Source organism: Anas acuta, chromosome 2, assembly GCF_963932015.1.
Source record: "Anas acuta chromosome 2, bAnaAcu1.1, whole genome shotgun sequence".
NCBI classification, from domain to species: domain Eukaryota; kingdom Metazoa; phylum Chordata; class Aves; order Anseriformes; family Anatidae; genus Anas; species Anas acuta.
In genome coordinates, this window is record NC_088980.1 from 69,410,059 (window position 1) to 69,472,037 (window position 61,979).

Here is a 61,979-nt window from a genome sequence, read left to right on the forward strand (position 1 = left end):
ATCATTGTGAAATAGTCAGGATCTTACACTATGCTTGCATTGCTCTGGATGTTAAAAACAAAAGCACCACACTTTGTGTTTTGTCACATGCTTTGCTACCCTGTCCTTTTCTCCTTTCTGTACCTCTGGCAAGGAGAGAAGAAAAGCACAGCACTCTCCTCCTCCTTAGCAGGGCTTTACACTGACCCCATCACCTGCGTAGTGAAGTGCTGTTACCTGGCAATTCTTTTGCTCTTTAGCCTCAAACAAAGGTCCGTATGAAACACAGGCTCTTTGTGTGAATAGAGGGAAATAAGGTGAAGAAATCATGTAATGCCAGAAGAACAGCATGCCTGGAGCAAATGCTTGGAAGGGTGATGTGGGAAGGGAATGGTCCAGCCTCTTCAACAAACATTCGCAGGGCACTGGGACATGATCCGGAAAGTCCTCATTGTCCTCATGTCACTGAGCTGTAAGGTTTCCATCCCGTCATGTGGCCTGCAGATACTAGTGACTTCTGACTCCTTTCACCTGCTTCCCCTCTGCATGCCTTGGAAGAGGGTACAAAACTGTATTTCCACCCTGTCTCCTCTCTTGCTGTTGTTTTTCCCTCCAAAATGTACCTAGCACACCAATTTTCTCTGGTAGCACGGTGTCGAAGTTTTATTTGTTACCCCAGGGGCCTTGTAAGAATTAGGGTCAGCCTGACACAAGAGGAATACTGTACAGAGGTATTTACAGCTGTGTGCTACTCTTGTGTTGAGACCAGCAGTAATTAGGATCCAGGCCAGTGCCTTCAGTGAATAATGGTCTTGGTTACTTGGAAATATCAGATGGCTTCATCTTTATGCAGTTGCTATGAGGAGAAAAAGTTAAGTAAACAAAGAAAAAGAATAAGAGGAGGGAGTGGTGTTGGCATACTCAAGAAGGGCAGTCAAAATGAGAGCAAGAAAATGGAAAACAATGCCCTGGGTCTTCTCTTGCAGCCCAGAAATTTTCTTCATGCATCCCGATGGTCAAAATCCTTCTCTGTGAACCCTCATAGTTCCTGTCCCTCAGGGACCTTCCTTGGAGGCCAGTTTCATTATTCAGGTGCCCCAGTGTTTCTAAAATTTGTGTCTGATGCCTGACCTGAGGTCTTCATTGCCATGCAGCCCTGGAACACCACATCCCCATGTCCCATGGCCTCCTCAGCAGCTGGCGGTACTCGACACCACATACCTGGGGGACAGCACATGGTGCATCTTTTAAGTTGTCCCTCTTTTACTAGGTGTATCCTAACATATGGGGTGTGTATTACCCGGTATAGTCCACCTGGCTTCCTCGGGGAGTTTGAACCCTGAGATGGGAAGCTGAAAGCGAGATGATTTCTGGAGGTTTTCCAGAGCTGGTGCACTGCCCTTTGCCCGTTGCATTATGCCTTCCCCTCCTTTAGATAAGGGAGAAAGGCTTTCAAATTCCTTGAAATATTTTGATTTTGTCTTTCCTCAGATAAATAGGATAACCTGAGGGAAGCGATTACGCAGTGTCAGTGTTACTGGGTGTCCACCTGTGGACACTGCTCTTGGCCACCTTTGCCAGACCGGCCTTGGAGCCCGTGGCACAAGCAGTGGTCCAGGCAGGTCCCGTGAGTCAGAGGCCTCCACCTGGATTTTTGGGCCCACGCCTCTTGAGGAGCATCTGCAACAGATGAAACCCAAAGTGAGCAGGGCGGCAGGGCTTCTCCTCCTCGCTGCTGTTTTTCCCTGGGCTTAGCAGGGGTCACTTCCTCTCGCCGTGTTCCTCGCTGTGGCCTGCGCTTCCCTCTGGAGATGCAGCCTCTAATGAGATCAAGATGGAGGGCAGCCTTGTAGCGGCCCTTCATCCTGCTCGAGCATCAGAGGAGGGCTGCCAGCACACTTGACAGTGGGACCAGGTCTGGTTAGTCTTGCCTTCAAGCAACCATGGAGCTGTTCCTTCCAGGGCAGTGTATGCTCGCTGTGATGACACCAAAAAAGCCTTGGCTCCTTGCAGACTGCTGGCACACACAGCTCACTAGAGCACTGGCAAGTTTTTAAGGTTTTGTCAGATGGGAACAGTGGTGGAGAAAAGAAAAGTGAAACCAGATGTTTTTCCTTACGGTTGCTTCATATTCATATGGGGGGGAGAGGAGAGGCCATAAAAATGTCATAACCCTTGATCCCTGAGGCTCAGCATTATACCCTGAAAAAGCCAGTGCCATAAATCCGCACCTCCACCTCAGCAGCCCCAGGGTCCTGAAGGGGCAAGACTGTCGCGATGGCTGTGGGGAGAGCCTTTGCATTTGTCAGCATGAACAGAGCAATAAGCCTTTTGGAAGTTAGCACCAATAGGCTACTTTCATGAGATCAGTTATTTTTTCAGATTTCTCTGGGGATCCGTCAGTGGAGAATCCTGAGGCTGACTGGCAGGCTTAGAAATTTGGGATGCGTCTGCACAGCAATCCATCTACCCTGCAGGCTCTGCTGAAGGAACCGAGTTAACTTTATCCTCCCCAGCCTGGGTGCTGCACCGTCTCCGGCACTGACGGCACTCGGCCTGCAGGCAGTGGCTCTGGTCACAGCGACTGGCTGGCACCAAAGGAGAGCTGCCAGGGAAAGTCTGACTCCAGTTGACTCCTTTTTTTTTTTTTTTTTCTTTTTTCTTTTTTAGTATCAGAGAGGCTGCTTGCTGTAGGCAGAAAATGAGGAGTGCCAGGCAGCCTGCTGCAGGGAAATGTATGTGTGTGTGTGAGAGAGAGAGCAAGAGAGAGAGGAGGAGAGGAAATGAAAGTGGTGCACACACATGCCTCCAGCCAAACAAGGATTTGAACAGAGAGCAACCAGGCCTTTTCTGCCCCGTGATGTGATAACTGGAAGTTTTTCTTGGTATTGCTTTTCTTTTTTCTTTTTTCTTTTTTTCTTTTCCCATGCCTGTTTTGTGCCTACATGCCAGGTGAGGCAGTAAGGAAAGGCAATCCCCAATCTGAAGCAGATTGTGGGTGCTGTGGTGGAAGGTGACTTCAGCCCCCAACTCAGACTCTGAATCCCAATTTCCCTTCAAGGTGACTAAATTTAGTCCTGTTTTGGTGGGAAACTGGTGTTATATCCCATATGATGCCGTGCTGTGCAATGTGCACTTTTAGTTACACATACACGTAGCTATACATACTGATGGGTAAAAAAGAACAGTATGGAGGGTGGGAATGTGTGTAGGTGGTGATGGAGAGGGCAGTAGGCTTGAACTCAGAAGATTTCATTTTGGATCTCAGTTTGGCCGAAGGCTCCTGTGGTTTCTGCGGTCAAATCATGTTAACTAGCTTTTAGTGCCTTCTGCCCTTTTGCAAAGCAAGCATGCTGCCTTCCTTAGTCTCCACGGGGTTCTGCAATTGCAAGCTCCCCAGGTAGCATGAGAGAGTAATACAAAAAATTGGTTAGAATAATTTTTAAAAGTATTTTCATATGTGGGTTAGTCATCCTGTAAAGTAATTTTGTGGAATGAGTGCAGTTTTCTTTAACTTCGCAAAACGTTTTACTCATGAAATGACTGAAAGTTTGGACATTTGGTGACAAGAATCACAGACATTTTATCTCACTGCTTGATTTCTCTTCTCAGTTGCCACACAAAGTGACTGAAAGTTGGAGACATTCACAAACTGCCTGGCATTGTCGTCACACTACTTGTGTGAATGCTGGCACTCTGGGCATCCTGGTGCACTGCAGCTATCAAAAATAGACTTCTGTGGGTGACTGTACTTCCAGCAATTTTATATCGATTGGGATATTGTTGGATAGATGCAGTTCTTCCAGTCCTTCGTCACTGACTGTGTTTTCTAGATCTCTGATCTATCTCATTTGTCTTTCCTGGACTCTTTCCAGTTGGTTGGTTTTGAAACATTGCATCCAAAACTGGATGGCAGTCCAGCTTAGGCCTGGCTAGCCCAGGGTGGAGGTATTACTTCACTTGTCCTGAGGGATTTTCTCTTGTTTATACATCCAGCGTGTTGTTTGCCTTTTTCACAATGGTGTTGCAGTGCTGGATGATGTTCAGTGTATGACTGATCCTGCCCTGCAGAACATGTACCTAGCCAGTGGTGTCTCCATACAATCATAGCATCATTTAGCTTGGAAAAGACCTTCAAGATCACCAGGTCCAACCATCAACCTGACCTACCAAGTCCCATCACTAGACCATGCCCCTTAGTGCTACATCCACTACTTCCCTGGGCAGCCTATTCTAATGCTTGACCATCCTCTCCACGAAGAAATTCTTCCCAATATCCAATCTAAACTTCCCATCCTATATCTTGGGAACTTAGGTATTTCTCCCAGTGTATGGCACCGTGTTCTTGGGACATGTGAAACGCGTTCTCTTTTTCTGTGACCATTTCTTCAGTTTTCCTGGCGGTGAGGCTGGTAATGGAAAGAAACTTTTATGATGGATTCAGACAGATGATCAATATTAATTTGGGGAGGTTGGCTCGGGTAATGGAGTTGCAACGGGCCAAAGCTCCGCAAGACAGAAGCAGATGTTACGTGTGAGATTGAAATGTAAGGGCTGATGTTACAATACACTGTTGTGAAAATACTAGTTAGCTCTGTCAAGGGATGGGTGTTGCTGACTGACTTTAGAAGTAATTACAAAAGATTGTCTGGTTGTAGAAATGAACGTAAGAATAGTTTTACATCTCTCTTTGAGTTAGTGAGTTAGTAATAGCCAGAGGGTGAGGATTTCATGTGCATACCTACTACCTCCTGGCATTTTGCAAAATGACTGAAAACTTTAGCCAGTTTGCGAAATGACTGGTTTCACAATATGAGAACTTAACGTATGTGCTTTAAAAGGCTGCTGTAACTGAAATGGAGCTGTAACTCAACAGCGGGTTTGACTGTTCAGCGAGAGATGAAATTCTTCTGCAGAGACAAGAGGCTGCTCTCGCCTGCCTGTCAGGCAGTCTCCGGTCAGCCAGGGCAGAGCACACTGGCGCCATTAGAAAGGAAAGACTGGCCTTTAGACTTCTGATAGCCTGGAAACTCCCCTCGTGCTGGAGTTTTTTGCTGCTGTTAACAGCTTCTTCCCCCACCCGCTCATCCCTGCTCCTTTTGCTTCAGTTGAGCGCAGCAGAATTTCTCTGGGATTAAAACCCCCTCCTTTTGCCATGCAAGTGTTGGGAGAGGAGGGCGATTGCTGGGCAACTGATGAGCTGGGGTGAAACAGTGTTGAGAAAGAGAGCACAATGTTCCTTTCTTTTTATGGAAAGTGATATATTACTATAGGCCACAGTAATCCAAGGTCTGCTCTTAGCTACTTCACCATTAGCGAACAGGCCCCACTTGTGCTGTACCGACCATTTGTGCAGCTGTGGTAGACACGAGATGTCAATTAATCTTGATTTGTGCTGTAGGATTACTTCATATGAGAGGAAACGTATCGTTGGGTTTGGTTTCAGGGTAAGTAGATGGACATCACGCTATCTTTGCAGGGAACACGTGGGCCTCTGCTGTGCAGCGCAAGCTCTCGATCCTCGCTGGAACTACCCCGGCTAATTCCCTCTCTTCTTGGGAGCCCCAGCTTGGTATAAAAGATGGAGCAATCAGCACAGAGTACAAAGTGTTTCGCAAACTTTGCCCAGTCTGTGCCTGTGTCACACCCATTTTAGGAAAAAAAAAAAAAAAGGCTTTTGCTCAGCCATATAAATGGTTGTATTTATTATTTGCATGGCAGCTCAAACTTTGTGAGATACAGGGTAAACACAGAAACAGGTGAAGTCCTGGTTCTGCACCAGAGAGCACAAAGTCTCCATAGACAAAACAAATAAAAAGACAAAAAAGATGTAGGAGAGCACACCCTCTGAGAACAGACAAGTGTTGTGTTTTTGTGTTCCTTTTAGTATTCCTTCTACCACCATTCTGAATCAGAGAAAAATGAGTTTACCTTCAAAACCGCAAGGCTTAGAGCGATAAATAAACAGCAAACCACAAATGTGGCATTCTTCTTACTTGCTTCTTTTGCAAGATGATATTGGTGCAGAAGAGTGAAGCTCTTGTCTCTAAGGTGTGATGAAAAATACAAACTACTGGGACTTGGGACAAAAACACGAGACCTGCCAAACTATTTCTCAGCTCAGTGCTCGTGTGTACTTGTTTTTTTCTTCATCCAAGGTACCAACCAGCCCCTGCTACACAAATCCACCCTCCCTAAGGACCAGACTGCTTTGCGATCAGAGCAGGGCAGCACATGCTGGCTGACCTAGCCAGTACGGGTCAAAGCAGGGGAGAGGGAACGGCACGGGCTTCGGCAAAAACTGCTCAGGGACCTGGAGAGCTGGGGCTGAAGTCCTCGCCTCTGTGTGTACGCAGCGCCTGCTCCCTGCCTGACCTCGCTAGGCTGCAGCTAGCTCAAGTATGCCAGCCATGCTGATTGCAATGTGGAGATCACTGTACGTGAGCCAGAGGAGAAAATAGCAGGGCAGATGGTGCTATATTAAGGCGAGTGTCTCAGAATTGTCTGCTGGGACGCGCTGGGGGCAAGGGCCTATCTTGGCCTCACTTGCTCTCTGCTTTCCCCGGCACCTCCTCCTTTTCTGCCGTTTTCTTTCTTCTTGATGGATCCTCCCTTGCTGAAGGCCCTGGGGCTGCTACCTCCGCCTGGAATTTGGAGGAAGATGACACCTGGTTGTACAACGCCTGCGCCCCACCTGTGTTCAAGCAAGCCAAAGGCCCCCCTCATTCCCACGCCCCTGGTCCAGCTCTCTGCTCCACCACGGGTCTCGGGGCAGGACCGAGGCAGCAGTTTTCTGCAGGGATGGGCTGGCACGGGCAAGGGAGGGCCTCCTAATCTTCCTCGTCAGCAATCAGCTTTCTTCTCTCCAGTCATCGTGGGGGAAGGACTTGCAGCAGCATGTTGTTCTTCTTCCTCTCCCAGCCTCAGCTCCCCTCCTTCCCTACCCTCCCCACTCAGCACCAGCCTTGCTCCTCTTCCCTGCCAGCTGACCATGCTTCCCTCCCAGCTCTCCCTGCTGGTTCCCAGCTCAGCTCCAGCGAGCAGGGCAGCAGGCAGGGGTGGGAGGGGAGGACAGTGACAAGACACAGCTGCTGGCCTCTCCTCAGCAGCTCTGAGAGTGGCCCCTAGTGACCAGAAGCGGGGCGGGCTGGGCATGGACCACTGCATGGCATCCTCTCAGCAGGTCAGCGTGCACTCCCCCAGGGTCGCCTTCTGCAAACAAACGAGACCCATCCAGCACTGAAAACAAATGGAAGAGAAATGCTTGGGTTGATACAACTGAAGGGTCTGAAGATTTGTGGCTTTGCGTTACCTTTAAGCTTTTTTTTTTTTTTTTTTTTTTTTTGGTGTCACTAAGATCATTTCCTAGGGCAGGGAGGTCTCAAGGAAGCTCGTTGAAGTTCCTTTCCCATCTCTTTCCCATCTCTGCTGCAGTACAGGGTCCATACATTGCAGGGCTTCTCCAGCCCTTTGAAACATCCTAGTGGATATTAAAAAAGAACACAGCTGAAAACATGTGGAACAGTCATCCTCCTTTATCAGTGCAGGCATCTGGTGTTTGGGGGGCTCGGAAAGGAACGGAGCTGTCTGGACAGATGTGATACGAGCTCCAGCATGATGTATCTGGGCTGTGGCTGAGACCCAAAGCTGGTCACCACAGAGAACTGGAGCACAAAGAAGCCTGCTATAAGTAACGGTATTTACACGTTCAGGATCTAACACGTACGGAGAGAAAACTGGCTCCCTTCACCAGCCGGCGAGTGAAGGGATCAAAGATGGCAGTGCTGGGAGTGATCATGATGGGTGTCAGAAGGGCTGCTGGAAGATAAAGAAGCACAGCAGCAATGCTGGAACAGTGACACAGGCACACAGGGGTGCTGCAAAAGGCATGTGGGACAGTGGCCATCATTTGCTCTTTATAGCACACATCTTACTTCACTCTACCATTGTAAGAATAATTTTACCATCTGTGAACAGTTTTCATGACACTCCTTTTCCACACAGCCCTTCCACAATTATTTTTTCCATATTAAATTTGACAGTTTTTAAGTGTAAGATTGTCACAGAAAAAGATTATTTTTTTTTTTTCTGGCTCTTGAACATTTAAAAATCTTGTCTACAGCATTGCTCCCAAATAATTTTTGTAGTTGTTTAACTATGATGCTTCTGGGTTTATCTCGTGCTTCATTACCATTGTGAGCAAGTGATATTTCGCCCCAGCACGTCATGGTAGGAAAGAGCCAAGTGAAATCCCTGGCTGCCTGATGCAAAGTATCTGTGCTTGAGAGAGGGAAATACTAATTCTGTTGTAAAAAGCAATGTGACATGCCATCTGCACAATGCTGGGCAGTTATGGTCATTCACGTTCAAAAAAGATTGATTCACACTGGAACAGGTGCAAAGAAAGGCTGCGGGAGGATTAGGGCATTGGAGAGCTGGTGTTATAAAAGTAGATGGAAAGAGCTTGGCTTATTCAGCCCAGCACCATGAAGGCTGAGAGAGGGATATGATCGCTCTCTATAAATACATCCTGGAGGTTAATGCTAAGGAGGAAGAGGAGCTATTTAAGTTAAAGGACAATGCTGACACAAAAGCAAACAGGCTAATGGACTTGTCCTCCATAAATCATGGGATCACAGAATGGTTTGGGCTGGAAGGGACCCACAGAGATCACCTACAGGCAGGGTCATCTTCCACCAGACCAGGTTGCTCTAAGCCCCATCCAACCCAATTTTGAACGCTTTCAGTGCTGGGGCATCCTCAACATCTCTGGGTGATCTGCTCCAGCCCCTCACCAGGGCCTCCGGGGCTGTGGGACAGGCAGGGCCCTGCCAGCCGGCCATGTTGTCTCCTCCTGCGCCCTCCTGTGGAGGATGGCTGGGTGCCTGCCAGGCGTGAGCTGCCTCTGCACAGGGCTTTCACCAGCCCGTCAGAAGCCATTGCAGCCTCAGTCCTGCCTGGAGAAGGAGGAAACCCCATGTGCGAGTGGCCAGCTTTGTTCCGTGGCTGGGGGAGGAGAGGCTTCCCTTTGGACACGGGATTTGGGGCTGTGGAAGGAGATGCCGCCTGGCCTGCTGCTGGCCTCATGGTGGGGCTGGGATGGGGAGCACCAGCAGCATCGTGTGGCAGCAGTGTGTGGCCTTGGCTGGCCAGCCGGCATGTCCCCAGGAAACTGTGCACATTTTGTCCCTGGCACAAAGCACGGCTGGCCTCTGGATTCAGCCCCGAGAAGATCCCTCTGGGTGTGTGTCACTTGAAATCACTCGCATCGTGTTGTGCATTGAGGATCTGACTTCTCCTCAGATCTCGCTGCCTAAAAATGTTGGCAGCGTGAGCCTAAGTTGCTCTCGGTGATGGGAGCAGAGTCGCTGGTGGCTTGCCAGTCCTGTTTTATTTCCACCCTGGGTCACACGCTCACAGCGTGAGGAGACTTCACCTCCAGACCAGCAGGATGGAGAGGCGCTGCCCGTCCTGCATCAGCATGAGCCTTTGTCTCCTGCTGAAGGGCTCAGCAGAGGCAGGAGTGGCTGAGCCACCTTTTCCCCCAGGGAAAATGCTGCTTTTTGCTTTCAGGACGCTGAGCTGGCGCAGGGCTTTGGGCACGTGGCTGCTCCGCGGTCAGGCAGTTGACCTGAGGACCGGGTCATGCAGAGCCATGAAGGCCACGTTGAGGTGGCAGGGTTGGCTTTCATGGCTCCGCACTGCAGTCACAAGTGTCCTGGCTTGTATGTTTCAGGGCCTTTTTTCCCCTCCTTCTCTATTTTCATTACGTGAGGCTGAGGGCAAGCCATGGAATGCATATTTCACAAAGGACTTCCATTCAGCTGTTAAGTCAGGAAGTTTGCCAGAAATGTAATTCTTTCATATATCTCCAGGATAAAAGCTGGGCAGGATGGAGGATGGCTCATTCAGGATGAGACATTACAACACTTTTCTTCCTGGCATAAGACGGTATGTGGCTGTACTGCCTGTGGCTAGGTGCTTGGCTAACAGTGCTTCTTTAAGGGGAGATTTAATATAGTTTTTTTAATACCTCTTCTTTTGCTTTGCCCAATGAGTTTAGCTTGTTGGGACATCCTGTACCAGAAAGGGACGCTTTTCTGTTTGTATTAGATACCTGCTGCCCTCTTATGGCTGACTGTCTCTATGAGCACTGTGACAGCATGGTTTTTGTGCATTCAGTGCAAGGAACCAGCTTAGCTCAGAGTTTTTTTTCCAGCAATTTCATAGCATGGGACAAATCTCTGTAGAGAAAGTCTGGACAGATCTCTTCATCACTCCTGGTGGTATAACATGTCTCTTCCTTTTCCCCTCACTCACCTCAAAACCCTTCCTTAGCACCACTTGCTTCTGCCACATCCTGCTTAAATCCTATTAGGAAAGTACTTGCCTTTCCTAATTTCTTTAACTGTTCAGAGGATGAACAAAGAAAGAAAACAACAGTGCGTCCATTGAACTACATCAGCTTTCTGCAGACCACAAGAGACCTCCCGAAAATTGTCAGGGAGACACTGGATTTACCAAACACTTGGAGAGAATGCAGACGGCTGTATTTGTGAAAGGCTTTACTGTGGTACCAGAGACATGTACTGTCAACTTCTGCTAGTTTATTACCAGAGGTGTAATAATGTCTGTTCTTTTCTGAGAAAGCTATCGGTGCCCTGCCTGCCTTGTTGACTTAGAGGGATTACGTTTCTTACTGAGTGGAGACCATGCGGTTCACTGCTGAACTGCTTGCTGCTGCTTATCTATGGGCAAGGTACAGCCTGCTGCTCCCTCAAGAGCATTTCCTCAAACAGCATGGGCTCTCTGGAAAGCTTGGTGCTCATCACATGTTGTGAAGTTCCTATGGTTTTCTCCACGAAAAGAAAATCTTAAAGACTGTCTGGAGGTACAGTGTTGTATTGCAGCAGCAGAAAGGAAGAAGTAAGATATCTGGAAGGAATTTTGCAGATGAGTTAATGATCAGCGGAGCATGAAGAATGGTACCGACACAGCCTGCATCTCTTTGCCAAGGAATCTAGCATCCTACTGAGGACTGGAGGCCATAAGCGACAGGGGAAAATGAAAGATGAATTGCAGTTAGGCAGACAAACAAGCAGTACTGGAGGAAAGTTCCAGCAGCTGGAGCTGAACTTCATTCACAGTTTTCTCACTCTTTTGACTTAACTGCTTTTGCTAATTTTGATAACGATCTCAATGAAAATGCGGGATCACGACCGTTGTTGTTTCATCGTAGTTAGCCAAACTTGGTGAGAGTTTAATGAAAACAGCAAGGCTGCACCCTTTGATGTTCCCTCTTCTATCTAGCTCTGGAAAGAACAGTTTTAGAGCACTATTTTTAAAATGTATTTTAAATCTGGGTTTGTACATTGTGGAAGGTGGGGGTGAAAGTCTGGCTTCATTCAGATCAGTGGGAGTTTTGCCATGATTTGCATGGGCCAGAATTTCATCCTTGTTTATGTAGTTTTGCAGCCAGGCTGAAGAGCTATTAAGATGCCTGGGCCAGAAAAAGAAATCTTGAATCTCAACATTTTTTTCGCTATTGCAAACAGTTGGGGTAAAAACGCTGGGAAAGTCCCAAGGAAATTGAACTGGTATAGAAGTCATGTGCTTAGCTGGCTGTGTTTTAGATGCTTTTTCGTGTTCTCCATCTCCTCTCCCACTGCCCGAACTGAGAGTGATGTGCTGCGGATCAACCCGATCTGCAGAAAGCTGCAATCCTGATGCGGAGCCATCTGCATTGCCTTCAACGGCAGGGGAATGCTGGGTAGCTTTTTAAGATCAGATAATAGCTGGGTGCAAGACAACTTGAAGTCTGAACATACTTAGTAAGCAATGTTCCTGACTAATGTAGGCAGCAGTTGGTTTAATAGCAATCCACATCTGGTAGCCAAGGCACTATGGGATGTGCTTGGATCAGGTTTGGGCATGCACTGGGTGAAAAACTGCTCTGTTAGGCGAGTTGCTTTTTGTAAGCTGCCATTACAGGTCAGTGCAACACTGAGCCATGTGTGAGGTTTTCTAGGTCACACTTTTGTAACCGTGAATTAGCACCCATGGGGTTTTCAGGTGGTCTTTCTATATCTAGTAGCACTCATAAGCTTCTACATTCCCCAGTCTGTTTCTGCACAGCCAAGAGCATGTGCAGCTGTTCATTTCATTTGACAAATCCTGCACCTCATATTCCAGGATAAGTCAACATACTTAAAATTTCTGTTTGGGGTAGAACAGTGAAGCCAGTAAGTGGCAGTGTAGCTTTTACCCCAGTATTTGCACTGATTTTAAAAATGGCTACAGCTGTGCAGCTTCATTCCCTAAAACATCCCTGAGGATGCAATGTGCCAGACAAACTAATCTGAACATCCGCAGAAGTCTGTGACACTTGAAAGAGGTTGTGTGATTTTAAATTGTTTCAGTGTAATCGTGTATCAACCAAGCATGTTCTGTAGGGAAAGTTACACTGGTACCACGAAGGCTGTACTGCATTATTAGAGCAGGCATCTCTTAAGGTAGAGGTTTGAGCTAAAAATAAGCCACTCAGTCCAAGTGGCCACATAAGGTTGTGCTATGCTACATAGCTTATCTGGTAGCAGTGACTTCAGAGGAACTACGCTGAAGAATGCAAGAAGAAAATTTGGTCCCAGGCTCTGACCAAAGCTCACGTAGGCCCCAGAAGGGTATAAAGCAAGCATTTATACTTGTTTGGTGCAGCACTTTATCTTCTTTGCACAGAATATGCCTCAGAAGCATGAGAATCCGGTCAAGTGTAGACTAATCCTGGACCTGAACATGATGGCTGAAGAGTTGCTGGACTGGATCCTACAGGCCTTGTTAGAAAAAAAAAAAAAAAAAAGAGGAAAAAAAAAAATAAAAAAAAGGGACAAACCCAATAGTCCTGCTGACACAGGTTGGATTTTTGCTTGAGGGAGACCTACAAGGTTTGACACTTGGTGAATGAAAAGTGAAATAGTTGGGGTGAGTTTCCCATTTCCTTAAAATAAAGATGCCAACACTCCCATCGAAAACAACGCTCTGAACAGAACCACTTTGTCTTCGTCTCTTAGTCAGGACCCACCAGAGAGAATTCTGTCGAATCTTGCCAAGGTGCTGGTGGCTGCAATAAATTGGATATAAACAGGGCAAAGGGACAGCCCACAGGACTTCCCTTGCCCCTACCAGTGTAAAGGGACGGGTGAGATTTCCCTGCTGTTCGTTCAGCTGCTGGTTAACAGAAGAAGCTGTTTTCTATTTGGGCTTGCACTGGTTGAGCAGCTCCGTCTGCAGCTGTATCGTGTTACACACTGTTATGCAACCCCATCCTCTCTTGCAAACAATGACAGGAGCAACCTAAATCATGAAACATAAAGACTATAATTAAAGAGGGGAAAGTGCTTATTTTGCATTCGGATACCCACAGCCAATTCAGATTAGCTGAACTAGCAAATCTCTTGGCACAGGCTTAATGAGGATAACATTTGCACTGGACTAAATGATGGTTGTTTTACCCCACTGTCGGCCAAGACAGTAGTGCAACCTGACTAATGCTGTCATGGCTTGGACACTTCTCTCTCCTCTTGACAGACAGTGAGATTTACACCAGGAACAGGAGCCTTAAAGTCAAAGGCTCTGCCTCAGGTTTCACGACTGCTAACACCCAGGGGAGCCCTGGTCCAGGATGATGCTTCAGGTCCATTTCTTATGAAGGGATGTTTTCAGGCCCACAAATCTGACAGCAACAGCTAAGACCTGGAGCAGTAACTCTATGCTGGGTGTACCCCTGCACGCTGCTTGGGGAGTTTGTGCATCCATACAGCTTGTTGCTACATTTGGCTGTGAAAAGGGGAAGCCCCCAGCCAGGAATTCTCAATTTGAAGAGTGCGTGACTGTGCAAACCCCTTAAAGCTTCAGAAAGGAAAATGTTCCTGAGTCCCCTACCTCCTCCCTCCCACCTCTTATAGAAGAAAAAAGTCATAGATTTTAAGATCTGATATTTTAGATTTTTTTCTTGCTGGAGGTCTTTCTTGGGGAACGTAGATTAGTAGCTTACTCAGGCATTAATGGAACAGCAGCTGTTTAATGTTAAACAAAGAGAGATTTTCGTCCAACTGATTGCTAGATATTTGAGTTAAATAGGAATTAATTAAGAATAAAGGCCCTGCTTCCATTTTTGCGTGCAGTTTTTACCCTTGTGAGCATCTCCGTGGGACTCATTTGAGTTTTCTGATTTGTGCGACAGTTTTTTGGACTCCATCAGTTCTGAGTAAAATGGAAAAAAAAAAAAAAAAAAAAAAGTGAATGTTACAATGTAGCTGCCTTGGTGGCACATGAAACTATATACCTGTGGGATCTTCAGCTGACCCCAAGGATATCCAGTGGGGGGGAAAACAGCCTAAGTGTAAAACGTAAAATATGGAGAAGATGATTCAGCACAATTTTGATGCTGGAAGCTCCACCCGTCTGTTTTAATCATACATCTTCCCCTTTTCCTGCTGTAATCGTTTTCTACATGTAGTTAGAATTATTTTGCAGATCACTGAATGCCAGAAATGATGCAAGTTACACTGTCCCAGTATCAGTGATACCCACATCTTGCTAATTTATATTGGATATGAAGATAATTACCCGTGACTTTAGGCAAGTAGGACAGCAGTTTAGTTTATGGAGAGTTCTGCAAAATACCGATGATAAAACACTGCAGCATCTGTACCGCTGGTTGCAAAGCGAATACTTTCTTGTCCCACTGCTGTCAAAAGCCTTGCATTATCCCTTGCCACAGCCATCCCATCACAGCCAAAAGCTTATCTATCTGAAGGGTCAGGCAGCTCCTCAAATAGGAAGACGTTGCACGATATTGAATAACAGCTCTGTTTCTACACACGCATGCATTTTTCACAGTTAATCCCTCATTCCTTTTCCTCACTCTCTGAGAGGAAAAGTTCAGGCATCTTAGCCTTGAAAACAGCTCTTTGCTGCCCAGACAATTAGCTAGATTTGAGATGCAACAGGTTACTCCGCAGAGGCATCGTTAGGGCTGGGGGCTGTGTATAAGAGGGCGCAGTATCACATTTTGCTGACTGCAGGATCAGTCAGACACGAGGTCCTGCCTGTGCCAACACAGTGAGCTAGTTCTCCAGCCCAGACGAACCTACATCCTGGCTTTCCCTCCGGGCCCCACAGCCACCTCCCCCTGGGTTTTGGGCCCCCCATTTCTGTGCACATCCTGGGACAACAACCGCAGCACCCCAGGACCAGCCTAGTCCTGCTCCTGCTCAGCTTTGCCATCGGCTTTGGGTGGGAACCGTGATGATTTTACACGCTAACATGCCCTTAATTGCATCTGCTTTTAGATGCCTCCTCCCCCTAGCTGAGCTCAGGGCACTGGGTTCATCCTGTGCCTGAACGTCTAGCAGCAGGTGACTGGTTTTACGTGCTGGTAGCGATGAGGCATAATTTCAAGGCTACAGGGCACAATGGAGCCTGGGCAGGCTGCTTGCCTGGGTAGGCAGGGGGGATTTGCAAAGTGGAGCTAATGGGGTTAACCCAGCACTCCCTTGCCTTTAGGGCTGTCCCAGCTTGCTCACCTGCTTTTAGTCAAGTGATGAAGAAGCAGCTGGTGCAAATCACCATTTTCATTACCGTTACATTTGGCCCTCCTGGAGGCAAGAAACAAATTCAGAGCTGGGGGTCAGGGGTAGCTTTTGCCCTTCCTTTAGAAAGGGGGAAAGTAGAAGACAGGATGGCTGGAAATGCTGCTCCTAGTGCAGGTTCCTCCTCTCTCTCTCACGGAGGGATAAAGAGCATACTGTTTGTCTTCAGGAGCTTCTTCTCTCCTCTTGTTGCTTTTTTCAACCTGAGGGTGCTATTTCTAGATAAATTCTTAAAAGAAGTATGTAATTTGCTTTTAAACTATGGGTTTAAGTTCAAAGACAACTGCTTTTCTTTTTTCTTTTTTTTTTTTTTTCTTCTTAAAAACCAAGAAAGGCTGTGCAGAAACATTCAGAGCTCAGCTGATGGTCAAAATGAGGTGGTGGTTCTCTGCGATACTGCAAGGAGGGCAGGGAGCAGCAGTTGCCCATGGAGCACCAGAGAAAGGGAGGGTGTTTTGCTTGTTGTTTTTCTTCTTTAATAGTTGCTGGTGTCTCCGCTGCAACAATCCTGGGGAAGATTTTTCTATGGATCGCGGTGCCTTGTTGCATGGAGGAGCAGTTGTGTATTTGATACGTCTTCAGAAGTCGCATATTTACAAAGTCAGATGCTGACATCAAACACTTGGTAACTTAAGGAGATGGAATTGTATGTTATGCTGGTGTATCCTTCTCTTTTCCTCCATGTCTTCCCTTCCTCTAGATTATAAGTCTGTCTTCCACTTTAACTCTCTGCAGCCAAAAAAACATTTAAAGTAGGTTGTTCTCTTTTTCAGCTTTCTTTGACTCCAGTCAAAGAGTTAATCTATTCTACATATGCTAAATACAAAGCTTCTCTTCTGGCTCAAGTGTTGCTTTGCAAAAGTCTGTCCTTCACTCCCTTTTCCCTCCTCCTTTTTTTTTTCTTTTTTGAATCAAATTTATGGTTGCCTCTCCACAGAGCATGACAGTTTCTTTTTACTATTATTTTAAGTAAAAAATATAACTGCCGTGGTGTCCCACTTCCTGGATGACATTGGCAACCTTGTGTGTGGCTACTGACATTTCAAGAGAACCATCTTGTACGGGCAGGCTGAGTTTGGCTAAATTTAGCAAGCCACGGATCAAGTGGCAAGTATGTTCCACCCTGGGACCTATTTTAGGTAGGGACTCAGCATAGGCACCAAGAGGTTAAAAAGTTGTGTGGGGGAGGAGGAGGGAAAAAAAAAAAGACAAGAAGCAAAATATTTTGCAAGAATTGTTGCTATGTTCTGAGCTTCAGCTTGCGAGTGCTGAGGCTCTGAATCACGTTCACTGGGGAAACAGCTGCAGCTGTTTAAGATGCTACTGCTCCTCAGCTGTCTGTTACCTTCTTTTTGCAGGCTGGGGCCTTAGCACAAACCTTCCTCAGCAGCTTAGGCTCAGTGGACTGCGTTAGGACCTGAAGTAAATAAGAAACAGGCATGGGCCCCTCTCCCCAGTGTTACGTGGGAGGGCTGGGGTGGGCATGGACATCGCAGGCAGGCACAGCAAGTTTCTGTAATGGGTCTGGAAAACTGCATTTATGTGCACCGAGTGCCCGAGAGTCCTGACTGTGCTCCGGTGTCCCAGATACTGAAATATGCGTCTACAGCTCAGCTGTGACTGAGTTAGTTAAAATTGTTTTGGAAAATTGACTTGGCTAAATCACAGAGAAACCATGGTGTGGACACGCTGGTCTGTAATTAATTGATGAGCGCTAACCAGATAAAAACCGGTTGTCAGCTCGCGTAAGTGCATTCATATGGGCTCGTGCGTGTTTAGCCAAGCAGTTCAAGCCCTGTTTTTATTCAAGTGCTTCTAGACCCAGTTTACTCCCTCCTGCAAAACCATATGCTTTCAAAAAGAAGATGTGAAGCTCTCCCAGCGCAGAGGTGCACGGCCATGTGCCCATCCTCTCCCTGCTGCCAGGGCTGCCCAGAGGTGGGAGATGCAGAGCAGACTTCTTCCCTGGGAGCCTTGCCAGCGACTGACTCAAGGCAAAGTATCTTGGGGACTGGCTGTAATGGATAAGAGCCGCACCCGGGCTGGTTAAATAGCACACCTGGTGCCGTCTGCTCCGGCAGCAGTTGGGAAAGATGCTTGGTGTTTCCTGGCATAGCCCCCTGACAGCGTGCCCGTGGCTCACCTGGGCTCAGCCGCAAGCAGTCCTGCGAGCTTGCACAGCTTCGAGGTCTCGTGTTGCCCCAGCCTGCGCGGGTGGGGAGCTGGCACGGTCCCTCTCCTTCCCTGCCGGAGAAGGGAGATGGGTGAAACTCAGCTGGGGGCAGCTGAGTCACTCGCTCCGGGGGCAGCTTGCTGCTTCTCACTTCAGGATCCAGACAGATGTGAGCCATGGGAAGGGACAGCTGGCTTCTGGAGGGGATGCTGGGCTGGGAATGCAGAAGTGTAAGAAATTCCCTGCTGTGCTACTGGCCTCAGTTTCCCTTGGAAACAAAGTGGGGCTAATAATTACTCTATCGCAAAGTTCCAGGTCTGGAATACTGAATGCTACTTAAGGGAGTATTCATGGCACTATCATTTGTTTTGTGGTTTTATTTCCAGCAATAGCACTTACTAAAATGGAAACAATCTGGGGATCTAGCAGTCTTCCCATCACGCAGTTTGTTTTCTTTCACGGAGCTCCCGTCAATTGATAAACTAGTTCAGGGTCTTCTATGCCAGCTGTTAGTGCAGGGTGAAAATGAGCACTGATTTTAAAATGTTTTGGTATCATAGTCACAGGAAAAAGAAGAGGGTGTTCCCCACTTCTTTGTTACGATGCACTAAACAGGCCCTTGTTACTAAACGTTAGCACGTGGGTTTTGACCAGCATCAAAAAAGGCATCCTGGCAATGGGGAAACTGGTGCAGTGAGTGATTCTGGTGCCCAGCGTTTAGGAGAGGTGCTTTTCTAAGCATTCAGTACTCTTACTTGTCCCAAAAAGCATGACAGCACTCAGCCCTAAAAAAAAGTTTTAATTCTCTACAAAACCAGAAGGCTGTGTTTAGCCATCTTCAGAATCCTAAAGTAGGGGGGAGGAGGGGAAATAGCCCTGAAAGGAACCGGGCTTCTTCCTCCTGCTCCTGTCTCCCACCCTCCTCATGGGGGGCAAAGAGCCTAGGCTTTCCTCCCAAACCTCTCAGAAAAAGAGCAGAAAACTAATTTGATAGTGATGATTTTAAGCTAAGCAAAAGATGGCAGAGTTCAACTCCTGAATACGTCACCTTGGCTTTATCTAGGGAGACCCAGGTAGGAGTACAGTCTTCAGATCAGACTCAGTCTCCCCCATTTTCATTTCTATGAACGTGAGCTGAAGAAGAAAGGGCTGATTCAGTCCCTGCTTGTAAAACTCAGCAGTGTTAAAGAGAGAGCAATACTTCAAGGCTGCTTGGAAAGAGAAGGAATTTAATTCCCACCTTAATCAGCGAAATGGGCTCTTTCCTATTGATTTTGGTGAGTGCTGCAGCAGATGCTAATAAACTGGACTGAAATTGCAAATAGACTAAACCTTGCTGAGACAGGTGGTAGAGAGGGGCTCTGCTGCCCATTTATGATGTGAATAAGGAAAAGGTTTCCAATGGAAATCAAGAGGTGCAAATGCTTGAGCCCCAGGTCCAAGAACATGCTCCTGACAGGCAGCATGGGCTTCTGCTGGCTATTGGCTTTTCAAATATGCAAGGACTGAGAAGAGTCAGTGAAATTATGGTGCACTTTTAATGATGGAGGAAGGCTGTCCTAATGTTTAATTGCTGCTGAACACACTGACTCTCCTTTTGCCTCTCTTCCTTGTCCCTGACTCTGAAACAAACCAGAGGGAACCAAAAGTTAACCCTATGCCTCTCACACCCCAAACAGTATTTTTTTTTTTTTTTTCTCTAGCAGGATCAGCTTGCTCAACCCTCTTGCTTTGGGGTGGCAGGGATGATTGTGCTGGCCTGAGGGAGAAGCACAGCTGTGGATGGGGCTTGTGAGAAGGAAAGAGGCAGCACTCTGAGGGTGATTCTCAGGAAAAAGTCTGCTGAACCTTGTGCTGGCAGCTGAAGCTGTTAATGAACAGGCTGTGGGGTATAGGCAGCTGTGTTAATGTGTGGTGTTGACAAGTTTGCTGGCACACCGCCCTGTCAACAGAGGTGGCTGGGGTACAGGTACCTGCCATGGGCAGCTCTCCCCTCTGTAGGGGAGGTCACCGAAGCTGGCAGCACCCTTGAGTCCTGCAGCAGGAGTAGCCAGAGCTGCCGCCAAGATCTGAAGAGGCTTTCAAAAGGAGCGTGAGCTTCAAAAAGGGACACGAGGATGTGAGCAAATACATCGCTTTGCGTTGTTTGATCTTTGTGCTCGCGGGGGGGAGAAAAAAGGAATTTATGCATTCTTTGTGAGGGATGGAGGGAACACCTTATTCAGCTACCAAAACGGCTTGTAACGGAAACTTGCCGCTCCCTACATTTTTGGCTGGCTGCTGAGGTCAGATGGGATAACAGCAGTGCTGTGCTGGAGTTAGCATTTGTCCTAGTTACTGAGGAGAGAGCTCGGCCTTCTTGACACAGGTTGAAATCGTCTCCCTCTACGGACACATGATATTTAAGTCATTAGTGTGTGAGGAGATATTATCGCTGAAGTGTTAAAGTGCCAGGAAGGTGGCTTTGGTACAAGTCAGGAGGATTGTTTAACTGGAAGCTCTCTGTTTTCATGCCACTTGCGTGGTGTTGGTGTGTGACCCTAGATACACCAACAAGCAAAGGCCCAGCAGGACAGTTCATACAGCTCATAGCTTGGTCATTGCTTTGTCTTTCTTCTTTTCCTTTGGAAGGAGATTCAGAGCCAGCCACTCCTACCCTGCAGGTGAAGAGGCAGTGCCTGGGGCACATTTTTTGTTTCATGATGGCCTTTCCTGTAACAGGGTCCAGGTGTGAGCCCTTGTTAGGGGAGAGGAGGAGCTGCCAGGTCCTCAGGAAAACTGCTAATTGGGCTGGTTGCCAGACAATCAGTGCTTGTGGGTAGCTCCTCTACTAAATTCAAGGAACTCACAGAAAATGGCTTGCTCGTGAGCCATTTTCATAGCCCAGGACCCCTCTCCTGGTAGCCTTGGTGGGAAGCAGGGTAGGTGCAGGCTTGCATGCATGCTTGCAGCACAGGTAGCATTTCTGAGAGGTGTTGAGCAAATTGCACATACACAAGTTAGTTCTTCCACCTGGGCATGCTGTGCTATGTTCAGGGAGGATCAGATGTGTAGTACTTGCATATGGTGAGAAGAACTTGTGGCCTATCTGGCTGGAAAATTGGACACCACTGTCCTGGAGCACATAGCTTGCAAAGCCTCATTTGCTGGTAGTTTCTGCAACTGTGGCAGAGAAGGGCCGAGTTTCAGGGAGGAAAAAAATGGCCATGAGAACTTTTAAATCACTAAAAAAAGACACAAGCACTGCAGTCTTTGCTATGACTCATCTGGGCTGTTATTTGAAAGAGACAGTCTGATGAGCAGTTGTAGACCTCCTTGCTCAAGGGGAACAGTACTCATTTGTGAACTCACTGAAGTCCTGAAAGCAGAATTGGTGTAGGTGAGTGGTTCCCATGCTGAGCCTCTGACCACTGATTTCCCTCCAACCACTGCCAGATGCAGCTTCAGGAGAAGCTAGCAGGTCATGGCTGGCTGCTTTCTTCCCACCTGTTGCTTCCACTGCCACTGAGCAAGTCTAAGAAGTTAAAATCCAGCAGATGTTTCCTCGTGGTTATCTTTCTCCTGCAAACAACTAATGAAATAGTTGCAAAAGTATCAGCGATTCCTGGATGATAGGGTTTTTGTGCTGCAGTGAGTGTTGCAAAGGGGCTGGGGAGGGTCTACAAGGAAAGCTGTTGCCTGCATTACTGATGTGAGTGGAGATAACTTCAGGATGTTTCAGCCAAGTTTTTTCCGCTTTGTACTTTATTCCAAATTCACTGAGAGTCAAAGCACTGCTGTGAACTGCAGTAGCTTGTTCAGTCACCTCCACAAGCCATGTTCCTGTGGGGCCGTGCTGGGACATGAAAGTGCCAACAGGAGTTTTGTTAAGTCTTGCAGCGCTGCTGCCTCCTCCCTGGAGATTACGGACCCGTCGAGTCCCAGCAGGAGCGAGTATGTCCCCCCAGCTCAGCAAGTCTCGGTGCAAACTGCTGAGGGAAGGTAGGTGTGTGCCATTTCCCTGCCTGGGAGCCTGCGTGGCAGGCACAGGGCAGGTGAGCTGCTGTGAAGGATTGTGGCTGTCCCCATCCACCACTGCTGTTTGCTCAGGGAGCAGGAGTCGGGGCGCTGGGCTGCGATAACGCCTCCCTCCTGATAAAGTGCTCTTGTTGTTTGCCCGCTCGGTCAGAGCCAGGTAGGTGTTCTGCCTCGCAGTGCGCTGAGGGTGTAGGCTGTTCAAAATAAATTAATTAAAAGGGACTTTGAATGGGCTGGGGCCAGGTGCCAAAGGGTTAAAACAGAGCAGTTCCGGTAGTTGCTGGAGGGAGAGGGTTGTATAACATCACCTTGCACAGAGCAAACCTCTCTGCCTTAGCCAGTCCTTTACCGCTCTGATGTGGGAGAGAAGCACTCGTGCAATCATACAGCCGTCGTCTGCTCTAAGGAGTCTTTATTCTTAATTCAGCCGAGCTTTTTGCGATGGTCTATCGCCATCCTCAAGGCAGGAAAAAAAAAAAAACAAAAAAACAACACACCACAACACGACTGGCGAGGAGGTGGAAGGGAAAACAGGCGGCTTGTGGCAAGCCTCAGTTGTTTAACAGTGCCACCTCCTGGATGGCCATGGGAGGCAGGGATGTCCCCTGCCCGGGACAGGCCGTGCCCTGACGTGTCCCCAGCCCAGGAGCTGCCAGCAGGAGCGGGCAAATCTGCCCTGATCTCACCTCCCTCCCAGGGATGGTCAGATCAGTTTTTCTGATATTTAAACATTATTTATGATTAATTATCAAAAAGTGATACCTAAACATACCAGGTAGGAAGCTATTTTAAAGTTAAAAACCTGGTCCTATAACACTGGCCCAGGAAGTTTTGACATCAAAGTATTTCAGGTTTTTTGTTACTTTCTCATGAAGGGGGTGATCCTCGGAAGAGTTTTTCAGCACAGCATTGTTTTCTAACAAGCTCTTCCCAACAAGCTGTAGGGACACGTTGGGCTCACAGCTGAGGAAAAGGTGCAAGGGTTTACTGGTGTGAAGGGGTTACCCACTGCCTTGTCCTTTAGGGTCCTAACTTCCCTATTAATACCAATGAATCCAGGGGCTGTGCTCAGTGCTGCTACGAATGCATCCTGAGCCAGGATGGTGTTAGGGCAGTGTGGCCCCTCCTCGATGGAGCGTCAGCTCTGCTGTGTCTCCCACTGAGGAGCTGGGGCTTGGGGCAGTGAGGAAAAGGCCATCCCTGGGAAGCCAGCAGGACGTGGCCCCAGCTCTGGAGGAAACCTCTGTCTGGGAGCTTTGCTCTGCCGTGGGTGCTGTGTCTGTGAGCAGCCAAGGCAGATGCTCAGGCCCAGTGTGGATTTTCTGGGGTACACCAGCTGCTTCAGCATGCTCTCAAGAGCACCTAGAGATGGTTAGGACCTTATGGGTCCTAACCTATCTTCCCTCTTGAAAGAGACAGTTTATCTTTGCAGAGACTCTCACTTATGCAATGTAGCAGAGCATCTGTCTGATTTTTTTCCCTCTGTTGTACCACTTTGGCAGTGTTCCCTCCCTTCCTCCTCACTTTTGTCCATCCTACGGTGTTTTCTGTGGGTGCAGTCGCTATGTAGGAAGCAGGAATGAGCAACCTGGAGCGGCAGAAACTTCTTGAAATTACTTTGTCAGAAAAGCCTGGTAGTGTGATAGAGCCTCCTGAATGGCACTTCAGCCGGCAGCGGGGCGATACGGAAACCTCAGCAGTGCTTTAATCACAAGGAATGCAGCCTCTGGGACTTTGACCCTTCAGCTGCGAGGAAGGATTTGTGGTAGGAAGCAGGCCAGGGAACTAACTGAGCCTGAAATAAGCAAATAAAACCACAGCACAACTCCTGTGTGTTGACAGGACCAGGAGCTACTTCAGCCAGTTCTGCTGCTGAAGGACTCACAGCAGCAGAATGCAACTGAAGTGCTGGGCTTCCTTCAAATTAGATTGAGTCTTCCTACCAGCCCTTTCTGCTGTGTGACCACCAGTCTGTGTCTAGGAGGCCTCTCCACTTATTTCATCTTTTAGACAGCAAACTGCTTTTCTTGGTCTGGCTGCTTCATTTTAGGTTGAGCAGAAGATGTTTCACACCTTAATATTCTTCTGTTGTTAGCTCTGTCTCATCAGTGTTTGGGGTTTTATTTTAAGTAGGAGGTTAAAAAACAAAACAAAAGAACCAGAGAGAAACAACACAGAAAATCTGCAGAGAATGTGCTTCATAATCCTGATGGAGATCCCAGTTGTGTGAAGGTCTGCCTGAAGAGACTGATTGCAGTCAAGACAATGCAGAAAAATGTCCCTGAACTGCCTCACAGATGGACTGGAGGACTGGACGTGATGTGTTTTGCCTTTGTGTGTGTGTGTGCCACAGGGTACTCAGGTGTGATTTAAAGTTTGAGGTACTTCAGGGTCTACTTGAATTAAAGCTTCTTATCTTGGTTGTTTTGGGGATTTGCATCCATTTTGCTCTTTCTTGCTGGCCAGCAAATGCCAGTGTCGGAGCGGTTTGCTATTCAGACAAGATTATGAGAGACTTGTGTGAGCAAGCAGCAGTGGTGTGGAGGATAAAAACTCTGCAATGTTGTTTCCTTGCCATGTTCTGCAACTGCAGAAGCAAAACTCTTCTTAGCAGTGGCTTCAGGCCTGTTCGTTTGTTTGTACGCATCATCCAGAAGGTAACAATGTGTTTATAAACATGTCTTCTGTTGTGTGTTTACCTTTAGAGGTGTTGATGAAAGAAATAGAGATGGAAAATATTGTGTATTCCTGATCTGGATCTACAGTTCCCTAACATACAGGGAGAACAAACCAAGCTATGAATAATAAATACAAGCTCTGGGGCAAAACTGCTTTCCATTCATAAAATCCGGTAAAGGCTGAGTAGTAATTTCTAAGCATGTTGAAAAGCAACAGGAACTTCATCTTGGGACCAGAAAGCTTCTGATGGCTTCTTCAGCTTTTGCTATGCCACTGTTAATAGGTAAATTGGTTCAACTTTGATTTTTATCTAGAGACAACAAGGATGTCTCCAGCTGACTGATGCAGCCTGGTTTAGTTTCCAACCTGAGTAGTGTGAATTTGAAAAAATAAGGGAAAAACAAAACCCTTTTTTCCTTCTTTGATTTTTCTCTTGACTTTCAGAATGGGAAAACCAAATGGGTTAGCAGGAGCATAACTTGAATAAATCAAGTAGGGAGAACAGATGAAAGCTGTAGCATTGTGTTCTGGGCTGAATTAAAAGCTATTGCACAGACCCTGACATTTCGGAGATGATAAGGTGGTGATTCACATCTTGTGATCTGATGTGGTCCTGCAGTTACCCAAGGGGTTCTCCGGGGCAACAGGCAGAGAGCGCTCCTTGCAGGGAGGTAAAGCACCGTCATTGGATTGATTTGATCATACTTTAGGATTTGTGTATTTCAGTAAAAGACATCTCGAGCATTCAGTAGGAAATGATTATGACTTGCTCTCCTCCTGCCCTGGAACAGCCTGTTGGTTTTCTGTTTGTCAAGTGGCTAAAGGAGGTGAAGCTTTGCAAGGGACAAGAGAGCACCCTAGATCAAAGTATCTCATTTGTCAAGGTATGGCTGCATCTAACTCTGAAGAACCAAATCAGCATGGTGAAAAACAATCTGTGCATTTTATCACTCTGACCTCAGCTGTAAAGCTTGCCATAAGAAAGCTAATAAAATGGGAGCCACACAAGCAAACAGAGGGCACGAGATTATCAGCAAACATTTATTTTGGCTCTGGTGGAACCACTCTCCCGATCAAAGCGGCTGAAGTTTGAGCCTCTTAAGTTGTTCCCTGCTTGGTTTGGGAGTGCCTTGCTCCTGCAGTGATGGCATCAGTATGCTCTGTGCAGCTGAGTGGAAGAGGGAAGATATGGTAGGGAGAAGGAAAATGCATGTGAGGCTGTTGTACTGCAGTGTGAGACAACAGTAGCTTATTTTAGCTTTGCCAGCCGCTGCCTGGGTTAGGAAAACAACCTAAGGCTTATTGTTTAACTAGATAGTACAGGCATTATCATAGGGCCAATGGGATGCTTTACCATCTTGCAGGCTCATGCCTGGCAGACTGAGAAGCTCTGTAACCCTTATCATCAAAATACCCTGCTGGCAGAAATCCCCCAGAGCCTCAGGCAGGGCTCTTTGAGAGCCTCTTCTTCTGTCCGATCGCTTTGTTCAGACTTTGCCCCAACCCGAGATGCTTGAATCCCTCTTAGCAATGTCTCCTGGCTGAGGCTATCTGCTCCTCCGTGACCCTGTCAGGCTCCTTGGTTGGTGTCCTGTGACCATGGGGGGGGGCTCTCAGTCTCACTTATTGGGGAAATTTTTAATGAACTTCTGCGAGCAGCTGACATGGGTGAAAAGCACTGTAATGGTATGGAAACAGAAGGAGGAAAAAGTTTTAAGGCCTCACGAGCAGGATCTTTCTATGCAAATATTTTGTTTCACTGTATAGGTTTAAGAGCAGAACAAAGGCAGCTTTATTTCTGACTTCTGTTGCTGTTTGTTTTCTCACTATTTTTATTCCTTCTGTATCTTTTTCCTTGCATGCTGTTGGGGAAGTTGTTGACACTGATATGCTTCAGATCAGGTCTAGTTTAAGGCCAGCTCCTCATATGTTTAAATCAGAGAGTGCTGAGGGACAGATGGGGGAGCTGGGCTGAGAATATCTGCTCATGTGATGGCTTTTCTTACTGGGGCAGGACAGCCCTCGAGAGCCATGTAGTCCCTGTCCCAAAGAAGAGAGCTCAGGAGTGCTAAGGGAAGAGTTAACCTTGTAAGTGTTAGTCTGTAGAGGATTGCATTACATGTATAATGCACATTTATACAATTCTTATTTTTAAATGGCTTTATGTTAGCTAGACAGAGTTAGGTCAGGGTAATAATATTCTGGGGGGCCTTCTTGGAGGTGTGGGTATGGGGGGGGGGAGAATACAGCAATCTGGAAGGCTGGCAGAGCATAGAGGGAAACCTCTTTGTCCCAGGGGACTGCATGTGACTTTCTGTCCTCTTATCTTCCACAGCCAGCTCTCGTCATGTGAGGAAGATGCTGCATCCATCACATCATCACATGAGGTTTTCCTGTTCACGGCTGCTTGAACACTGACACATGCTCCAAGTCTGGCAGAGGGCTTTCCTGGAGGGGCATCCCGTCCTCCTGCTGTGCAGGAAGGGGGGGGGTTTCTGCAGTGTACAGCCACGTAATGAGGCTGGGTGGGTGAGAGCTAGAGTTATGGGTAGACATTTCTGCTCACCTATGGGTATGCTCTCTTAGAGTGTTGGGTGCTCTATTCATGTCTGACAACCCTGAACTTTGCCTGCTACGATTCTATGGAAAGTACAAGCATGGCTGAAGTCTCTGACAAGGCTGTGCGTGACTTGTGGAAACACTGGTAGCTGTTTCATCTAGGCTTTAGCCGATTATTGAATATATTTGTGGCATGCTGATCATTGTGTTTGCCTGAGCCCTGTGGGAGCTCCTGGGACTCAGGATCCTGTCCTCTCCCTCTCACTGAGGTATTTGTCAGTCCTGGGAGGAAGGTTAATTCAGAAGAATCCACTAAAAAGACAGGTCCATATTCCAGGCAGATCCTTTGTCATAGTTGACTACATGAGAATAAAGATAACTTTGTGCTTTACCTTCCCTGTGTCTTCAAGGAGAGTTGGCTAGAAGTACTCGGGTGCTTGTTTCTGCAAAACTCAGCTGCCTACTTGCTTGGGCTGCAAACCCCTGGAGGATATCTCACCCTTGCACAGCTGAGCTATATTCAGTATCTGGATGTTGCTGCAGTGCCCTTATTAAGCTTTTTGAGGCTATTTCAGAAAAGGTAACTGCAGTGACTGTCAAGTGTGTTTGAATTCAGGTGTGACAGTGTGACTACAGCACAAGCCTGCCGGGATAGCAAGGAGTTCATTAGCTGTTCTGGGATCAAGGAAGATGAGCCCTGCTTTTTTTGTTGCTTGACCATGCACAATGGGTGCTGATGAGAAACAGGAATTCAAGCAATAAGTTGAGGCTGGAGGGGCAAATGTTGTTCAGCTGCTGCCAGAATTGAGGCTCTGTAATGGGTTTGAGTAATTCAGGCATCAAAGGGTCAGTGACAGAAGATCTCAAGGGCAGAAGTCTGATGCTTCCAGTTGAAATTACCAGTTTCTGGGCAGCTGAGACCTCCTGCTTCTGCTGCATTGGTTCCAGGGGAGCACTGTGTGGAGGCGAAGGCTGGTTTGTTTGCTGTGTTTGGCTGGGCTTGCTCTGGAGTGTACAGAGCATGGCGCATTTGACTAAGAGGAACTTGGCTATTATGAGATTTTTTTATTATTTTTAAAGCATAAGAGTTTAAACTAGTGGAGGTTTGTTTTCCACCTGGTGAATCTTTCATCAGAAAAAAAGACCAAGAGGCTTGGTGGCTGGCATTTGAGTTTTACTCAGGCTTTTGTTCTGGAGTTGCAGTGGAAGGGAGCTGAGCAAGCAGACTCTTGTGCAAGTACTACTGCTAAATGCAGCTTTGTTCATTTCATCTTAAGGTCTGTCTCTTCTGATATGGGAATCATAGGGAGAGGTGAACCTAAACTATTGAGGTGAAGAGAAACTGAGCTTGTATCTGTGTTGTGGTACAGTTTTATTAGTTATGAAAACATAAAACGTAGCAACTGTGATGACTTGGACAAACTACTTCTAAAGGAGTATCAGTGTATTAGAGCTGAATCCTGATCTGGGAAGTGGTGGACAAAGCTGTAATGGGAACTTCCAGCATTTTTTTCTCCTCCCCAAATCAGGCTTTAATAAAAATGGGCTGAAACCACAGGATGTTGTTCTGTCTTATCCCATATTGTGGCGCTTGCTGGTTCATGTTCAGCAGAGATGAGCCTGCCTAACACAAGTTAGGCCTCAAGGACTTGCTCACCTTTGGGATGGCAGGTGAGATTTTCACTGTGCAGGAGGGAAGCAAGGGACTATCCCTTGCCTGCCAGCTGTTGGTTGCTCTGCAGTGTTGGTTATCTGTGCAGCAGGGATGCTCTTGCTGCTCAGGAATTTATTTGTGCCACAAGTGTGTGGGTGTGTAGGACAGAGACCGTGTGTGTCAGAGCTCCTGTGTGGCCAGCTGTGAGCCACAGCCCCTGCTGCCCTTGGCGAAGCATGCTAAGGTGAGGCATGCAGCACCATGCTTATTACCTTGTGAACCTGTGCTCAGCTCCAGCACCTTCCTGTGGCTCTGATTCATGTCCCTACCTCTCAAAATGAACATTCAAACCCACTCTTGATCCTTCTCCTACTTCTCCAGTCCCCCAAACAGGTTTCTAGGTCCACATTCTCCAACCCAAGCTCCTGAGCCCAGGTGTTTTCCCTATGCTTGGCTATCTACCTACCCATCAGCTATGCCAGCTGCAGAGGCTCCTGGAATGAGAAGTTTGGGGGTGTGCTGTGGCTGGTAGTATAAGTTGTGTTTACTTCTCATACTGCTCTTTGCTCAAAGCAAAGAACAGTCTGTCCTCTGCTGACATAAAATGTGTATCAGCATAACTCATGTTTCATATTAAAAAAAAAAATAAAGGAACATGCTCATTCAAATTATTTCCTTCAATATTCCCCCTTGGTTGCTCTTTCCCTCCCAAGTTTGTGGGTAGTTTTTTTTTCCCCTTTTGAGTTTTGGAATGATCCCAGAATCATGACGAAAATTTTCTTTTATTACAAATTGATCAAGAAGCAAGATAAGCACATAGATAAGAAATAGAACAATTTGCATATCACAAAAACATTGATGAACAAACAAATGCATGTAGAGTCCTGAATCCTGAAGTAATATCAATACCATGACTGGACATGGAGTGCTGAAAAGAGGCACATTCATCATGTTTTTGTTCTGTAGTTATAACAAAATCTATACAATCAGAGGCTCCAGACAGGCCTCAGGGAAGATTGAAAGCATTGAGGGGTGTAACTACATAATACATATGAAAATCTTCTTTAGCCTGTGTTAGAAATGGATACCTCCATAGCTTACTGCAAAAACTGTTTTGGCTCTCGCCTGTTCTGCCTCATCCTATTTTCATCGTGAGATGAGAACGTTGGTATCAAATGCTTTCTATTTGCAGCTGTATGTATTAAAAGCAAAAAGTGGGCTACAGTGTGCATTTAGAGATAAAATTACCACTAGAGGGTCTACTGACTTCTTGAAAACTGAATTATAAAGAGGAACAGCATCAGAACCACCATATGGGAATTATTTCCTTCAGAATTATTGCAGCATGCAAGCAATTCAATTGGCTTGAATAGTTTTGGTAATCTGTAGCTTTAATGAAATTGGTCTGGGTACGTTATTTTAGTTGCTAATAATAATCTAAATAATTTTTCACAGTAAAATCAGCACAAGCAATAGTGACATGATCTTCATTAGTCAGCCTTGCTGAAACAGTGTAGTCTCCCTGTATGAAACAAACACAAAGCAAGAGATTAGTCCACGAGTAGTAAATAATTGCTTCAGTTTCTATGAGCGAGTCATTTTCCTAGAAACAAAATAATACTTTTCCCATCAAGTTTCTCTGAAATGTTTCCTGTCCAAATGTTTCAGCTGGTAAAGGAGTTGCCCATAGTTTCTGCCAAAATATGCTCTTCAGAAATATCAATGCTGACAGCACAAGTTCAAAATTAAAACAATGGGGGAAATGAAATGTTTTGATGCATAAAAAATCCATTTAAATCTGTATTGTTTCTCATGTTTCTTGTGAGCAAGCACAGTATGGCCTGTGCTGTTTAGTAACTGGAAGGGGAAGAGGTGCTCAGTTGTCTGTCTGGCCCTTCTTTCTTGGATCTTGTTCACCGTGTACACCATTATTGATGCGTATGAATTTCTGTAAAAGATGGCATCTCGGGGATGTGTGTATAGATGAGTCAAACTGTGATGAACTCATATTCAGTAAAACAAGTGGTAGTTTAACTTCAAATTGTGAGGTAAATACTAGTATCTTTTTTTTTAGGCACAGAACTTGTATTGAAGGGCAAAAATCTCAGCCTTAAAGGTGCCATGGCTTTTTTGTGTTGGTCATAACTGCTCTCTCCAGGTGTCTGGAGATGCAGTGGGCAGGGAGGTGTCAAGGCTCACCTACGAGATTCAGAAGAGGTGAATGAAATTTCATCCTCTTGAAAAAAAACTACTGTGAGCATGGCAGAGCACTGGAACAAGTTACATGGAGAGTGTGTGGAGTCTCCTTCTCTGGAAATATTCAAAACCCACCTGGATGTGATCCTGTGTGATGTGCTTTAGGTGACCATGCTTGAGGAGGGGATCAGCCTGAGACAAGATGTCCAGAGGCCCCTTCCAACCTCAACTGTTCTGTGATGCTGGGTTGCTAGCACTGTGGCATTTGTTTTCTCTGGATTTTGTAAGGGAGCAAAACCTGGGGGAAGGCAAACCAGCAGAAGTGGAGAACTTGGCATCAGTGGCCTCCTGGCCTTGAACCATAGGAAGTTCTTGCCCTGCTCAGGACTTCTCTGGTTGTGAAGCAGAAGGAGGTACAGCTAGAATTAATTGTGCTCCTTGCCATTCTCCTTTTACCATGGGATTTCAAAGGCAATATCTGCCATCTTTCCTCACAGAGAGTATCAAGCTAAGTGTAACATCCAAATTTAGAGAGAGGCCCAATGGCAACATGCTCATGAGAATACAGCCTTGTTGTAATTGCTGTACAGATTGTCTAAGGGTCCCTTGGGCTGGTCAGATGAGACTTCTCTGTAATGAGCAGAAGCTGATTGCTGCATGGAAGAATGGCATTATTTGCCTGATCAATTAATTAGCAGTGAAGGCTTCCTATTCCCTTTCTCACAAGCATGTTAATTCTCCAAAAGTTTATAGTTTTATTCATGGAAGTGAGTTTTTAATAACTCATTTCCATTGCTCATTAGTGACTAGATTTTTTTCATTCTCCAGAATAATTATTTCCTCATGGGTAAAAATTGTTATTAAAACAAGATAGTGAACAGTCTTAATGTTTCTGGCTCCAAATTCAGCTAATTTGCCCACGATTGGAGTTCTGCTGCTCTGTGTGGATGTTTTCAAGGCTTTCTCCTTGTCTGGAGACCTGTGTCTAAGTTTCTTTAGAGCCTTTACTACAGAAGTGTCATTAGTATGTCAGAAAAGCTGCTCTTGGAGCAGGATGCTGAGTGATACAAACTTGGGTATTCCTCTGTGCGGTGGTCGTGCCTGGTTACGACAGACCACATTGCTTTCAGCATTTAAAACCTATCTAGCTTTGCAATGTGATTTGGTTGAGGTTTAGGAAGGAGACCTGGCTGAGTGTGAAGACTGCTTGTAAACAGCATCTATAATGGACAACCAAGCAACTCAGTAAGAGCAATGCCTAAGCATTGCCTGCTTTCTCAGCCTTCTAAGAGATTTATCTCTTATTCTCTGGCCTCGTGGAACCTTAAAGTGCTCTTGGTCTCATAACTTGGACTTTTATTTGTAGCTTAGAAGAAATCTGTCTCTACCTAAAACTATATACGTACAGTGAAATGCATGCAATTGCAATAGTTATCCAAATTGCCTTTATAGTCTGTGAGGATGAATGAGACTCTCCAAATTATTCAGCACAGCAAGGAGTGAGTTGAACTGCAGCTTTAGTCTCTCAGGAGTCACTTGAAGCTGCATTGTTTGTTGCCGGTTTAAGATAAATAGAAGAAAAGTCTACTAAAGAACTGTATGTCTGTGTGAGTTAGTGCTGGTAGAGGGGATCTCCTATTTGAAGAAAGCCTGGCTGTCTCTGGATAATGGTGTCTTTGTTGCTTTTTAAACAAAGCCCCTTAATTTCATGTTGACAAAGATTAGCCATGATGCAGTGTGCCAGCTGGGGAAGCTTGTAATATCCTGCTGCTGTTGCTTATGGTCAGAGGACTACACCTCATCCAGAAAGCCCTTCTGCTTGAGAGCACAGCTGTGGCAATCTTACCTGTGGGATTTCTTTGATCCCCAGTGTGACAGGTCCCTCATAGTAGAGGTGTTCTGAAAAGCAGAAATGATGGGTGGTTAGACACCACACAGCACATGAAGGAAACAAGCAGCTGATAGACATTTTTTTTTTTTTTTTGGTAATAGCACTTCAAAGTGCTCCAGTGACAAGTGTTACAGAACTGCGAAGTGCTCAATACACAGTCTTGCAACAGCCCTCTTGAAAGAAATGTCAGGACGTGTACTGCCTTATGGGGAAGGCAGAGCCTGGGCTCAAGAAGATAAAGGAGGGGGGCCCGGCTTTGCACAACCAGGTGGGTGTCCGTATGTCAGCATGCATCCTGCAAATGGGGAAATGAAAGGGGAGCAGGAAATTGCTAGACACGAGCCCTTTAGCATGATCTGTTAAACACCTGGGGATTCAACAGTTGAGCTGTACTTTTTGCTTAGAATTAGCAGAATGGTAAATCTGAGCTGAGTGTTTCTGTAGGTGTAGAGTTCTGACTGCTTGCTGAACATGACCTTAAAGTAATAAGAACATGTCTATCTCACTGAGAGAGCATTCACCAAGAAGTTACATGATGTGCTAAAGCCATCGTGAGTTGTGTCGGTGACTGGAATGGAGCCCAGGAGTTGCACCTTCCAATCTCCATGTCCTTAATTGCAAGACATGCTTGCTCTTCACTGTGGAAGAAAGGGCAACTTTAGCATTAATGGACAGAATTCACAAGCTGTTCTGCAGTTCCTCCTACTTTTTCATAGCTTACTGGGCCAAACTGTGTAGACTTGACTGAAAATAAAATTCGTAGATGTTTTGGTACAGAATTTCTTGCACAACTTGCCCTACAGAAGTCATGGAAAACTAAGAACTGTTTAAGGATTCTCTTTTGTAGGTGTCATGAAATATTCTTTACTTTGACAGTGACAGAGGAGTAAGTGTTTCATCGTGTTTGAGCATGTGCTGGCATTTTGATGCTTGTCAATCCTAGAGAGTTGTTTTAGTCCAGTATCTCTGCGTTGCTTTAACTGTTCCTTGTTAAAGGGTGGACAAAAGATTTGTCACATGATTGTCATATGGTCCATCCCACCATGCAATAGGTATCTGAAATGGAAATAAGTGTACAGAATGTCTTCTAGTCAATGCCTTCATTTAACAAACTTAAATTAAAGAATCATAACTATAATATGCACTAGGAAATGAGTAGCAGAAACCTGAGACATCACCAGTGTCCCACAGCTTTGTATTAATGAGAAGTTTGTTAAATGTAATGCCCTGATGATTCTGGGGGGTGGAGAAAAGCAGGACTTCCCAGTGTCTCCCTGAAAAAAAATAATACCCAAATTGAATAGAATCAGTACATTCTGGCTTCTCACTCCAAAACTGATCAACTGCATTATAGCACTCAGACTGTTTTCCTTCCCCTCTGCTTCCCTGGCCACCTCACCCAGACACCAAGAAGTCTTTTATTCAAAGAGCAGTTGCCATCACTGCTTGCTTCTGTGCATGAAGAAAGCCCTGGAGTCTGACACATCTCCGCGGCAGAGAGTGGTGACTCAAGAATCTTAAAAATACAGCACAGCCCACTTCTCAGTTCACAACTTACTAGAGCCTAAATAGGAGTTAAAGGCATTGCTTACTGCACGACTTATGTGATGAGTGACTCTCTTGGGACTTGGGATGTACATGTACGTGTGTGGATGTGAGCTAAGGCATGTTGTGAGCTGCACCCCCAGAGTGGTGCGGACCCTGCATTGGTATGGCTCATGGTTTATATGCACTTGCTTTCAGTAGAGGGCCTAAAATGGGCCTTATCTGTCCCTCCTTCAGTCATCTCTGAATTTAGCACATCTTGGATGACAGCAGAGGAGGAGAGAGAGTAAACTGGGCTGTGAACAATTGCCTTTCCCTGAAATCCTTTTCTTCTGGGATATGGAAACTCGGCTTGGATCATGTAGTTCTTTAGTGTCTCACCTAGGCTGTTGGAAAGCTGTCCAGATTCTAAATGCAGAGAAACAGTATCCAAGCTCTGCAAAACCTATATGTCAAAATGAAATAGAAGTCATCAGGCCATATATTTTTTTTTTCAGAAAGGATGGCAATGCTGATCTCTCCTTTGCTACAGGCAGAAGCCATTTTGTCCCTCTTTGCTATGACAAAGTAATGATTACATCAGTTAGATGAAGGCAGACTTAGGGCTCTGCCTCACCTCTCCCTGTTTTCTTTGATTGCTCTGACTTGTGGTAGCTCCGTATTTGTTCCGTAACAAACATGGGAGGGAGCCAGGCTCTTTCCATTGGTGTCCAGTGACAGGACAAGAAACAATGGGCACAACCTGAAACAGAGGAGGTGCTGTCTGAACATCAGGAAGCACTTCTGTGCTGTGAGAGTGACTGACCTCTGGCACAGGCTGCCCAGAGAGGTTGCAGAGTCTCCATCCTGTGGGACATTCTAAAGCTACCTGGATGTGGTCATGGGCAACCTGCTCGAGCAGGGGGATTGGACTAGATGATCTCCAGAGATCCCTTCCAGTGTCAACCATTGTGTGGTTCTGTAGCAGGCCCACAGAAAGCTCCTGTGACCCTCCTTGCTTCAGTAACTGTGAAAAAGGACTGTGCTGCTTTGCATGTATATTCTGATGGGAAAGCAAAAGCAGCTTTACTTTTCATTTAGTTGAGACCTGCTATGAAATAATATAGAACCGTAGATCTGTGAATTTTATTGTTCATACTCATTTCTGACTATAGCAATCTTCTTGGTGCCTAAATTGTCTGGATCAGGCTTCTCACAGCCCATTCTGTGTTCCTCTCACATGGAGATTTCTGCTGCAGTTCCAGAAGTGTAAACATTCTCCAAGGCTTTAAGGGCTGTAGTTTATCACAGCATCCTTCGTATACTCATATACTCTTTTGCATTCCTACATTGAAAGAGGATGAACACATCTGTTTCAGTGGCTGTAACTGTCACAAACACTGAGCCAAGCTCATTGAAAGAATTCTGTGGTCTTCACAGAGCAAGCCCAGATGCTTTTGTAGTTGCACAAATGCATGACTATATTTACATTATTGGGAACAGCATAAATCATGACTACATTTTTCCTAATTAAAGGTCCCCTATGTCATTATTAGTCTGGTAAGTTATAGCACCTATAACGTGTGCTGTCATCAGTGATGTGCTTTTAGCCTGCCTTCCATGTTCAGCTCTTCTCCTTAAAGACTTAACTGAATGTGATTTCTATAGAGCATCCTGGGAAACATTTCTAATGCACCATTGATTCAAGGTAATATTACTGTATTTGTATTAGCTTTCCTCTACTATTTCTACCAAAAGTAACTTAGTCCTTTTCCCTGTCAGTGAACAGGCCTCTGGTAGCTTTCAGTTTGACGCAGAGCTTTCAAATGTGTAAGAACTTCCCGAGAATTACTTCAACTTACTAGTTACCATTTACCACGAAGATGCTTCTCATTCCTGACAAAACACCTATAATGAAATTCTCACTCCTCTTTCTCAAATCTTCCTTGCACTGAAAATCTTAAACGTTCTCACACTCTTGTACTATATAAAGGCCCTGTACATCTGCACCCACCTCTTCTTTTTCTATGTTTTAAATCTTTTTAGAACTTAAATGCTCCATGTTGGAGTTCTTCTAGGACACGATCTTGCGCCCATGCAATTGACACAAAACTTTTGTGAGTTTCAGGGATGCAGGAATGATCTGAATAACTGCCAGCTATAGATATACAGTTGAGTGAGAAAAATGTATATAAATACATAGCTGGATGAGAAACATCCACTCTCTTTACTGGGGAGGAAAAAGTGATATGAAGGGGCTAAGCAAGATGGCATTGTATATCAGTACAAGACCTAGCTTTGTGGTGTAGCTGCTTTCTTGGAAAAAAAAAAAATGTATCTAAACTCCCAAAGTGATACCCAGTTCTGTAATTTATGCCTTGTTCTCTATTTTTATTCATGAATACTCTTTTGGAAACACTCACTGTAAAACCTAGCAGAAGAAGCAATAATGCGTAGAGTGGAGGTCTAAAGTCAGTGGTGTTCTTGTATTGTTTTGAGAGTGTGCACAGGGAATCGTGCCAGTTCTCTCGTGCTTTCTTCAGTTGGGGCTGAAAGAAAAGTTGCAAACTTGCAGAGTATGCTAGCATCTTTCACCAGGAAGTTTTGTTGAAGCCTGCAAGTTGTGGTTGGCACGCTGCTAAATATTACCACGCTAGGTCTCTTTCTCTGATTTTAGTGATTGCATTGAGAAATCTGTTAAATCTTATGTAACTATTTTCTTTAGAGGAAGTGGAGAATAACCACTTTCTATTAAAATAAAGGAAGAGCTGAGCTCGTGTTATACCACAAAGAATTTAGCAGTTGTTTTTCTTTTTTTGTTATTGCTGTTCTTAAGTGAACAATGGCCTATTTCCTTGCAACCTTTGAGCTTGCAACTTCTCAACAGGGATATAACTCAAACAAAAACCTGCAATCCTTTTTGGGATTCCCAGTGAGCTGTGCCAGATGTGAGGTTTGTTTAACGTAAATAGTATGATTACGATGAACATGAAACCTGCAGCCATATTAGGTATGGTATATAATTATTATACTTGGGGGGAGGCAACATCCAAAACTTTGCCAAATCCATCTCTTACAAATCTCTCTTCCTTGTAACTTCCTCTCTGCTTGTGCATGCCAGTGGACCAACAAAATCTGCAATAGAACTTTTATTTTATGTTATTTGTCACTTTGGAAGAGGGAGGCAGAGGTAATTTTTGTCCTTCTTGTGGTAGGCAAGCATGCTGTGTGTAGAACTTTATTTAAGCTCATGTCAGATTTGACTAATGTTGGAAGTGCTGTCCATACAACATGGAAACATAGCTCTGCACGCAAAGCTTCCATTGTTAAGAGTCATCTACCCTTCACTTTTGCTAGGCTGCATACTTGACCATTCACAATATTGTCTTTTGTGGTCAGATTTACAGTTGTACTAATATGGTCAAAATATGGTTGTGCTGAATTGCCTCAAACAGGTATTGAGCACACTTTCTAAAACATGGGTTAGAATCAAATGTCAACTAATTAAGAAATACCATGCTTTCAGTTTGAACCTTAGTCTGAGAAAGTTCACTTCTTTCCCACTGCGATTTAATTACTAAATAAAAATAGCTACTGAACACGATAGAGGTGCAGAGGTCCTCAAATCAACTTAGGGATGCTTCTAAACAAAGATACGTAATATTATTTCACCAGTCAACTATGGCTTTATATCATTGTGTGCTTCAATTAGTAGAAACAATCACCTGTCAGTCTAAGATTAAGAGAATTGGAAACCCCAGGAGGTTTTGGCTTTGTAGCTTAACGTGTGAAGGGCAGTTTGTGCTCTACTCAGGACTGGCTCCACTTCTTAATGTGTTCTCTAAAGGATGTTATTAAGTACTTCATGAAAACAAGGTAGTTTTTCGTGAGGTCTGTGGTAGTTATTTTTTTCTTATAATTTAATACACAATTGAAGAAACCTCTAAAACTTTCTTTTTTTGTGCGTGTGTCTATCTGGCTTATGGGATTTACATAATTGGTTGCTCATGCAGCATTTCTCTATTATTCTTTGTGATATTTCTATACTGCATGAAATGTTTTAGTAATTTTCCAGGGGCAGTCATAGCAATAGTGTTGCGCTTGATTGTCAGACTCCTAGCCCTTGCACATGAATTGTTGCAGCATTATCATGATGGAGATGTAAATGAATGGAAGGAAAGTGGAGCTCCTGAAACTAACTGATTCTCTAAGAGCTCTGTGGCAGACTTCCCTATAGTTCCACCTCTTTGTTTTAAAATCAACATAAAGGACAATCATGATGTGAGAGGGATTTCAAAATGACTGTTTAAGATACGTGAATTTCACAGTCCAGAGACATGACCATAGCTCTTTCTGGACATATTGTGGCTAGCTTTGCACTACCTGGCCTGGATCATGGCAGAAGGACCTTGAGGTGCACAGGCCCCCATGAAAACAACAATGCCTGTTTTTTGGGGTCAGCTAATGCTGCTGTAAACCAACTAGTGTGAGGCTGGCAGCTGTTGGCCGGCAGCTTGACTGGCATGAGCTGTATTCATCCAACTGCAGCATAGTCACACAGTAGGCAGAAACAAGGTGCAAAGCAGAGATGGTATCAAATACTATCTTGATCCAAAGATCCTTATTCAAGCATAGTCCTTAAAGTGTGTTAGGAACTGCCATTAAGGACAGGATGTGTTAGTTGCTTAATAGTAAAGAACGTGTTCAGAATGCCTTGTTTGTTTGCTCAGCCCTTCCTCTGACAAAAATAAAGGCTAGTTCTGTAGTACTTTTTGCTCACATGACAACCATGTGGCTATAAATAGGGCTTATGAACCTCTCTGCAGTTGGATGTGGACACATTACTAAACTTATTTTTTATGGATGTGAAATCCCATGTGTGCGCAATATTCTGTGATTAAAAGAAAAGCAAGCAAACAGGTTAAGGAAATGCAGGCTCTAAAATTAAAACATCTCTGTCCTACTGTGTTTCTGTCATCCATTAACATGCTGTTGAAGTAAACAGAACATTATGATGTATTGGTGCGTTCAGCGGCACAGCAGGTGCATCCTGGTTGGAGTATTCAGTAGCCATCAAACATTTCAGAGTGCTACCTAAATTACCTCCTTTCTTCTTTCCGCAGAAAATAAGCTGAGAATGACCAGGCTCGCAAAGTGTGTCTGAGTAGCTTAGAACGGTCTTCCCACCTATGATCAGATCAGCCTTGACGTACAGTTCCTTAATGCTGTGTCCTACACAGAAAGAAGGATGGAGTGTTCAGAAAAAGTGCAAGAGTAAACAGCTTTAATTTATTTTCCATTCACCCCATCCTCCCCTCCAGTTTTTAAGCCATTAAACATTTTCCCTTCACTGAGGATTCTTGATACTTAGAAATACATGTACATGTTTCAGGAGCAGGTCTCCAAGTCTCTCAAGGTAGATACAACGAGAGGCATAGCTTATATTTTTATTGTAAATTAAGCCCATGACAATTCTCTGATCCTGAGACCAAGTGGCATAGGAAAGCATGTGTCCACACACCTAAACTCTTTTTTCCCTTCTGTCCCTAGCAGTGTGGCCATGTCCAGTGTGCCCCTTGGAGCAGCCTGTGGCTGAATATCTGGCTTGGAATGGTTGCCCTGTGTCAGGGACCAGCATGGCAGATAAGTAGTGCTAGGAGGCTACCAGATCTAGAGGGAGGCCCTGTAATCTGAGTTGGTGGAAAGGTATTTGCAAACGCCTATAATGTGGTGTGCAGGCTTGTTTAACTTTGCAACCATCTGATAACAGGTGCTCCAGGGAAAAGGGCAGCACATCCGTCAGGAGGATGACCTTTACATGTAAGGAAGCATTCCTAAGTGTTAAAAGATGCTTGGCGCATAAACTCCTGTTCAGAGAAGGAGTATACAGCAGCACAGTCTCATATTTGTTGTAGCAGTAGAGGTTCAAGGTGAACTTGGGGCCAACAGGGCTGCAAGAAGGTGCAAGGGTAAGCCTTGGCAATTTGGGAAGCACTGCTGGTGCTGACACGAGATTGTGGGTGCTGTAGCCATCTCATTCAGCAGGACTTTTCCCAAACGAATTCTTTCTGAAGACAAGCTCTAGAGCCAGCCCCCACCTTGGCTGCTCATATGTACATATGAAGAGTAGGAGAGGGATAGGGCATGAGGGCTGAATACATTGTCTGAGGCAGAGCTGGTAACAGAACTGCCATTTCTCTAGCCTCAAGCAGGTTTTGAAACTTCCCAGAAATGAAGCCCATTTTTATTTTATCAGAGGTTGTTGCCCTTGCTTACTTAATATCAGCACTTACAGGTGAATTACCTGCTTTTGGCACAAGGAAATAGTGATTCACTTACTTAGGACCATGGCAGCTCTGACATTAAAGGTGTGGGTTGCAACATCAGAACAACGGTCAATGCTGAAAGCAAAGTCTTGCTGGGGATCTGTCAGGAAATAGAAAGCAATGGGTAACAAGAGCAATAAAACTACAAAGTGCTTTAAAAAGAAACAAACAAACAAAATATTACTGATTTCCTAGAAATGTTCCAAGATGGGCTCAAAGCTCCTACATGCCATGTTTACTAGCTACTTCTGTCTGTCCTTCCTGCCACTTCAATCTGAAACACGTTCAGATGATAGCCTGCATGTGGCTACAACCTGCTGGGTGGAAAATTTGACCAAGTTCAGGGAAAGCAAATTCCCCATAGAGGTGTGTTGTCTGTACTCATTTGACACTGAAGTCCTAGCACTGCTGTTTGTAGGTTCTGTGTGTCACCATTCCTTCATCAGCACAAACAATTTTTTAATGAATTTGTATCACAGGATCGCTTTGTGATTGTCTGGAAATCTGTATCCTGAAGTTAATTAGAAGGTCCAAAGACGAAAGCAAAATTTTGTTGCTGAGATCCTGCAGTGGTCCATGCTGGGTCTGTTACTGTGTGATATTTCTAACTTGTTTCTTCTCTTGGAGACCTTAGCAGAGCTGAGGGCAGAAGGAGCCCTAAAGCAGTTTACCAACATGGATGTATGTGTTTCTTGCTGCTTTCCATGGTGCCCCTTCCTCAGCACAAGACTCCAAAACTCTTGAACAAACACATCTGCTTTCCTCCTGCTTCCACCTTCTTCCTTCCTTCCCCAGGCTATGCGCTATGCCTGAAGGCTTGCCGATGTGTCACTTTCTGGTGACAGCAACAACTGACAGCTCAGTTGCTGCTGGCATGGCTGCAATGAGCAGCACGTGCAAGAGGTTTCCAGAGCTGTGGCTGGAGGTGGAAGATGTGGCCAGTTTGGCTGGATGTCATCTAACTCATGGATGTATGCTGTAGGAGAGCCTCAAGGCGTACTTGGCCCTCACGGTGGCTTCTGCGGAAAACCAAGAAGCTGTGGGGGTGGACCCAGGCACAACTGCAGCACACGCACAAGCAGCTGTAGGCTCTATGGTTTACACAGAGCTGTTGGTGACAAATTATAGACTTGAGAATTGAATTCTGTTTCTAACTTATTATTGCTTGTGCTTTGAGGTGATCATCTTACTGAATGGAAAATTATGGGTCGGGAGAATTTTACTTTGGTGCTGTGGTGAAACTTGAGTCATGAGTGACTTCTGCGAGTCTGAGCTAATGTGTCTGTCATCTTTTTGCTCCTAGTCTGACCCTGTTTTTGCAGCAGTGCTCCACAGCTGTAGCAGCTGACAGGGAACCAGCCTGGGTGACCGAAGCTTGTTTGTCTATTAGGCGAGCGTGAAAAGAATGAAAGCACTGGGAGGACCTGGCATCTTCAAGCCAGAATCTGCAGCATGTGGATTGTCAGTGTGGTCCAAAAGGATCTCCCAGGTCCTAGCTTATGACAATTTAAAATAACTGTTTGTTATAGGCAAAAGTCACAGTCATTTCCCACAGCTCTGTATCCCTGTGCTTTTTTTTTTTTTTCCTTCCACACCACTAAACCAGTCTCTGCAGTTATATGACCTGCTTGGGACAGGCGAGTGAGTGTTCATTGGCTACTCAAGTGTGACAGGGGTCAGAAGGGGATCTTTCCTCTTTTTCCATGTTCCTGTCAGTTTTTGCTTTGTTATTGCAGCTTCAGAAGTTGTCGCAATCAGCTAGGAGAGCAGTTTCCAGCTCCAGATGGAAAGAGTGTCAAACTTCTCCTTTTTTTTTTTTTCTCCAGGACTGTTATGCCTGCTTCCCCTCTGGTCTTTGCCACCTCTCAGGGCTTGGTTTCCGCTTTCTTCTGGACTTCTGCAAGAGCCCCTCTCATTTCTGTTTTTGGTGTGTGGTGCATGGATAAGTTTCAGGAAGCAGCTGTTCAGATCCTGAGCACGTTGGGTACTGTTGCCTACAAACTGTACTGGTTGTCAAACGACAAAAATTGCCAGTTCCGTAATTTTCAGAGGGGAACGTGATCAAAGATGGCACTGCAATGAATACAGTGCTCTTTTCTTTTCAAGAGAAAGAGGCTGTGCTTTAGTCAACAAATAAATATTTATTTATTAGTATTAGGTATTAGGGTTAGAAGGTTTTGTTTTTGTTTTTAGCTGAAAAATTATCTTCCATAACTGTTTGGATGGAAAGAAAGTGTTCATGAAACCAAGCCTCCCTGGAAAACATGTATTTCTCACAAGGAACTCCACCTCAGAGCTGTTTTAGTTTAGTTCATGAGTTGAGCTTTTTTGCCAGGTGAATTATTTCATGGTGCAACATAACCATGGTGTCCCCTATTCCACCACAGGTGGTGCAGCACAGAGGGGCACTGGTGTGTTGAGGCACGTGTTGCCTGATCCCCAGTGAAGAAGTGTGTGTGAAAACACTCACATGAGGTAGTCCAGCAAAATTTGTGAATGAGAGCACTCAGATTTTGTGTTGGTACTATTTTGCTGTGAAACAAACTTTTCTACTGGTGAATTAAACTCCAATTAATTTTCTGACCATCTCCCTGTGGAAATTCAGGCGATGACTTTGCAATCCAACATCTTGGTTACTATTGTGTACATGGCAGACTCCTGCTGACATCAATTGAAAGGATGGCTTTGTTGCTAAAGGATGCTGCTAAAAGGAAATTAAAGGAAATACCTTTTTCCTTTTTTTTTTTTTTTTAAATACTTTTAAATAAATACTTTTTTTTAAAAAAAAAAAAAAACAACTACTTGATATGCAGAGATGTTTGTGGATTGAGCTGTGTGCTGTGAACTAAGGTAGTGTGCCTTACTCCTTTCTTAAAATGTAGAGGAGTCCCTCATGTGTGACAAAAGCAACTCAAGGCCATTGCCATTTCTCTGTTGCACAACTGTGAGTCACTGTCTCTCTCTTTACGGAGGTTTAATTCTTACTCTTCCTTGTTGCCTCAATCTGAAGTGAGCTGGTTAGACTGAAAAACTACAAGTTATGTCTTTCACATGTGCAGAGCAATAACATTTATCATTAAATCTCTAAAATACGTGGGGCTGCCCTTCAGCCTTCTACTTCCCTGCAACATTTCATAGTGCACAGTACTGTATGTTCCCAGACTTCCCTCCACCCACTCCCTTCAATCTGCTCCCTCTTCCATAATTAAAGCTAGAAACTCTTCAACTGAATGCGGAGTTTTGCTTTTCCAGTTCAGCTTTGATATATTACCAACACTTAAACGTTGCTGGAAATTTTGCAAACATGTAGAGGTTTATTAGTAAAAATCTGCTTATTGGGGGGAGGGGGGGGAGAGAGGGGGAGGGAATATTTTTTGTGTTTTTTATTTCTCTGTATATCTGTGTGAGAAAGACTTGGGTTACAACATTTTCGTCTATCCTGAAGGTGCCCAGGAACAGGATTTGGCTGAAGTTTCTCTATAGATAGTTCTAAACCTCTCAAGCAACTGCCTTCAGAAAGATGCGAATCTTTGTCCTTTGTAAACAGTCTGAAGATCTGAAGCACTGTAAGATCTCTTAGGCCTGCTGTTTGAACTCAATGCCGTGCCTAATGCTGGGCCTTCAGCTTTATCTCACACTGAATGTACAGCTTTTACTGAATAGCATTTTCTGCAGTACAATCCTGCTTTGTGGGAGGTAAATTTGGGATGTATCTGATCACCAGTTACAAGGTGGAGTGCCAGCTGACCCCTGTATCATACCTCCTGTTTTACTCTTTCCCAAGTACTATGTTGGAGATTGATTGCAATATTGGCTTGGTTTTACTCATGCACAACCTGTAGTGTGGCACCATAGTTCACAATTTCAGCGTGGCTTAATATTGTTAGGTGCTTGCAGTGGTGAAGTTGGCTGGGTGTTTCTAGATCACTGAGCAGACACAATTAGTACTGCTTAGAAGCTCAGATAAATTCTAGGAAGAAAAGTTCAGGAACTCCTTTTCCTACTCCTTTTCTTAGCAGAAGGTCGTGTCCTAGGTAAGTTAGCTCAGGCAGATTTACAGTGGTATATCTACGTGACCCTCCTGGCTGCAGGCATTGTACCTTTGACAGAGACAGGGGCACGCTTTCATGCCTCGGTTACTGCAGCTGCAGGGCCACCAGCTCACCCTCCTGCTGAACACGGGTGTGCAACAGGACACAGGGCTGCGAGCTGTGGCTGTCCATGTGCCTGCCCCACATGTCTGTTCAGCCTCCTATTCTCTGGGAGTTGATCTTCATCAGGGAGATGAAGTGGACAGCTGGGATTGATAATGTCTTAACCTGCTACAGCTGTGTCCTTCAGAGCCAGAGCTGTTAGCAGACCACTAACAGGGGATTACAGAAACTGCATGATCAGATGGGAAGCACCTGTTATGGGAACTTTACTGGGCTGCTCTAGAACAGCCTGTCTTATCTTATCTTTCTACCCACCATCCTGTTAGCTATCTTCTACTGGCTTTACTCTTATCTGAACTTGCTCTTAAATCCCACTGTTCTTATATGAGTACAAAAATAAGCGGCATGACCGAACCAAGAACAGCAAGCATTCAAGCTTTTCTTGCAGGAGAGCATGTCTGTAACTCTTGCAGAGGTGAGAAGCCTCTCCAAATTAGTAAGCTTTGGGTCTTTAGAAATTGTACTTCTAGGACAAAAGATGTACAATTGAGTGGAATGACATAGCTGGGCTTGGTTAGGGTCATACAAGGACAGACTGATGCTAGAAGAGCTGGAAATGAGCACAAGGAAGAAACATTTAGTAATTACCCAACACTCCTCACCTTCAAAGCTCTTAATAAAATTAAATCATTAGTCCTTACAACATTCAAGGTGATGAAAGGGGGGGGAAAGAATGAGGAACTGTTTGGGATCTCACTCTGTATTCACTCAACATTTTCCCTTTAATGTCTATTTAAATAAATTAACCTGAATGCTCAAGGTTATATTTGACACTGTGGAATCTACTTATGAGGTACTGAGGAAGAAACACCAGCTGAATTAGATTTCTAGTTCTATGTCTAGATTTCCCTGAGTGCCTTCAGTTTAATGAAGTACCTTCAGGTCTGCCTTCACTGCATGCTGCAGCCATGTTCATACGTGGCTGGGAAGAGCAGAGGGACCCTCTGTTCAGTGTGGAGCAGAATAAATTTTGAGAATCATGTCAGTTGTGGCTACTTAATCATAAAGATGCTTATTTTCAAAGCACTCACCCAGGCTTTTCCTTAGTTCAGATAGGCACACTGGTTTCCTTTGCAGAAGCCATGGTATGGTTTATCTCCTGTATGTTTCTGACATGATTAGGCAACACGGAGGTTAAGAACAGGAAAATCATAGCTGATGTATCTTTAACATCCTGGGGGCTACAGACCATAGGAATTCCCCACTGCCAATAGTCCTATCAACTTGTGGTCTCTGAGGTCTGCTTAAACCTGAAGCTCTTGGAGGTGGCTAACAGTCAATAACTCTGCTTCCTTTCTGATAAGACCTATGTGGCAGTAGAGAGGAGTCTGAAGATCAGTCTCAGTACAGTCTGTAAGCTAAAAACCCCTAGAAGACTAGAAAGAGAAATGTAGAATATGGTTAAAAAATGTTCATGCAATATTTAAATAATTTCCACTCCTCTCTCAAGAATACTGAACACTGGTAATGCAAATAGCAATTATAGTTTTGTTAGATTAAGGCAAAGGCATTACTGGCCTGTTTTTATGGCCCTAGTTTTGGAGTCAGGTAATTCCAGCATTTTATGAAATAATTTCAATAAAGGACTAAGGCTTTGTCTCTTACTAATTCAAATACAGCTCATTGCAGAGTATGACTGATGCCCAGATAACTCAGAAGGCTGGTGACCTCCAAATGTGTTGCTGGGGCAATAACTGCAATAGTAACAGCATTTGGGGACCAGATGTGGGATGGAGGGCTCAGCCCATGAGCAAAGATGTGTGACAGATAGCAAAGAGAGGAAGAGATGTGCCCAGTATCAAGCCAAAGAGCTGGTGGTGAGCTGGGTGGAAGCCTCTAAAGGCAATGTAGGTGAGGGGCTCTCTACAGCCTGGGGCTATGTCTGGGGATGAGAGTGTCATTACCTTGCACCAAAATCAGCCCTGCCAAAAACATAATTTTCCCTGCTTTTTCCTGCCCAAACCACCTTTCTTGACAGCAGACTTGTTAAAGCTATTTGCAAGGGCTTGAGGGGAGGCCCAGTGTCTCAGGGTTCATGAAGGCTTTCCTTGCTTTTGCCAGTGGTGATATTTGGAAAGGTGTGGGTGGGGAGATATTGCTGTGCTTTGAGTGGTATGACAAAGCTTTGTCTAAGCCTGTTTAAGAAGGCAAAACTGAGAGATGCTGGCTTTGAGAGACAGCACACACAGATCTGCATTTGTATTTGATAATCCTGATTTGTCCTAGTTAGCCTGAGAGAGAAAGGGAGGCAGGGCAGGCTTCAGCTACAGCAGTCTAACAAAAAAAAAAAAAAAAAAAGAAAAAAAAAAAGAAAAAAAAAGAACTGCATTAATTTAGGCCCAGCAGGGAATGTATTAGAGAGAAAGTCTTTGTTCTTCTGTTCTGTTGGTAAGAAAATGCCATGCACTGCATGAGTAAGATGCACACAGTAACTGCCTGTATTCCTAATCAGATCTGTCTCTTCTCTCTTCACGTGCTTCTTTATCATTCTTTATATTGTTCTGCTTGAGACAGATCTCTGGGTATCAGGGCTTGCCTCTAGGACTGAGGATTCACAACAGACTTGCAGGCCTGTGTCAGAAATAGAACCAAACATTACCAGCAGCTGCCCTGCTGTTAGACACATGCCATGCTCTGGGATAGCAGGCTTCACTGCTGATTATACAGAACAGTAATCAGCAGCATATAAATGGACTGAATGTTCCCATTTTCCCAGGATGGGTTGAAGTCCACCACAGGAGTGTGGCAGTAAGCTATAATTAGAATGGCATGCTCCCTCTGCTAAGGAAACTAGCAGGGTTCCCGCCTGCCCAATCGCCACTGGATCGTTTGACAGGAGTCATCCATCTTCAGGTGAAGAGGAAACTGGTGCATTGAATTAACTTGTGGTAGTTTTCAAGATCCTAGTTTTGGCAAGCGGCAGCTCTCCTGAGTCTAAAAGCAGCATTTATGACAGATCAGAGGTTTGGGGTTTGGTATATGGTGGTTCTTTGCAGGGTGTTTGGGCATCTTGTCCCTTGTTGTTACTGTTCCTTCCAAATGTTAGTTTGCCATAAGCTCCCTTCAGGTTGCTGCAGTGACACCAACACAATAATGCAGAAGTCATTTTGGCATTTTTGAGGTGTACTTTCATTTTTCTTGGATTATTCTAGGTATTTTTGCTGGTGGATGTTAAATTGCTGCAAGAAGCTGATCATAGAATCACAGACTGGTTTGGGTTGGAAGGGCCCTTAAGGGTGATCCAGTTCCAAACCCCTGTCATGGGCAGAGACACCTCCCACCAGACCTGTCCAAAGCCCCATCCAGCCTGGCCCTAAATGCTTCCAGGGATGGGGCATCCACACCTTCTCTGGGCAACACCTCCTACCTCTTTCCTATTTTCTTTGGTAAACTGTAAGTATTGTAGGGTCCAGAGCTTTTTTGGGGGCTTTCATGGCAGCCCTAAATGAGATGATGTGGCCATGCCCAGAAAGCCTAGCAATGCTTCATACACTTACACAGAAAGCTTTGCCCTGGAGCACTTATGAGCTTGTTCTTGTTCCTAACTTGATGCAGTGAATGTGCCTTTTGATAATTTTGACTTTATATAACCCAGGAAGTTAGTCTCAGTTTTATCACATTGCTAACAAAGCTGTGTTAACATAAAGACTCAAATTCTGCATTCAGTAGCAAATGGTGGTTCTGCCTTGCCCACAGTACTTTTTAATTGTAGTGAAATGCACTTTTTTTTTTTTTTTTTAGGTGCATCTCTCCTGTTTTTCTGTTTGCTCCCAAAGAGAAGAGCACATTTTTGTTACCCCTTCTGCTTGTGATAGCTTAGTGACTCAGTGGCTACAACAACTGAAGACATGGCAAAAGTCAATAGGTGGAAAATGTATCTGTTATTTTAGATTTAGCAGCCGCAGATGAGCAGGATGGGCTGTCACAAACAACCTTCTTTTGCAGTATGTGATGCAGGACCTTCATTGATTTGGTGGGAAAAAAATGGGCACCATGAGGAAATCTCTGAGAACTAAATTAGATGGGAAAATTTAAAGCAAGGTGGCAAAAGTTCAGCTGAGGTTAATTTTCTCCACAACTAGTCTCATTGAAAGCATTAATATTGATTTTGCTAAATGGTTCAAAGTCTACATGCTGAACCTATTTTTTTTTTTAACAAAGTACCACAGAGGTGTGAAATTGTATCCTGTTCCTCCTTACTGTTTACATTTTAAAACTTACAAAATACCCTTTTCTCTCTGAAATGAGGTAAAATTAAGTTAGAACCACCTAACATAGGGAAACATAGGCCACATAGGGAAAGAAAGTTTTAATCCTTTCTAATGAAGAGGAGAAAGAAACAGACTCAGAAATTTCAGTTCTTGGAAGGATCAAAAATTTTTTAAAAGTTTTACACGTGCAAAATTAAAGCAAATTTACATGTGTACTCACATCAATTCTACCTTGATTCTGATGGTAGCTTCAGTCTGTTAGGATTCAGTGCCAGAAATATGCCTGTCAACATCTGGCCTTCCCCCTGGAATAAGTAAGCTATACCAGATGAGTGCAGCAGCCAGGCTATGACACTAAGATGGCTTGGACAGAGCAAATAAAAAAATGTTTTCAAGTGAAATTCTTAAGTTCTTTGATTGTTTGCCCATTAGCAATCTATGCAACAAAAGATCAGAGGGGAGTTGGTGTCATGTGGCTTTAAATAATTTAGAAGCAGAAGCAATTGCTGGAGACTGCTTGAGGGAAATAAATAAATAAGTCCAAGGGAAGCATCTGGCTCAATCTGTCTGCCAAAAAAACAAAGAATAATGGAAAAAGAGCCTTCTTTCACCAAGCATCTAGCAGAACATTTGCCCTGAAGATGCATGAGGTGAGAGTTTTTGCAGACATTTCTTTGCTGGCTGAAGCTATCGGATTGCTGTTGTCCTTTAACTAAAGGATGCATGTGTTTGTGGCCAGGGAGGAAGGGACCAGCAGCCTTGGTTGACGTAGAAGCAGAAAGGGATATGCTGTGAAATTAGTGCTGCAGCAATGACAACATAGCAGGATTGCTTACAAGTTTGTATTGTTGATTTAGCAGGATGGCTGTTATGTTGTCTATTAGAAAAAGAAAATAAGGAAAAAAGGATTTTTAAAAGAAAGTGTATTTGACCTCTATATGTAGGAGAAAGGATATGATGGGCCTGAGTGTGTGAGGGGGACACCAATAAGACCAAAACTATTAGCACAGACAGACAAATCATTGGGATAATGTAATCTAACCAGCCTATCAGTCTCCACTTTTAAATCTAACAAACAAGCAACCCTCCTCCTTCCCAAAACAAATAAAAACCAACACTGAGAAGTTCCCTTAAAGTGGAGTTTAACAGGAGGGTTAACAGCTTATCTGAGCAAGGCAGATTCTGCACCAGGACAACCCTGTTGACTTCAAGGGGCTTTTTCTGGCAAGATCCAAATCTGAGCTTGCAAGTTTAAAAAACAATACAAATGAGATTTTTCTCTACCAGTAAATGCAATCCAGTGCAAGCTCACACCAAAGCAGGCAGTGCTGCTCTCTTTTACTCTATCAGTGTAGGGCAGGAAAAATCTTCATAAAAATAACCCTGCTTGAAGTGTGACATAGAGCTATGCAAGCAGTTGTGGATCTCAGTGGACAACACATGTTCAGTCTAACTGCTCTCTTTAGGAAGAGGCATTGGCATGTAAAAATAATTCCCTGAAGGGGACGAGAGAGGCTGCTGCTATGTCTAGCAGAAGGCATTAATTATAGCAAATGGTTGCCCATATCACTGAGTGTTGTTATTTGTTTACATGTTTGTTTTTAAATTTGTAGATAGATAAAATTGTAAAGACAGGGTACAGTCAGTTTTCTGTTTAGGTTCTGGAGTTTGAAATGAATGGTGATTGATTCCTCCTCCTCTCAAAACTTCAGCTAGTGGCTTCAGATGAAAAAAAGTCAAACGTGACTTGGGAAATCTGCTCATCTCTGCCTGATAGTCAAAAATCCCATATGCTCCGAACAGCATTTTATAAAGCCTGGGGAATATCCTTCAAGACTTAGCTTTGGCTGGCCTGAAGCTCTCTGAAATTCTGTGTTATTTACTCCTGTGCTTAGGAAACAAAGTCCTTAATGGTCCGCTCTCTCCAGACCCTTTCTAGGACCCTTCTACCTTAATAGTAGCCTTTTCTGCATTGTCAAGAAGTCTCCATTTTCAGGCAGCAGAAGTTCTGAAGCCTTCAAGGTCCTAACCTTCACACAGAGCTTTTTTCATCACTGGGAACACTGGTCTGGGTATGCTGGCTGAAATAAAAACAGCTATTCTGGAATACTGATTTGTTGACACAGGCCCAACTCAAGTTTTAAGAAAGAGCTGTAAAAATGCTTGTAAAATTCTTTTCATGCACCTGTAGTAGCAGTCACCTGCTTTACCCTATGGAGAGAGTCCCATTTGAACAGTACCTCGTAAGGATGTTTTCATGGCTAATTGGCACAAGCTGATGTGAATGGTCTAGAGGCAGGTGCTGGTAGATGCATTGAAGAGTTACATTTTGTAGTTTCTTACTGCATTGCACTTTGCACTTTCAGCTAGATGCCTGACAATCAAGTACCATTGGAATCTGCTCAGGGCACTCTGTTACTGCTGCCTTGCTGCCTTTCCCTTCCCACAGAATTGCCTTTTAAAATGTAGCTAGAAAGATCAAAAGCATTGTTGCTGTAAAAATCACTGTGAAATTAAAAGGGATAGGAATCAGCCATTTGTGTAGCAGATTCTTTTCACGTCTCTGCATAGACTTGCCAATTACGGTTCTCTTTTCTCAGCTGGAGATGTTAACCTGTGTGGCTTTTATCTCAGGATCCCTGCCCAGGTTTCTAAAGTGATTTGTGGTCATTTGAGATCTTCCTTCGTTTTTGTCACTTCTTCCTGGGAGGAAGAGTGGCACTGATGGGAAATGTCTTGCTATTTATAGACTGTCTCGGTGTTATGTCTCCTGTGGTTATGTGGAGGAGGCAGCATACTGTCTATTTACTTCTAGACCACCCATCTCTCAGCCTGAATTTCTTGCAATGGTCTTACTGCTGAGAATTTTCTTCTGATTTCCTTTAGATATATTTTCCCCCCAAGCGAGTGACATTGATCACTGGGGTTTTATCCAGCCCTTTCTTCTGATACATGCCTTAGGGTCCTGTTTTTGGACTGCTTAGTCTAACGCTGCTGGGTGTGAATGGGGATGCTTTCTGTAGGATCCAGAATATGGGGTAATACTGAGGGGGTTGATGCATGCCTGTAAACTACCGCACTATAGAGGCAGGTTGCAGCTAGGTCAAGTGCTTTCAACAGGGAATTGGGACTTGCTCCTGGGTATAGAAGACTGCTATTCTTTCTCTATCTTCAGTTAGCCAGCTAAGCTTCTCTGCTATGCTTATCACTGGTATATTAACTCTTACTTTTGGCTTTAATCAGGTTTTGCTGCCTTATAGGAGAAGATCTGATAAACTGCAAAGCATAAATGAACACACACCTCCATTTTAAGCTCTCAGACTGAACTCTATTAATCTGCTGATAGAGTTTGAGAAATAAAGTTGCGAAGTACTTGGTTAAAATTCTCCCGACCTTCTTAGATTTTACTTGATTCAGCCCTGCTGCACTGATATCATCGTAGAATTTATTGTAACAGTAATAGTGGTGAAATCCTGACCCTCTCGAAACCATCAGGGATTTTTTTACCCATTTCATACTAGAAACCTCCCTGTTGATATTGTATCCCAAAATGTCTCATTCTCTGGCGTCTTCAGTGGATCAGGAGATACCTTGAGGATGTATCAGAATGAAGAGGACATGCAGGTGGGAAAGTTTCATGGAGGGGGGCTAACATTGATTTGTGGATTGGGTGCCCTCAGTGGGGAGTCAGCTTAAAATAAGTGTGGTTTTAGTTTTGCAGCATATTAATGTTCTTCAGTAGTTTGTTGGGATGTCTTCTGTGGCTGCTAGGATGTGTTATCATAGTTCCTTTTCCCCAGCTCTGGTCTGTGAGCCAGGAAGCTGCTTCCACTTTTTTTTAATCTCACACTAACACCTTGAAGAATGAGCAACCCTATGGTTTTGGGGTACTCCTTCCCTTGAAACACCTGAAGTGTATGGGCAGCTGCCTAGCATTGATGCTGTGACTGCTGACATTACAAAGTTTTCATGAGAGGGTTGGTTGGGAGAGGGTCTTGTCAAATCCAGGCACTAGCATGTCTTTTCCTTCCTTGGTGAGAATAGCTGATGGGACATAGCTAAAGAAAAAAGCTATGTTCTTTACATAAAATGATGGTTAAGAGTGAAATGAAGTGCAGACAAAGCTTCCCTCCTCCTGAAAGGTTGATCACTGTTGCAAGCTGGCCAGTGAGTTCAGGAAGAGCAGTATATTCTCTGAAGAGAGGGAACACAGACTGTATTCTGATTTATCCTCCCCATCTAGGAGGCTTTCTATAGATTTTTTTGGCTCATCCCAAAAGACTTTTTTTGTTTGTTTTGTTTCATGCAAGCTACCAGACTATGAGATAGATCGGCTAAGATGCCAATGGTGCTTCCTGGTCTGGTGCTACAGGTACAGGTAGCTTCTGGAAAAAGGCAGGGCAGAACACTTTGAGAGCAGTTGTGAGTACTGCCACAACTGAATCTGCCTGAGCTATAAGGGGGCAAAGAATCAGGCTTCAAACAAGGAATCTGATTTAATTCTTGCATTGCTTCCATGTCTGTGTAATCCTCTCATCTCCCACAGCTGTGCCTAGGAGAACAGAAAATCACTCTCGTGTTGGGACCTGACTTGAGATCTCTGGCTTGTGCTTCTCAAGCTGTGAACTCCTCATGAACTCCTCCTGTTACCTTTCTGTGTGTGGCAAACCAAACAAGTGATATGTATGCTCTAAACAAATACATTTTGTTTGTCAGTCCAGTGGTGTGCATAGTAAGAAGCAATGCCTGACTGACACGTGCCCAGCAGACAAATTTCATCATCGTTTGAATCAACTCAAACTGTAGCCCGTGCCCCTGTGTCAAGGCATCTCATGCTAACTGAGACCTGTAGAGGGAACAGAATTTGTTTATACAACGAATTCTTAGAATAAAGGTAATACCAGTGCTCGTATTCAATATCTAATTATATATTTTCCTAATGCAGTATACCCATTTATAATATGTGAAGCCTGACTTTGTTCTCCTGGGAGCAGGCCAGTGAAGAATTGCATTACAAATATTTATTTACTTCCCTTGTCCCTCACTGGTTTTATTTTAATGGGTGTGCAAAACTGCATGAAAGCTACAGGGGAGAAAAAGCCCCCCAGGAAAGCCTTTGTATCTGGATGAATTGGAAAAACAAACTCTAGGGTGCTCATTTGCCATGAATCACTTTTCACATCACGTGCGGAAAATGAATGAGGCGTCTGTGAATCTAATTCCCTTTGTCCCAGTTGTAAAGCCGATCAGCACAATAGGAGAGGCACAAGGCCAGCAAAGCAAGAGGTGGAAAGCAGGCACCATTCAGTGAATTCATTTTCAGTCATCCCTGTGCCACTTGCTCCTTTTCTTCTCTACAGATTTAAAGAACAAACAAACCCTGAGGTCCCTGGGAAATGCCTCTGTTAAGTGCTGCTGCTGGGGTCTTGCTAAGCATGGTGGCAACTGCTGAGAATGCAACTCCTTCCCACTGTCACACCAGGTCCCTTGTCACTCCAAGTGGGAAGACAGAAAGCACATCACCACAGCCTAACCACACGGTAAGAAAACAGCACATTGGTGTGTTGAAGAGTCTGTGTCAGAGGTAAAAAAGGATAAAGATTTAGGGTCTTCCTGTTTTTTGTAACTGAGCTTCAAGTTAAAAATCCTAATTGTCTTTCATGCTGAACTGAATTTTTGGCAGCTATTTAACAATCTGAATTAGGTTACATTATTTCCTATTATATTCCATCTAAAACCAGTTAGATTTGTGTGTGTGAGAACCAAACCCATTATATTTGAAAAACTAAAAATGTTCCAGCTGCAAAACCCAGTGCTGGCCTGAGAATGTAACCCTTGCATTCACTGCCTGGTTTATAGGCTTCTCTCACTGCCTAAGAACAACTTTGTTGCCCAGCTAAAAGGAAAATGGAAATGTTAAGAATCTCACCGCAGCTTTTGTAATGAATTTCCAAGTTGTCCTCTTTGCAGACTGTGTGCGTAGGCCATTCTGTGCTGGCACTGATGGAAAGCAGGACTAAGATGAGAACGAGAGCATTTGATGTCTTCATGGTGACGGTGGCAGTTTGCAGGATCAGTTCTCTCTGTCTCTTGCTAACCCTCTCTGGAGGGAGCTGTTCCCTTCTCTGAGGGAGACAGGAGTTACTACATTCACGCCTGCAGAAGGGTTAAGTGAGCCAAGGCAGCCTCCAGCTTACCACAACGTGGTATAAACAAGAGGCTAATCGGAATTGGAGGGTGCTGTTTCCGTGTGCTCAGACTTCTGCTTTCTGCTTCATGTTAGTTTAAACTAATGACAAATGAGCTAATCACACCTACTTGCTGCACTGCATAGCCCTGCCTTGGTGCCTGCTGGAACAATGCAGCAAACTGTTTATTTTTCTTCTTACTGCCAGTTTCTTCTCTTGAAGTCAAAGCATTTGGGTCCAGACTTCAGACAAACTTATTTAGGCCCCCTGGCTGCAAAACATTTTGATCCAAATCACCCCATCTTAATTGCACAAAGTCAGACTAAATTTTGCAAGGTGGCCAGTTTGGTTTCTGTGTTTTTCTTGGTTAAAAAGAAAATAAAATCACTCTGCTAGAGGGAAGAGAGATTTGTCTAACACAGCTGACACACCAGATAACCAAGCCTTGAACCTTTTAGGAATCCTTTCTGCTTGACTGTGCTGAAGGCTGTGTTTTTGTTCATTTTGTTCAATGGTTCTTAGGAATATACTACTTAATTGTAAACCCAGTCAGGTAAATGCAGACATCACTTTTTTCCTTCTGTCTTCCTGATTATTTAACCATCCAGTACTGACACTGCATTTGTTATTCATGCTAGCTTTTGCATGAAGCACAGCTTAAAAAAAAAAATAAATAATGGTGGCTGTTGCAGATGGCAAGGAATGATCAGTAAGGAAAGGAGGGAGTGTTGCCTCATCCCCAGTAAAATTCTCTGATTCAGTTTGAGATCCAGGATTTGGAACAGCATTTCAAAACCCAGTTGCCAAAAAGGACTTTCCTGGACAAAGTATTAACTGGAAAAAACCTACAAGCTAAACTCAGCCATAAAGCAAAAGTCTGGAATAGTGTTCTCTGAGCTGGAGATGAGGAGAAATTGGCTCTGTAGCATGACAGAGTCGAATAAAAGATTGCTTTGGCCATCTCAGTCTTTCTTGCTCCAAAGGCTACAAGTATCATTTGCTCTGTCACTGAGTAAAGTTGAGGAGGGGAAAGCCTATGTACTTCTGCAAACAGGAGAGCACCTGACAAGATAATTATAAAATAATGATACACAGTAGAGTTGTTCCTGAGGTGAAATCCTAGCCTGAATGAAGGTAACGAAAGTAATCCCATAGATTAAAGAGGGGGCCAATATTTCAGCCAGGATGTATTAAATTGAAAAAACAGTTTAATGCAGCCCAAGAAACCTTGCTTGCTTTGAATAATGAGCTTCAGGTCTGCTTCATGGTTTTGGTTGCTATCATAATAGTGAGTTATATGTCCAGGGCCAGGGTGAGAATCCAGGCAACTGTCTTTAGGCATAACATATGTGTACAGGTCATACAAAAAAAGATCTGAGTTACAGATCTGTCTGGTTTGACTGGACTTCTGGTGATACCCAGCTGATAGCTGATGAGAGCTAGCACAATTCCATAAGCAGAGACAATGTCCAGGATTGCTATCATGCATTTAAACTTGAATCATGTAGAGTAAAAGTCCCTTTCCACTAACATCTGTGAAGAAAATGAGAACTGGATGTAGTGACTCCTTACAAAATGCAAAGCACTGCAAGTCAGAAATGAGAACATAAACTCTGTTTATTATTATTATCATTATTATTATTATTATTATTATTATTATTATTATTATTAATTATTATTATTAGGAGTGACATTGTCATGGTTCTTCCTTTGAAACATCAGTATGATGCTCAATAATAATGAACAAAGAAAACCAAATAATAGGGCAAATACTTGAAAGAGAGACCCACTGTGGGGGGTGTCAACAAATAAACCGTATTAGGCTTAAGACCTCTTGTGAGATGAAAATCATTGGAAGAGGGGAAAATGAGGGAGAAAGACTATAGATGCTTGCCCTACTCTTACTTTTCTCTGCATACCTGTTCATAGACAGCACTGGGGCAGGTTACTGAGCAGAATGGAGCCTTGGTCTGGACCAAAATGGTTTACCTGGACATTGTAAACATTACCCTCCTTGCCTCTCTCTACCCCATCCTGCTGGCACCGTGTTTCCAGCATCAGTGACTGCTGAAGTGCTGACTTAAAGCAGCTTTTCTTCTTCATGGAAGCCCTGTGGTGGCTGTTCTCTTCATGTCCAAAAGTTGAGGCTGTGCTTTGCAGAGATTTCAGTCTAAGCATGAGCCTGGGAGAGCAGAACATCAGTGGACTTTCAGGATATGGGTTTTCCTGCTTCACTGAAAGCAGGATGGTTGGTGTAGATGTCCTAGCAGAAATCAAATGTGACTTTGTAGATGAGTCCAGAAGTGCTGTTATACACAGACAAGTGCCTGCACTGTTTCCCCGTCTGTTGCATAGACTCTCTCTTGCTCTTTTGAGAAAGCTACTTCATCCTTTTTTTTGGCAGTGCTCCTGACACTGACTCGAAATGACAAATCACAAGATTTTTTTGTGGGCGCGAGGTTGGAACGTGTCTCAAGTAGTTTCAATAGCCGCCCTTCTGAGGGGAAGCAGCCATGATGGCTAACGTTTTGGAAAGCTGTGCTGCCGCTTCCAGTTTTCCCCACCATGTTGTTCTCAGTGGGAAGAGAATTATACTTTGGGTGGTTTTAGTTTACAACGTGTACTCCAGACACTGTTTCGCCATTTCATTCCCTGTGTAATCCCTGTATCTCCTAGAAAGTGCTTTATTACCAACTCCATCTGTTCTGAGAACTGCTTTCCCTTCAAACAGCCGAAGCCTGTGGGATGAGAAACTACATCTAAATGAAGTGGTATCAGTGCTGGCAGTGGGAATTCTGTTTTGGCAGCTTGCTTAGCTGGCCAACAAGCATGTTTCTTTATCTGATTGGAGGCTTTGACCATGGAGATAAGCAGCACAAAATGCCGGTAAAGAAAGCTATTTACTTGAGGAGAGGAAGTGGCTTTGTCTCTCTAGAGCACTTCTCACATTATTTGGGTGTTTCTGCAGTATTAAGGAGCGAAAATGCTTGTTACTTAACAAGGAAATTACATCTGTAATATAAATGCAAAGAGCAAAAACTACAAAGAGAGACTAGTAAGCAGGTAAATGTTCTATCAATGTCTGTAACTACTTCTTGGTTTTAGTGATACAGGATTGTTATGTGAGCAAATCCTCCCTTACCAGTAGCTTGTACCACTAGCCTCTTATGTCTCTAACCTCTTAACAATAACCAGTAGCAGCTCCTTGGAGAAAGTATAGCAATAAAGAGACTTTTTTCTTGTTTTTCCTCATTACTTCAGGTCCACCTCTTCCCTTTTAGGGAAGCTTGAGTCATAACTTTTAATAGACAGCAATGTTGATTAAACAACGTACTATTAAGTAGCCTAATGATAGATATTATGAATACAGACGCTGCTATCTTTAATTTACAGTTGTATTATTTTGCAGTTATAACTACAAAACTACTAAGTATAATTCTCAAATCTTTTAAGATTAACCCAGCTATGCTATTATCATTCTGTCACCCTTTCTTTCCACCCATTTGGTGCCAGGGTGTGAGCCTGTCCCTCTTTATTCTCTCCACTGAGTCTTTTGGACATGGACCATTGATGGACAGTTGTATGAATTATCCATGGGGTTCTCTCTAGCATCCTGGTGGGCTTGGGTATGCAGGTAGCTTCGCTAATGTTTGTAGGTGTCTGAGCTCCCACTGTCAGAAGATCCCACCCTCTTTTGCCCTTTGCCTGATTTTAGGCCTTTCTCCCCCCTTTTTACATTGCAGAACCTGCCTTTTTTTTACCACTTTCCTTTCTTTACCCAAACTTCTTGCAAATATGCAATTCACCTCATTTTTTTTTTTCATTGTTGTCCCTGATTCTGCTACTTCCATTCTCAAATTTGGTGTTTCCAATACTTTTATTCACGTCTTGGCCTAATGTAGTGTTACTGGTACAGTTGCTTAGGTAAAGGTAGCCTCCTAAGATCTGAAGAGTGTATCCTTAAAGCTCCCCTACAATTATCTAGTTGATACTGACAATGCCTTTTTTTTTTTCTTATTTCTCCAGATTTCATACACTCACTAAGGCAAATTATCTTCCTCTAGCCTTGATTCCTTTACCTGCCTCCAATTAATGCAAGTAGTTTCATATCCAAGGCACAGCCTGCATACCAGGACAACAAAGCTACATATTTTTCATGCTCTGTTTTGTGCTCACACAGCATCCTTGCCCTTGAATTGCTTTAATTACTCTCTGGGTTCCCTGCAGAGGCTTAGCTGGTCATGAGACCCGATGCCTCTTGTGGGGCCTCTTTCTTGCATTCATACAACTGTACCTGCACTCCAAATTTTGCAGAATAGTTATGGGTATGTTTTTTTTTTTTTAATTTACTCTTAGCCAGGCAGTTGTGTTTACAAAACTTTTCCAAATGTAGGCCTGGATAGCACTTCACCTCATCTCTGCAACCGGTTTTCCCCTTGAGTTTCTCTTCTTTAAAGATTTTTTACTGCAGTGTGCAAGTCCAGTGTAAGGTGAGTTCTAAACAAAGTTTACGTTTGTTCTTTCAAACAAAATTATTTCTTCTTGCCTTTGGTATCTTTGGGTACTCCTATATTGTACAATGAAACATTTTTACAGATAAAACTTTGCACTAAAAATTTTGCTAATTTATTTTCTCTTGCAATTCCCTCTGAACCAAAGCTTTCTTCTTCAGATGTCTCCGCGTGGGTCTCCCATGAGTAAAAGATGACAAGATAAATGAGATTTTCAGAGGAATTACCTTCACTAACTGTAAAAGTCAGCTTTTCCTGGTGTACTTTCACTAAGGTTTCTAACATTTCAGCTAAAATACAGCATGGCTTAGAAAAGCAAAAACTGTATTTCATTTGTCCTCAACAAAAGCTAATGCTCCACCCCCTCTCCCTTTCCAACTGTTCCGAAGCAAAGGTGAGTTTTGCACGGTGCTAGGGGGGTGTTTGAGCTGCAGCACTGCCAGCAGTGTGTGGACTGGGCTTGCATGTGGGAAGGCTTCTGGGACCTGCTGGCCCTCTTAGCTGTCACCACAGCACCTGTGAGCACCCACTGTCCTCACAAATGCTCCGGGAGCAAGATGAGAGTCAGAGGCTAAGACAATGAGCAGAGCAACAAAATTTTATAAAAGTTTTATACAAGCAAGGCTCGCAGATGGGGCTGCTGTTGTGTGCTTTCTCTGGCCACCATGAAGCTGAGCTTTGCTCAGCCCTGGCAGGCTCTCAGCACAAGCCTTCTGTTGGCTGTCTGGGGTTGGGCTGCTTCTCAGCAGTACCCACTGCTGGTTGGTGTATGGCGTGAGCCCATGTGGCTTTATACAGGTCAGGTTTTAATTACTTTGTCACCTTAAATAGTAGTGGAGCACTATTTTAGGTGCCGTGCTAAATTTGGTTGTTCTTTTTAAAAATCAAAGCTTTCAGGAGAAGGAATTACTCAGTGGTATGGAGAAAAGTTAAGGACATTCTCCTTTGTATCATTTATATTAAGTGTTCAGGAAACTATATTAAGGTTGTATGTTGTTAGGACTTTTCAGTACTCACCTGGAGTCTACACTATGAGACACAGACTGGTTTGTCTGCTACAAAGTGAGAAGGTGTACATTGATTCAACCTACAGTGAAGGCCATGCAGCTGTAATAGATACGTGTAAAAGCAAAGCCTTACACAGCTTCCTTCTGGTTAATAACAAAGCTTTTCCAGGAAAAAATTGATGGCCAGTCATGGAGAAAGGGCAAAATTAAGCTGCTGTCATGAAGGAAGCATGCTGAATACTTAGAGATTTTAACACTTGAATCCTTACATTTACAAAATCCAATATTTCAAAGACGTATGCAATTCCTGTGCTGTTTTTATATAGAGTCTTCATATAAGAACACAGAATATTTGTTAAGGCTCCATTTAACTCCTTTCTAAATTGCTGGAAGTTAAGATGCATAAAACCTGATTTTTGGGCTTGTAGACTTCTACTGTCAGTAGCAGAAGCATTTGAAACATAGTTATGAAGCCAATGGGTGGTACGCAGACAAGAGTGCTTGTCTGTCTTCCAGCTTTCATTTATCATTATATTCTTTTACTGCCCTTGTTTTTGCCCTGCTGTACCAGGGACCCTTCTAGCAATGCAAACACAGTGCTCAACCCCAAGCAAAGAACTAGGTTGTGTTCTGCCTGGACTCTTCTCTCACCTTTCTTCCAGGGGGAAAAGTGTGTGAGGACTTGGTACTTGTCCATGGTAGGATTGGGGCAGGAAGGTGGTACCTGTGTAATATTCCCCTGCCCTTCATTTGCATGTGGGAAAGAAATGTAAGACAAGTTTGTTCTGGTGCTCTCTGAAGAGGATAGACATATGTGTGATGTGGCTGTGCCATTTGTCTTGGATGAGTGCTGCCGAGTGTGCCCATTCCTCCTGCAGCATGTGCCTTGGAATACGGGAATGGGAAGGAGGGAGGCAGGCTTAGCACTGCTCAGAGCAGAAGCAGTGGTACATGTATACATGTCCTCGTGTTTGCATTGCCTGTTTCGGATGCAAATGAACATGAGCCTAAGGCTAAAACGAAATTCTGTCCTTTGAGCCACGTGGTCTCTCCAACTGTAGTAGGGGTGGAAGCAGTGGAAACAGCTTTGGTGCAAAGAGAAAAGCATTCATCTGCTTCTGCATCTCCCCTCCTCGCTTCCACCAGCCCATCTCAGGAGCTGCGTGGAGCTGTTACTGTGACAGGCAGGTTTTGAGGTGG

At 44.4% G+C, this 61,979-nt stretch overlaps 1 protein-coding gene and 1 long non-coding RNA gene across 3 annotated transcripts; one reads left to right on the forward strand and one right to left on the reverse strand.

Moving 5' to 3' along the window:
• The first annotated feature begins 15,667 nt into the window (after positions 1-15,667).
• LOC137850583 (uncharacterized) lies at positions 15,668-27,449 on the forward strand. 2 transcript variants are annotated; one of them, XR_011092648.1, is made up of 4 exons: positions 15,668-15,868; positions 16,112-16,254; positions 26,513-26,586; positions 26,834-27,449. It is a non-coding gene; the product is annotated as an uncharacterized lncRNA (long non-coding RNA). The 2 variants fall into 2 exon arrangements; XR_011092647.1 differs by lacking the exon at positions 26,513-26,586 and having other exon boundaries at positions 15,684-15,868.
• Positions 27,450-29,474: 2,025 nt separating this feature from the next.
• LY86 (lymphocyte antigen 86) lies at positions 29,475-55,329 on the reverse strand. The gene is made up of 5 exons (XM_068670795.1): positions 55,003-55,329; positions 40,662-40,748; positions 39,426-39,554; positions 32,754-32,806; positions 29,475-30,233 (listed from the first exon to the last, which is right to left on the reverse strand). Exons 1-5 carry the CDS (start codon positions 55,121-55,123, stop codon positions 30,138-30,140), a joined length of 486 nt encoding a protein of 161 aa, XP_068526896.1. The 5' UTR covers positions 55,124-55,329; the 3' UTR covers positions 29,475-30,137.
• Between the last annotated feature and the right edge of the window lie 6,650 nt (positions 55,330-61,979).

Coding starts and splice junctions, on each gene's coding strand:
- LY86 (XM_068670795.1), bottom strand. CDS start 55,123: ATGAAGACATCAAATGCTCTCGTTCTCATCTTAGTCCTGCTTTCCATC. Junction 40,749..55,002: donor AATTCATTACAAAAGCTGCG/GTGAGATTCTTA, acceptor ATTTCCTGACAG/ATCCCCAGCAAGACTTTGCT. Junction 30,234..32,753: donor GGATCAAAGAAATCCCACAG/GTAAGATTGCCA, acceptor TGTTTCATACAG/GGAGACTACACTGTTTCAGC.